General features: G+C 39.3%; 1 protein-coding gene across 1 annotated transcript; it reads left to right on the top strand.

Moving 5' to 3' along the window:
* Positions 1-8,701: 8,701 nt before the first annotated feature.
* Positions 8,702-53,028, top strand: plch2a (phospholipase C, eta 2a). The gene is made up of 22 exons (XM_030785276.1): positions 8,702-8,951; positions 13,533-13,679; positions 15,517-15,759; positions 16,404-16,534; positions 22,063-22,233; positions 24,344-24,437; positions 24,563-24,766; positions 25,778-25,898; positions 26,794-26,965; positions 28,926-29,033; positions 33,202-33,357; positions 34,085-34,186; positions 34,570-34,670; positions 35,333-35,421; positions 37,138-37,320; positions 37,764-37,871; positions 38,436-38,560; positions 39,017-39,101; positions 39,348-39,494; positions 40,078-40,157; positions 48,061-48,385; positions 51,542-53,028. The coding sequence occupies exons 1-22, from the start codon at positions 8,702-8,704 to the stop codon at positions 53,026-53,028; spliced, it is 4,629 nt and encodes a 1,542-aa protein (XP_030641136.1).
* The last annotated feature ends 1,690 nt before the right edge of the window (positions 53,029-54,718 follow it).

Consider the following 54,718-nt stretch of genomic DNA (forward strand, 5'->3'; position numbering starts at 1 on the left):
TTGCTCACAGCATCGTGTTTTGTTTTTTTTTTCTTTTTCCCGGCCGTAGCCCTCAAATCGTAAGCTGGATAAACACATTCTTATTTTAGGTTAAAATGCGGATCGCAGCCACACAAGCAGACACACAAGCACCTACCGAAGCGGAGTGTACGCTACCTCTTCAATGCACAAATATACAATGGACGTTGCAAAAATGGTCATTGTTGGGGGACATAAAATACCAGTAAAATAAAACATAAAACCATGTTTCCCCTCCTACAATTCCAGACAGTTTAAGACATTTTAGACATGAATATCAAAAACTAAATGTAATACGTTCTAAGACTTTATATTTTGCATGGATCTTTAAAAATGGCGGTTGCAATCATCTATGCCTGCGTCTGGACCAATGGCTGTGCACCTACGTCACAAGGTTCCTATTGCGCTGAGAAAGTACCTACCTTGAAGTAGGAGCTAAAAAGGCCCCTCAAAACGGCGCTCTAAGAACTATAATCGTTCTAAGTTCCTGTGATGCGAACATGTGAAAAAGGGGGTACTTTCTCCAACAGTTCTAAGAACTATGGAAAAGTTCCTCCGGTGCGAAAGCGCCTACTGGCACCAAGTTTCGGTATGCAACCCTACTCAGTATGCAGAGAAGCAGCATCTCCAGGGTCTTCATAATGTGTGATGTGAGGGCTATCTGTCTGTAGTCATTTAGCTCGCCCGGTTGCCCTACCGGTACAAGACATGATGTTTTTCACAGAATCGGGACCCTCCCCATCTGTAGACTCAGGTTGAAGATCCTCTGGAGGGGCTCACTCAGTTTGGCAGCGCAGTCCTTAAGCAGCCTTGGACACACACCATCTGGGTCAGCTGCCTTCCCAGGTTGCAGTCTCCCCAACTCAGTCCTCAGCTCACCTATTGTGAAGGAAAAAGGGGGGGGCCCAGGTGTGGGGGGAGATGTGGCAGCAGTGGTGGGGGTGCACACATGTGGAGGAGATGGAGGAGGAGACAGGGAGGAGCTCAAGCAGGGGAAGCTGCTGCTAAAGTGGTGGGAGAGTGGGGCAGTACAGGCTGGGGCAGGGCAGACATTGGCCGCAGTGTTAAAGCTGTTGTAGAAACGGTTGAGCTCATTGGCCTGTCCACATCACCTGCTGTTGCCTGGATATTCTTTTTATTGTAGCCAGTGGTGGTATGGGGTATATGGCATATGGAGCACAACAGAGTTAGGCTAAGGTATATAAAGAACACCAGGCTAAGGTTTATGGAGGACAACACTGTTAGGCAAAGGTATATGGAGGACAACAGCGTTGGGCGAAGGTATATGAACAGAGGAGGGCTCTGCTAGAGCAGTGTGGACAGAGTATTGTGTGCCATTTCAAGTGTTGTCACTGTATGGTTCCCTCCTTTTTTATTTAGATCTGTACTTGTTAATGTTTTTCTGAATGTAGGTGGTGTTATACTGAATGTTCCAGTTACAAAAAAGGGGGAGTTTGCACAGATAAAAACACATGCCAGGTATTTCATATAAAAAACCCCTTTGAAATACAACTACAAAAACTGGTAAGAGTATTGGGCTTCATCATGTGACACTGTATTTTCCATACTAAGTAGTGACACAGATTCTATGTGTTAAGTAGCTGACTATACCACAGACGTTATATATTATTAATGATAGCTTTTATCAAGTGCAAATTTAACAAATCATAACTGTAGATCTATACACAGTGAAACGAGACAAATTTGTATAAGAAGTCTTCAGCTAGTACAGCTCTTCCTCACTGAGTGTCACTTGCCGTCTCCACATCTCTGGGCTAACTGTCTGTTAGCATTTAGCAGGGTCCTGGTGGCACTGACAGACTGTGCTTCTTCTCTCATTTAAGTTCAAACGCAGGTGTTCAATCATGCTGGTGCATGTGCAGTTTGATTTTGTATTGATCATAATTCACATTAGAATCAGCCCACCGCTGTTTACTTTATACATGGCAAATAGTGCTAATGTATTCAAAATGAAGGCTTTGTTTCATGCCTCAGAATGTTTCGTAGTTTTAGTTTTCAACAAAAAGGTCAAATTCCCATTCTGGGAAGATCAATTCCAGCTTATGTTGTCATGTGGCAGATTTCAGAAATAAACCTGGCGATTGGACGTGAGATATAATGGTTGAAGTCATCAGCTTTTTTGAAAGTAGAATTGACGGGTAGTAAAGGTTTAAATCTGCTTTTTCATTCCGGACTGCATACCCTGGCTGACACCTCATTGCATGTTACTGATGTTAAATAGTTGACTGTAACACAAACATTGTGTGTTTACATATCACAATAGTTTGTGACATAATCAGGGAGCAATAACATTAACAGTGATATGAGCCCCAGGTGGAGGCATTGGTGGCCCATATCAGGTTGTGATCTCCAGTTTAGTCTTTTTATGTTGGGCTAAATCCTACTGGTCTCTGACTAGGGTGGCCACTGTCATGACCACCAAAAGGAGGACTAAAGGAAAAACCGGTGGACATCCAATTCAAAAGACACAAAATGAAAACAATAACCTGTATAACAGTTGCGATCATACTGACCCAAAACCTGCTCTATTAACTAACAGGATAAAATAAATGTTCTACTCACTAAAGATGCCTAGTTGTGATATTTGAACCCTTTCCTAGCTGCTTCAAAGATTTTGAAATTCATCCTTGGCACTTTTCGTAATGAATGTATGTTCTTTACACCACTCAGGGTTGTACACAGTTTTTCGTTTCGGCATTTTCACTGACTTAAGTAACTTCAGGTAAACTGGACAAGATAAGTTCAATGATAAGCTGGTACCAACGTTAACGACACAGTTACTATACTACATGTTTGATGATTGGTGAGCATTTATACATTAAACCAATGAAATGCAAGGTCATTGATTTTACAGGTACATCAGCCAATAACCTGCAAAAGAATAATACTGACGTTGAAAATAACTGTGAATACATACATCATAAATACATACTTTCAGAGTGTGTGCACACACCATTAGCCAATAAAAACGACTTCTTTCACAGTAGCCAATAAGAGTGACACAGTGTAGCAAAGTGAGCTCTAGCGCTCCCAGAGTGAATTTACGAGTACGCACGATTTTTATTCAATGCCATCAAAAGGAGAACCAACAGGCATCCATCCAAACGTTGCGCCGGACGCTGGATAGAAGGCTAAAACACTGGACTGTCCGTCCAAAAGCCAGACATATGGCCACCCTATCTCTGACTGTAAGCTTTTAGTTGGAGCTTCTTTTTCTCAAGCACAGTGATTCCTGACTGTAGAAATGGATTTTACATTCCTGACTGTATAAATGGGTTTTACATGTGCTCCTTTTTCAAGCTGTGCCCTCTGTCTGGGGCCTGTCTGAGAGCAGGTGAACTTTTTCTTGGGTTTGCTGGAAGGATAAAATGCTGTTCTGGTATGAATGGCAGAAATCTGGATGATACTTCTCTGTTTTAATGGCAATTGTACTGCTCTTTTTTTTAAGATCCAGCTCTGGTATGTGGACTGCATGCACTTTCTTCAATGAAAGTTGTCAGTCATTCCTTGTTGATTGGTTTTATTTGCATGAGTTGGAGCAGTTTTACAGTTTCCTGAATAAGTAGATTCAATTAAGTATCCATTAAGTAAAGCCAAATCAGATTACCTAGATTTAATTCATTTTTGATCTTAAAAATCATGACAAATCGCAGATCATGACAATAGAAATGAAAACAAACATGGAACTTCTGTGACACTCAGTGGTTTCGTTATCTCCTGGTGCTCCTGGTGTAACTGAGGACAGACTGATGGGAAAACTGCCCCTAAATAAACGCCTGTAATGTCGCCAGAGAGGATGACGCTATGAATCAGATAATGGCCAGCCTTCATTTTAAAATAAAGGCTCATCTATAATAAGCTGTTCTTTAACTGACACAAAGACAAAAACACAAAACTGTTTATTTTATTTCATTAAAAATTTAAATTTAATTAAAAATGTCATAAATGAGAATGTGACAAGAAACAGAATTAAATTTGTTAAGATCTGTGAAATTCCACAAGCAAAAAAAGAGTAATATCCAGTTACTAAACAAGTAGATAACGTTAAATAATAGTTCCTATACATATGAATAAAGTTAAACAGAGACAATCAAATAAAGTAATCACATCTAAGGCAGATGCATCATTAAGAATATGTTATGGGTTACCAGTGGTTACCATTCACTTTAAACTGTAAAAGGACTTTCCAAACCGCTTAAGTTTTTTCATGAGTACTCAGAGATGCAGCACACATGTGCAGGGCAAGCTTTAGCCCAAATCCCAATCACAAAGACAGGCCTAATCTGATACATGAGATTCAGGCTGCTGAAGGCAAAACTAGGAATAATTAAAAAAAAAGAGAAAGGATCAGTACACATGAGCAGGAGTAATACTGGACAGGAATTAAACTAGACAGGAGTTACACAGCTTCCTACACTCAAGAGAACTCACTGGGAATAGAGAGAAAATGATCAAGGAACAAGTATACATGATAATCAATCCAAAGATTAATGAACCAGAAAAGACAAGTGCTGATAGGCTGAATCAGAGGGAGGTGGAGCCAGAGGTGTGACATTATTGTTCTTCTTATGGTATCAGTTCTAATATTTTAATCAATGTAGTTTAGGCACCTTCGCCAGAATATTTCAATCTTGTTCATATTTCAATCCACAGACTTGATCTGCAATCACATTTTCAATAAAAAATGGAGAACTCACCATGGTTGTCAAAGTAAATATTACATGTCAGGAACGTCCATCTAATGCATTTGTCAAAGTCCCATACACGAGGGTAGTACACATCAGCTTCACAGTTAAACCACTTTAAGTCCAAAGAAAATTAAGGACAAATTTCTGCTCTCAATGAGCATAGTTTCATGAATGTAAATACAAATTTAATCTAATGTATGTCCTGTGAAATTTAAATGGGTTCCAGAGGGTTTTGGGAAGCACTCCTTAATTACTCAGTAATCTTAAACTGGATGGACTGTGCTCTTAGTGCTACAATACTTATGGGGAATTCACGCCTTTAACTCATCATTAGTTTACAGTTTAAAATTTGATTTGGAGGGCTCAAATACATCATTAAACTGCAGAAGGTAAAAATGCAGATAAGTAGTCTTTTTGTTGTTAAAAGCTGTTAAAAGCTGTTGTGCCTCTTCTGTCATCTGTTATGAAACTCGTGTACTCTGTGGAGGGTGTGGGCTGGCAGATCTTAACTATAATAGGAGATTGTACCAAGAGGATTTTGTGCAAAAAGAACAAACACAGTCCCGTTGACAACAGCGTGCAGCATGCTTTAAGATCTTTTCCCCTTAGTCTGAATACTCCCCTACCATCTAGTCCTAGATGAAGACTCTAAAAAAATCCAGTCTTTTTTATAACATTTCCTCAGAGACAATAATGCAAGCATAATTTGCAATGCAAAGGCAAAAGACATGGTCTAAACTGGATCAGACAGAACCCCCTAGACCCTTCACCTCACTGTTCTCTCAGTCCCCTGGGAAAACCTGACAGCAGGACTCCATATCCTCTCTGCAACACTGCCATCTGTTCGATCGAACTCGAACTTGAACTTGAACTCGAACTCGAACTCGAACTCAAACTCAAACTCTCTCTCTCTCTCTCTCTCTCTCTCTCTCTCTCTCTCTCTCTCTCTCTCTCGCTCCCGGCTTCACCCCCTAAACAGAGGATTGCCTGTCTTGCCTCTTCTGGAGTAATTGGAGTTTTATTATCTGTGATGATGATTTAGGAATTGTTTTTAAACCCCTTGTTTGTAATATAAGAAAAGGCTGGCATTGCTCTCCGTATTTTCTCTCACTAGGGCCAACTTGAAACTCTTGACTTCAAAACTCAGCCAGTGAGATCCCAATCTGAATTGCTATGTATCTGTCAATTCAGCAGTGCTGGGAAAAAAATGCCTGATTGTTTTCTATTTCTTAATAATTCAGTGTTACCAGTGTCAGTATAGGTCTACTGCTTTTGTTTTTTTTTCCTGTGCTTGGTTTATTCATTCAGATCTGCTCTGTGACATAAGTCTGCATTGCAGAAGGTGTTTCATATTAGAAGTCCTGTTAAAGTGCTATAGCCTATCTATGGTCTTCATCATATTTTCTAGAAGAGTCTGAGGTGCTCTTTGAATAAAATAGGTCAATGCTTGCTAACTCACTGGCAATGTGTGGCCCATTGGAATGGTCTGTGAATAATTTGTACATGACTAAAATGTACTTTCCTATTGGCAACTGAAATAAGAACATCCTTAGTCTTATTGTAGTTGTCATGGAGATTGGCTCATGGTTTTACACCCCCAGCCCACAAATAAAAACTGATTAAAGAGGATCTTTCAAGAGATTAGTAATTTAGCCTGCTGATCTATTTTTGAATTTCAATATCACTAATATTTCAACACTGGAACATAGCTGCAGTGAACAGTGTTGTATTTGTAAATAAGTCTGGACGATTTGGGCTGGGTGGTATATCACTAAAAATGTATTACTGAGTGCTGAACATTAACAATGTGTATTACAGCATGGTGTTTTTTCTGTGTGTGTGTGTGTGTGTGTGTTTAATTACTTTAAAACTACTTCTTAAGTTACTTTAAAATGGTGGGACTTTTACTCTTGCTTCAGTGACATAAGTAATATTTGAGTGAATTAATCCTGAACTAACATTTCTATTTTTACACAAAGTCTCTTCCCTACTTCTTTTTATCCATGATTTTATTAAAGACACCGTTTTTTCCTCCTTTTGACTTCATCTCCTTTGATTGAACTGTCCATTCTATCAAGCCAGTCAAATCAAATCCTGCTCACATTTTGTGTCTGGTAATGCTGTAATTCCCAATAACATTACAGATGCAGTGAATCATCAAAGCTGGCTATCACATCATGGTACTATATAACATCTAATGTGTAGGATTCAGTAATTCAAAGTTCAAGCAGGTTAGCTACAGGGGAAAAAACTGCTGATCATGGAGATGTGGTGGAAGATGTGGAGGATGCCATCCAAGAACATCCCTGGAAACATCCATGACCACACCTGATTAATTCAACCCACTCTTATCCCCCTTTATTCTTCCACTCTTTGCAATACACAAATGATTTTCAAATCACCTTTTCATGCAGGTTTATGATGTCGGTTTTTTCATCTTTTGATTTAATGTTATGTAATAAATGAATGTTTTAGAAAGTATATCAGTTCCCAAATCAACAGAATTTATCCTTTTCATGCTCTACCTGACAGTTATAAAAGTGAAAATGAATACACTGGTATAAACAGTGGTGTAAAACTGTAGGCCTGATCTCTCCCACTGTGACTTTGAAACAGTTCTAAGGCCCAGAGCTAATGAATGGTGTTTCATAGCATTTCTAATGTTCAGAACATGAGGGAAAAGGAGATGAGACATCCTGTTCTTCATCACTGCAGACTGCCTACAGGCAAAGTTTGCTGTTTCCGTAACGGTAGCTACCTAGCTGGAGTAATTTCATAGGCAGAGTGAGGCATGGATGGAATGTGAGGGAAACTATTGGCTAATCACAAACGATCACACTGCACCTGTCCAGACCAGTCAATATCTGCACATTTCTGCTCATCTCCTCTCCAAAATAAATGTAATTTATGGGGACAGTGTCTTTGTTTGAATTTGTTTTTCACTCTGTTGTCTTGTTGCACTGTGTTTTGACCTGTGAAGACTGAGTGGTGACAAAAGCTTTGGTCCCCTAATATACACTTTCAAAACTCCCTGTAACACAAGAGGAAACAAACACAATAGTGTCTTTATCAGTCAGAATGAATCTTTTTTTCTGTTCAAAATACCTTGTTAAAACCTTTGGAATATGAGTTTTGTCAGGACTTTTTGGACTGTTTAAGTCCTCCAATATCCATTGAACCTATCCCTTTGTTTGAAGAAAAAAAATTTAAAAGAGGAGAAAAGAAATGCAGAGATAAATATAATATGCCAATTCAAGTAAATTTAAGGTTTTCAGTTAGTTTTCTTCATCAAGGCTCTTTAAACGGTCTGAAAAGAAGTATGTCTAATGTCTGTCAGACAACATTGTTTTCATATTGTTTTATTTCTTTTCTGTTTTTACTGACAAAATTGCTACTTCACCTCACTTCACCTCTCCCTCTCTTTCTCTCTCTCTCTCTCTCTCTCTCTCTCTCTCTCTCTCTCTGTCTCTCTCTCTCTGTTCTTTAAATCTCTTACCTTCTCCATTCCATCACCTGGGCATACTCCACCCAATCCCCTCTTCTCTGTAATTGAAGGCGCAAATCTTCTAAATGTGGATTAGAGCTCGAGACTGATTGGGAATGATTGACACGTGATGCAGTATGTGGTTTACACTGTCTCTCAGTGTCTCAGTCTCAGAGACACTCTGGCTCAGTCTGTCTCTGCTCCTGGTATTACCAACTCAGAAACTCACACCAAGAACAAGTCAGACTGCAGCTGTTTGCAGACTACTTTCACAGACCTGCTCTGTCGGTGTTCAGAGGGACATCTTTATTTTATGAGGAATACAATACATTGGCTAACTTATTTTGACATCTTTTGTGGAGTTTCTTGTAATTTCAGATGGAGGTTTTTCATGCTGGATGAGTGAAGAGTCTTTAAAATTGAGAGAATTAATAAAGACATTCAGAAAGATAGAGAGAGCATCCAGTGTGCTCTCTGACATCTAAGAGACATGAGCGCGGAAGTTCTGGCTGCTAATGTGGTAAAGGAACCAGTATCGTTTGTGGTAGGGCTTTCCACCAAACCATCAGCAGCAGCTGAGAGAGACAGGGCTTCTTCTCCTGCCTGTGGACATGGTCCCATGGCAGCCAGCTCACCATCAAACATCTCACACAAAGTGAATTTAATCCACCTGATTGAAGAGTTCCTCTGGATTTGTGGGGCGATTGTCACTGGATCCCAATGGGAATTGGGCCTAATTGGTAAGATGAAAAGTGTAGGTGCAGAGTTTATAAGAGTGGTTTTGGTCTGTAATGTTTAGTCTTTGTGGGTTTTGGTCTCCTCACTGTTTTGGCTCTGTATTTGAATCCTGAGGCACAGTAGGGCAGTTGTGCTACTTCATGTTTGATCTGTATCAGGAAATGTCTTCACAGTGACAGTAGTTTGATGGAACTTAAATATCTGGATTTCCAGCCATAAAACAGACAGCACCCATGATCATTATATGTGAGCTATGTTCATTTTTCCATACAAAAAACAGTGAATAATATTAATTCAAAATTCACCAAATACCAAGCGTTCATTAATCTGATCCTATGATCCAGTCATTGTGTGTAACTTTGAGTGAATATTGAGTTCTTTCATCCGTCATTTCCATGCCTTTCAAGAGTATCTAAGAGTATCATCAGGTTATGCCTGCACCACAATGACCAGGATATTTTAAACTCATGTAAATAATGTACTGACATGTAGTCACAAAGAAATAAATTAACCCTGGAGACACTGCAGTACTTTCCTGCGATAAAGAGGCTTTTTTCCCCCTTAGATTGTTTAAGTGACTTTGGTCTCTATTCTTTGATGAATCATCAGCAAAACAATTTGCTGGTGTCATGTAAAAGCATCTGTGTGGGACACTGTGACATATGGTTGGTAGACAATCCCCCCTAATCTGTAAAACCTGCACAGAGCACTGGCTTTACACCCTAACACTGTGACACACATTTCAGAGACAACATCCTGCTGACACTACAGGCAATCAGGTCAACAGTGTAATGAAATAAGTGGAAACCCTAACGGCTGCCCTGTGCACGTTGGGTTGTCTCAGAATAAATATTATAGGAGACCATTTTTTAACAAATGTCTGAAAAAAGGTTGGGTTTGTCAGCATATGTATAAAGTTACTCTCAGGCAAATCATTTCATGACACTGATCAGTACATTTCCCCCAAGAAGCATAACATTAGAGACTAAAGTAAAACTCCAGTGTTTATTTCAATTCTGTAACACACTCAGTCCATGGTATAAGTAATGAGAGAACAAGCCTTCTCAACACATGAAGCTTTGTCTTCAGTATGACACTATCCCTGTGATACAGAACGTGGCATTTTTGACATTTTTTGCTGTTACTTGACCTGGTCACACCAGAAATGTTTATGGCATTCACCTTTCATTGTTGCATCCTTGTATTTTATTTTGACCTCTTGTTCTTATCACCTATTGGGCTACAGTCCCAGTAACCAGTTTACTTTTCAAGTCAGACTTTATTTTAAAATATTTTAGAGTGAGTTTAACCATAGCCATCTGTGACAACATTAATGACATTAGGCCTGTGACAAATATTTTATCAGGATAGTCTAGAGCTCCAGGGATTACTGTTTGTGTTATGTAGCCATCAATAAGTTTGCAGAAAAAAACGCTCATAATTTCATTCTAAACATCAAGATCTAAACAGCGTGTATGTACAGTGTGCCCTGGTGAGTGAATTGTAAATTGATCCTTACTATTCACTGGCTGACTTTTATTTTCTCAACACTTCAAGCCTGTACTCGGTTTCTATGGCAACCAGTATGGAACCCATAACGAGATGGATACTGTGAGAGAGCTCAGTAGACAATGCTTTCCCTCAGGCTGTCCGGGATGCTTTCACACACAGTGCATCAGCTTTATTGTGACTGTTTGTTAGGCTAGCAAGTACCTGGACAGCAGAACCACTATTGAGCCCACATCCATAAACCCTGCTTCGGTGCCACAGTATAGGGCTCGTCGTTTCACTTCACTCTTGCTACTACTCTGGCTTTGCTATCAGTTAATGAAGGGTGTGGGCTAAAACACAATGGCTGTCTCTTAAATTATACTATATCATCCCAAATATTTCCCAAATAAGATGCACACTGCGCGGTGTTTTTGGAAATGCAACTCACCATCAAAGACAATGATCAGTGTGTTTATGTCTTTTGTGGTATTGATCAGACAACAACTAAACAGTTTACTAGGGCAGACAGAATTGGGGTCTGGAGTGTTACAACATTATGGAACTAATAGTGTGCTTTTAATGGCAGAATCTAAAAACAAATGATAAGACAGGATACTCAGAGAATGCAATACAGTAGTCTAATGCACTCAGAGTTATATGTAGAAGGATCTTACACTTCCCTCCAGGGACATGCAATGAGAATGTATGTTCATCACCTCCCCATATCTGTCTGCATTGCCTATTCACAGATGTACCATGCTCAGCAGTTTGCCACTTGGTCTGGTTACTTGTCAGAAGGCTTCTTGTACTTCTGAGTGCAAATGCTCCTTCTGCCCACAAACAGAGTGCAATGCTTGTTCTTGTGAGCTGGTCTTTCTGCTTATATAATACAGGATACAAGCTTGTGCTCATTAATCTCAGTAACTGTTTGCATAGTCTGAGTTCAGAAAGAACTGTTGAAAATCCACTGAGTATTTTACAGACAGATGTGTTGAGATTTGGTTGAGATTTGTCATTATTCCTTGTGGACTTGCATTACAATATCTCACAGGGGTTTCAGAGTCACAGGGAAATGTAGTAAGCATATTGAAACTTACAGTTGTGAACCTAGTAAAACAAACATTTGAATGAAGAAGTTCAGTCTATCACAGTTTTTTGCTTTGCATTTATTGTATTTTATAGTCTGTGTGTTACAACATGAGTATTTATTTGTTGTCTGTGGAGCCCAGTGATAGTTAACGAGTCACTCTTAATTCTACAGTCAAACCTCAAGCAGCAATGGAAAAAATGTTTGTCAAGTCAAAGGACCTTGATTTTGTTTCATGTCTTCAGGTGTTTATTTCAGACAAGTTGCAGTATTTCTACAGAAAATGCTTACTTTCTTTGAACTTGCAAACAAATCAATAATAATAATAATAATAATAATAATAAAAACACCAATTTGGGGGATAAAGTCATTGAGTATGAGTGATAATTCAACTATGTCTGTCCTAATGGAAAATACGTTTCATTATATGGCTAATAGCTGACTGCAAAAGAATGAATTTCCCACTTAACGATTTTTGCTCACTCTTAGTGTAGCCTGTAGCTTGTTGTCAGTCATTAAACAAAAGTAAAGTTCATTGTGGTGGGTTGCCTGCTCCATATGTGGTGACTTGAAGCCAGCATTGTTGTCACTTTAAGGGTGCGGCACTTCACTGACACTGAGTGTGTTATGTCTGAATCACACTGTTATATTGTTACATAGCTGTTAATGTAACTGAGGCTCTCTGAGGCTGCCTTGGTTTAGTCTGCTCTAATGTGTTTAATGTTATGTGAGCACACACAACCTCCAGGTTGAGTGTGATCAATGGAATCATACTGAGATGACATGGTTGTTTATTTGCTGTAAATATAATTTCACATCAATCTGTCATACCCTGGGTTTTATGGAGATGTGTGTGTGTGTTTGTGTGTACAGCACTCATATGCAAACATCAAAGAGTCTCTCCTACATGTTTGATGTGTACAGAGCAATTAAACAGTGTGTGTTGTTGGTGGAAAGATTAAAGCACCGTGGACAAGTGAAAGTGGGGCACTTACTCGCCATGGTTATCAGCTCTGGGTAAAGTTCATACACATAGAACAGAAATAAACTCAATTGTCAAGACACGAGTGTTTCAATATTTAGTCAAATGTGAAATCCTTAAAATTGTCAGCCTGAGTTCACAGCCTCACATCACAAATATTTGATTACATTTGGATTGAATTTCTGAGTGGCAACACAAATTACCTTTACTTTCAAAACAAAAAACACTCACATATTTTTTCTATGACATGAACATGATTCAGGAAAGTTGATGCATACAGAAAGGTTTGGAATTCTTCACCTGGGATCAGTAGGGAAATATGACTTGTTGAATGTTGTATCTTAGGGAGCAATTTTTCTCTATATTTGAATTAGTGGCAGCTTTTGTTGAATGGGCGCAAACAGAAAAAAAATGAGTCATGGCCACTAAAAGTTTCATTGTGTAACATATCTATAAGATATTCTTTTGCAAATGAAAATTGACTAATAGATATATAATAGTTATTGACTAATAACACTAGATGTACCAAACCTTACCTGTGACCAACCAAACTGCTAATGAACACCAGACTGTGCCATCCATTGGTATGTCCTGGCTTGCCCCAGCATGCTGCAGTAGACTGTGCTCTGGGCTCACCTCTGGCTTTTTTGTAGCAAATGTCGAGCCAGAGTCCAAAAAATGGCCCACACATGCATCATGATTTTTCATGATTTTTCATCATGTTAATGTGTTTAGGCAGAGCTCTCTCTTTTTTACTCTCTAGGTAAGCAAAGAGATCCCATGTATGGCTGGATCTTATCTATTCTGTGTGTAAATGCTGTGTGTAAATGGAGAGATATCACTCTGAACATGCTTGTATGTGTTTCTCTGATCCTCGGATGTGTTCTCCCCCCCCCCCCCCCATACTTGGAATGTAGCTGGACTGAGTCTTCATTCTGTCTTTCTCTCTCTCTCTCTCTCTCTTGCTCTCTCTCTCTCTCTCTCTTTCTCTCACTCTCTCTCTCTTTCTCTCTCTCTCGGCAGTGGAGAAATGTATGAGCTGCATGCAGACAGGGACTCAGATGGTGAAACTGAGAGGTGGTTCCAAGGGCCTTGTGCGCTACTTCTACCTGGATGAACACAAGTCTTGCATCCGCTGGCGGCCCTCCCGCAAAAACGAAAAAGCCAAGAGTAAGTGCCTCAGTTCAGTTATTGAGTTCAATTCAATTTTATGAGAAATGTGTTTGTTGAGTGATGTGGTCCTGTCACATGTCACCCATTGCTTACAGTTACAGACATTGATAGTATTATTTTAAATGTAAAACATCTGTCATCTTACATATACAATAGCGTTATAATTTTAATGCTCCATAAATCATCTTTAAAACTTTTATTTATAATGATATTGCACTTATATTCCTTAAATAGAATTAGAGTGAGATTATCGAGTTTCATTACACTAACAGAGCACTGACTTCACACTAAATGGCAGAATGTTTTGTGGAGGTGTGAATGTAGCAGAGACAGTGGTGATTCATGCTTAATGGGTGAAGTCACTGAGTCCTGTGAGAGGATCGGATCTGTGACACCCTGCTGTCACTGTGCCTCACGCTGATCTGAGAATTAATCAGCCTCTAAGTAGCCTAAATTATTTATCATCTTAAACTGGAAAGATTTGACTCTCTCTCTCTCTCTCTCTCTCTCTCTCTCCCTCTCTCCCTCTCCCCCATACTTCACAAACACACACTCTCTCTCTCTCTCTCTCTCTCTCTCTCTCTTAGGAGAACTACACTAGTGAGTGATTTCATTTGGAAATGAAATCCTTGTCTTTTGTGTCAGGAGCATTGTAGAGTTGTGGAGTGTAGAGAGCCTGAGTGAGCCCTAAGGGAGCATTCTCCTCAAATTCATCAGCCTAACACACACAGCCTAACACACAAAGCCTAACACAGAGTTCTACACATCAGGCCTAACACACCAGTCCTAACACAGCAGGCCTGACACATGTAGTGTAATACACAGACCCTAACACACAAAGCACATCACACACAGTCTAACACACTTAGCTTAAAAGACAAAGCCTAACACACAAAGCCTAAGACATAAATTCTGTGATACACTTGCGAAAGAATGAAGTATTAATATTAATCACTGATATTTTATATTTAGAGTCACAGTTTGAACTGTCAGCAGGTTACCAGACTCTGTGTCCTGATGGTGTGGTGTGTCCATCCGTTGCTGTGTTAGTGGGGACATTCAATGAATATTACATTCAAAGTGAACATTCCCTGGTGTACTGGAGACAACCTTTCATCTTTGCCTCATAGCTGATTCTGCATAACAATATTCTGACTCACAGGTTTCTCTGCCTTTGTGTTGCAATCTTATTGCCAGGGTTTTATCTCCATAGCAAGACCCCAGAAATTTGACTTTCATGTGCACAAATCCAGCCCAGTGCAGTCCATATTTCCCCCCTCTCTGCTAACACATAAAATATTTTGTGGAACGCATGTAGAGTAGTTATTTGTTGTCACTAATTCCTTTGAATGAAGTGCTGCTGGAATTCACTAGACAAACGGCTGATCTGTACCTATGAGATGTCTAAGAGTGATTTAAAGCACAGCACAGTCGTTACTCAATACAGAAATATTACACTCAGTGAATTCTGCTGTTCAGAGCCTCTGTCTGTGCATTTTATGGCTATGAATTTGAAATAGAGCATTACAGGAAGGTTTGAAATAACAAATTATAATATCAGTTACAGATTTAATTGTCTGTGTAACAATTTGACTCCCAGCAACAACATGTGAAAAATCAATCAGCCAATTAATCAATTAATTAATCAATCAGTAAATATTTCCACAAACACTTTATGTCTGAACATAAAACATCACGTGGCACAAATAAAGATGTGACTTCAACAAACACAACAAAAGAACTAGTTTCCATGACAGTGATTTGGAAACTGGTTATTGGTTATAGGCCTGTTTGAATGCTGATTTCATGCATTATCCCCTCCTTTTCCTCACAGTCTCCATTGACTCCATCCGTGAGGTATGTGAGGGGAAACAGTCTGAGATCTTCCAGCGTTATGCGGATGGCAGCTTTGACCCCAACTGCTGCTTCAGTATCTACTATGGCGAACACATGGAGTCTCTGGACCTAGTGTGTGGTACTGGGGAGGAGGCACGCTTCTGGATTACTGGCCTTAAGTTCCTTATGGCTGGAATCAGTGATGAGGACAGCCTGGCCAAACGACAGCGCACTCGTGACCAATATCCTTCAGCCATTCTAAAGCATGCAGTTCCACACAGTGTTCATACGCTATACAGGCATACACTGGAATAAAGTTACATTTTTACTGGAACACAATGCAACGCACAAGACGGGGCTATGTACACAGACTGACATTTAGTGCAGGGACAGAACAGTGCAAGACTTAATAACCCAATAGTACAATAGGGCATGACACATGTGGCCCAATGTGGTAACCAGACAGAACAGCACAGTGCAGGGAGTACAGACTCAATGTACCTGCTAAAGATATATGCATGTAAATATCAGTAAATGTACAGGACAGTAGGTATGATGAGTGTACACTACACGGCCTAAGAGATGAGAGAATGGAGCCTTGAAGACTATACATAGATTGCATGTCTATGGTAAACCATCTTTAGTAGCGACATTATGTATATCAGCACATATGTCTGTGTGGATAAGTACAGTATGACATAATCCTGATGTAAATATGATATCCAAAATATGAACATGATGTCATAGGTGTGCACATATCTCTTGTTAATTTAGAATCTTAGAAAATGCACATGACTTTAATGAATGTTCCCTTGCACTTATTTATTTAGTAAAACACTCAGCAGTATGAGCAGCTGGTTAGAGGGACCTTAACACTGGCCATTAAATGGCTGAAGCAGACATTTACAGAGGCGGACAAGAATGGCGACGGCAGCCTTAGTATAAGTGAAGTTCTGCAGCTCCTGCACAAACTCAATGTCAACCTGCCTCGACAGAAAGTCAAACAGATGTTCAAGGTATGGTTAGTTTCTTACTAGGAAGGTATGGTTAGCTTCTTACGGCAGAGAGTGGAACAGGTTCATGCTTACAGAGCCACAGTAAGCATAGCAATGCATGTGCATTATCAAAGGGTGTGTGTGTGTGTGTGTCTGTGTGTGTGTGTGTGTGTTATTCTCGTTCTTGATGCTAAGGATGAGGTGGGTCGGGATGCATGACTGGTGTGTGTCAGTAAAGAAAAAAAGCTGTGTACTGGGTGAAAGAAAAGCTGTGTGCACAGCCTCATTATTCACTGACTGAATGTTCCAGTTTTTCTCAGCTCCACCCCAAGCTTGTCAGCCACCCCCCCCCCCCCCCCCCCAAAAAAAAAGAACAGTCAACCAAACTCTGCAGAAAAAAAGTTGAAGCATTAAAAAGTCAAATATTAAATTGACAAACATCAAAAGACTGCAAACTAACAACTGACATCTCACCTGTCTGGACACAAAATACCACCAGATCCCTTAAAACCACATACATATCTCCCTTATAAACACACACACATCTCCCTTATAACCACACATATTATAATCACACACATCTCCCTTGTAACCACACATATTATAACCACACACAACTCCCTTATAACCACACACATATCTCCCTCATAACCACATACATATCTTCCTTGTAACCACATACATCTCCTTTATAACCACACATCTTATAACCACATACAGCTTCTTTGTAACCACACACATATCTCCCTTACGACCACACATATCTTCCTTGCAACTACTAGGGATGACCCCGAATAGTGGACAATTCGACGATTCGATCTAAGGGGCCTGATTCGACTGCCAATCTCACAGTCGAATCGGTTATGAAACAAGGATCATACCATCCCAGCTATATGGGGATTCTGAATGTCTGATATACTAATAGTGTTACTAGAATAAAGGGCAGGCTGTATAGGGGGGGGGGGGTGCTCATGGGAAGTGTTGACATATGTTGATATGGATGGGGGCGGCCATGTTGGGAAGGTTGAAGGGGAAGTAGTAGTTGTAGTAGAGCTGCGACTGAAAAAGTGGCATGTTTTCACTGCCCATGTTGGGAAAGAAAATAAAGACAATAAAAGCTGCCATACCACAGTGTGGACTATTACCTCGAAGGCTGCCGAGGTAATAGTCGGTAATAGTCTGTTTTGAACTTTAACAAGTCAGATAACCAGCCACCTGGTAGTCTCGGTCCAAGCAAAGAGGCCAAAGGTAACACAAAGCACAGTGGTGCAGTGAGTAGCACTGTCACCCCCAGCAAGACGTTCCTGGGTTTGATTCCAGACCGGGCAGCCAAGGTCCTTTCTGTGTGGAGTTTGCATGTCCTCTGCGTGGGTTTCCTCCCACAGTTCAAAGACATAAATTACTCCTGGGTGTGAGTGTGCTTGTCTGTGTGTCCGCCCAGGCAACCTGTCCAGGGTGTTTCCCTGCCTTTTGGCCAGTGTGCGCTGGGATAGGCCCCAGCACCCCCTGTGACCCTAATTAGGACAAGTGGCTTAGATAATTAGTAAATGCTGAGTGAGATGAGCTAATGTAAAAAAAACAAAAAAACAGAAACAAAATTAGCTGTAAAAAATATTCTATAACAACATATTGTATTGCGAAGTATTAACTGCTATTTACTGGTAACTTCTGAACAGAATACAAGATAATTTGAATAGAATACAAGATAATGTTGTAAACTAGATTACAATTTATTGTTGTTTTTCTGTAAAAACAACAACAACAACAATAAATTGCTGTTTATATACAACAAAAACCTGTAAAAGGTATTCATAATATACTGTAATTCTTCTTACAGTAATTAACAGCAGTTTTACAATACTTTATTGGCAACTTTTTTGCCAAGTATTTACTGTAAATTCTACAGTCAATTCTTTGCAGTGCATATAGTGTGCACTTAACTGTGAATTTCATATCCTTAATAGAATAGAACAGAACAGAAGAGAATATCTTTTTTGTCATTGCCAATGTACAATTTTCACTTCACAACAACGAAATAAGGTAGTCAATGTTATAAACAAACAAACAAACAATAAATAACGTAAAATTGAACAACAAATAAGATAAAATAGCAATAAAGTAGTAAAAAAAAAAGGAAAAAAAAAGGAAAAGTAGCGAAACCGTGTAAAACAGTGTAAAACTGTAAACTGTATAAACAGTGACCGGTGGTAGTAAATAAATAGTGCAGTAGTTCAGAGTTCAAAATGGAGCAATAGAACTAATACAGCACAGAGTAACAACAATGAAGTATGGAGTAACAGCAGTAAAAAGTGCAAACAGCAGTATAAATGGTATAAACAAAATTGTTCTTAAAATAATGTATTTTTCATCACTTGGTTTCAAACCTGACATCACAGAATTGATTGACTGATCGATTGATTGATTTAGTCCATGAAACTTCTTAGCATGCAGCAGTCTAAGTAGCCTAAGCTGACTCTTGAATTCACTAAGCACTGATTTCCTGTCCCAACCATCTGGATTAGTGTCTCTTTGAGTGACCAAGAGTCCACCTTGGTAGTGCAGTGGGTCATTGAGTGTCTGGACCATCTGTTGTAAAGACATACAGATGGTCTTTGATGTAGGACAAAGTGGAGAACAGGCGTGCAATATGGGCCTTCACTTGAACAGGAGTGTGTGTCTCCTGCAAGACACCAGTGATTAACTCTGAGAATAACCTCTGTTATTCTCTTCAACTTCTTCCAATGGCCACCTGTTAAATTTAAGTTTGTCTTCATTAAGCCAGTAAGGAGCTCAGTCAGTATGTCTGACACTTCACCTGCTAATGCACTACCTTAACCTACTGTCATACAGGCTTGGCTAGTTTGATTTGCCAACAGTTGGTAAAGTTAAAACAAACTCCTGAGGGTTACTTCATGCAGTGTTGTGTCAAATACAGCTTCACAAGCTTTTCATGTTCTTTCAGCATGGAAGAACAGTGGATTCTCCAGGAGCATTCTCCAAGGTCTGCTCAATGCAAATCATTTTAAATAAAATCCACAGATCCTCTGTCAAGTGTGTGCTCCTAAATATGCATGAAAACACATCATTTTTTTGTTTTCTGATTTTATTCTGAATGATTCATGCCCTTGTTTTGTCTCAGTCATATATTTCATATTCACTCTGATGATCTGATTCCCTCTGATATTGTTGAAGTTTGGGCATAGTTTTTGTTGTTTTCCCCAATGCTGATTAATGAACCATTCCCTGATCCTAGGAGGCTGAGCCTAATGGCCTGCGCCTGTGTGTTATTGGCTTTGATGCACTGAGCTTGTGGGCTCAGGCTGTTCACAATGCCTGAACTAGAATCTGACTGAGAAACAATAAACTGAGAAAACTGTTTTCCCGCCATAAACGGAAAGTCCTGCACTGCTTCCCCATTTTCTGAGAAAAGATTACAGTGCGATGGATTAGGACTGGAGCTAAGACCTCTGTTTCACACGGGAAGTACTAAACTTCGCATTTCGGCTCTGCTTTTAAACACTTTCAATCAGCTGTCGTGTTAATCAAGTGGTCTCTTTGCCTCAGCAACTGATACAAAGTGCTTTCGTAATTTTTCACACACTTGAAAGTTTGTTTCCTACCTCAAGTCTACTTTTTATGTTTGCAACTTGTGAGAGGATTTTCACCAAACAAAGACTTTAAATGGATTTCAAATGAGCATGACAGATATAAGCAAAACAGCCTTTGCATTTGTAAAACCAAAACAAAGTATACATCAGTTTTTATTATTTTTAATTTTTTAATTTGTTGCCAGATGGTGTCATTTATGAGCACAAAACTGGACTGCCTCTGCCTGCTGCCCACTATGCTACTGTGCTGGTACTTAATCGTCATGTACTACATCCATCTATCATTAGCGACCTGATTTCTGAATCAGCATTTTCAGTGGCTCACAGATACATGTGCAATGGAACCATATTACACTAAAATTATCAACGGCAGTGAAGAGAACAAAGAAAACCTTATGGGTTTTTACACAAATTCACACCTATTACGTTTCAGCTCTATACCATTTCTTGAGTAACCAAATCTGCTAATTTATTTGAAATACAATTCAAAATCAGTGCCTTTACAGAAACAGGCACTTCATGTTACTGATTCATGTGAGTTTTGTACAAATTCACGACTGAACTTGGGCTATTAAGAGTTTAATTCCATCAAGGCAATAAGTCAGAGCCTGGTGTTTTGGAAGAAATGTGTAAGTTTTATGGAGTGGGACCACATAGTGCCATAGGGTCTTGGGTTCTCAGAGATGGTGGGAAAAGGTGCTTAACAGCCCACCATCAGCTTATGTCATACTACTGCCAGCTAGAGCATCTATCTCATGTGTACGGTACCATGTGCTGTACTTGATTGTGCATGAGGTGGTCATTTTTTGTGCTGAATTATGGGTATTCACTGGAGTCTTGTTATTTGACAAATTTTTTTTTCTAAGCCCGCCACCATCCCTCCAACATGGGAGTCGCACCGTACTTTCTCTTTCTCTCTCTTTTTTTTTTTGTCTTGTTTCTTTTTATAAATTTTATTTGATGAGTCTACATACTTGTGTACAGAGGACACAGGTGGACAGGCAAACGAACAAACATGCAGACAGACAGGTGACATGCTGTAGAATGACAGACAGACAGGTGAACAGGTAGACAAGGAGACAGACAGAAGGACAAAATCAATGAAAGTTAATAAGGGAGTGAGGGATAAAGAAGAAAAGTAAATAGAAAACTATATGTGGGACAAGACAAAGGAGTGATGCTGTGATGGGGGAAGTAACGACAATAATTATAATATGGAAACTTAGTAATAATAATAGTGACAACATTGATGACCATAATGGATGACAACAATATTGACAATAACGCCATCATAATACTACTACTATAGTTACTACTACTAATAATAACAATAATAGTGATAGTTTCTTTGAAGTATGCGTGGGGGGGCGTTAGTTAGCATGCAAATGAATGAATTTATGAAAGGGGCACAGATTTTTTGAAAGTATAAGTTTTGGTGTTGGAATGAAATTCTTTCCATGGATATGTGGTCTATGAGAAAGTTTAACCATTGTGTGATGTTTATTGTGTTTCTTTTTTTTGACAAGTCTGATTAAGGGCATTTGGGCTCAAAACCTCATTTCTGGTGGTGTTTCGTTAACTGTGTGGTAGCTTGCTACAAGTTTATATTCCATTCTTACAGCATTTTTACTTTACTTATTAATGATTAATTTGCAAATTATTGATTTAATATTAACAATCACTGGCACACTTGCTTATCAGATCAGCTTCCCATGATTTTCTGTATGTTTATGACTTCACCTGTAATAATATACCAGAAAACTTCATTAATTCAAACTATGAAGATACTAAAAAGATAATTAGCTATCACCACCAAAGGTTGTAAGCTAAAATAATCTGAATCTTGATCAAATCAGTTTATGTTTTGTGTTTCTAGATTTTCTTGTGAAATCTCCACATTCCAAAATAATGAATTTTATTTTCTCTTTTGTCTCTCCCAAGGAGGCAGACACAGATGATATACAAGGCATGTTGGGCTTTGATGAATTCTGCTCCTTCTACAAGATGATGTCAACTCGCCGAGACCTGTATCTGCTGATGCTTATGTACAGTAATCATAAAGAAAGTCTGGCTTCAGAGGACCTGAAGCGCTTCCTGGAGAATGAACAAAAGGTGAGAAGCTGGCTAAACACTTATCTGGATGGAAATGTGTAAGAGACAAGTTCCTCTTTTCCACACTCTTCTCTCCTCAGTTTTTTTTAATAGCTTAAAAATTGGCTTTACAAGCTACTCAAAATGTAGTTTTGAAACACTCTAAAAATACAAATTCTCACACTGTTGTATCATGCAATGCTTGCATGTTAACATCTTTAACTGAACTGAACTGAATCAAAGTCTTTGGTGTAAGGAAGCAGGGTTATTTGAGTACATCCACCATATCTCTGGCAACATTAAACAACTTATTAACGTGTGTGTGTGTGTGTGTGTGTGTGTGTGTGTGTGTGTGTGTGTGTGTGTGTGTGTGTGTGCATGTGCGTGAGAGTGTGCGTGTGCGTATGTGTGTGTGAGTGTGTGTGTGAGTGCGTTAGGCTAGCTTACTGGGGGTCACGATCTGACTGCACACTCACAGTGTGGGGCTCAAAATCGGTGTGGGGCACAAAATGCTGTTCTCCACTAAGAGAAAAATATGTTTTTCTATAGTACATTGTTGTTATTTTTAATCCAAGAGTGTCAAAATATTTCTTTGGTTAGAGTTATGGTTGGGGTTACGGTGAGGGTTATGGATAGGTTAGTATTCTTTAGTTACAGGAAATTGGGAGTCAGTGGGAATTCCCCATGCGTGTGTGTGTGTGCGTGTGCGTGTGCGTATGTGTGTGTGAGTGTGTGTGTGAGTGCGTTAGGCTAGCTTACTGGGGGTCACGATCTGACTGCACACTCACAGTGTGGGGCTCAAAATCGGTGTGGGGCACAAAATGCTGTTCTCCACTAAGAGAAAAATATGTTTTTCTATAGTACATTGTTGTTATTTTTAATCCAAGAGTGTCAAAATATTTCTTTGGTTAGAGTTATGGTTGGGGTTACGGTGAGGGTTATGGATAGGTTAGTATTCTTTAGTTACAGGAAATTGGGAGTCAGTGGGAATTCCCCATGCGTGTGTGTGTGTGTGTGTGTATGTGTGTGTGTGTGTGTGTGTGTGTGTGTGTGTTCATGTGCATGTGTGTGTGTGTGTGTGCGCGTGCGCGCGTGTGTGTGTGAGAGAGAGTTTGTGTTTACAGCTTCTCAGTATGGTGGTTTAAGGAGATACTAGAGGGTTAATTAGCTCTGTGCAGCACCATTAACTGAAATGTGCACTGCATGGTTGTCCATTTAGAACAATCTTTGAACTGTTTTTGTCCAACAGAGGTATAGCAGATTGTAATTGCCCCATGTCCAGCATAAAACACTGTTCTTAACTGAGACAACAGAACCTGCTCCATTTCAGACAATCCCACGTGTTGGAAAATTATGGGACCAAAAAGCTCTTAGTGTGTGTTTGCAACTACAGGGTTACACTCGTGCATTTGTTGTCATTTGGGTTGATGAAAAAATAATGTGCTTTAAAACATGAAATTTTAACATCTCTTTAACACAATTTCGCATTGCCTCTGTGTCATAGCAGCAACTATTATTGGACTATTTGAAGTTAGATGTTACGTAGCCTCAGTAGTATTGCCTTTCTTAAGCAGCTTGCTTTGTGATATGTTTTTTCTTGGAATCACATGTAATTTTCAGTCTGTAGTTAAAATTTTATATCACTGAGTTTCTGTTTTACCAGTATAGGTACTTACAGTGAGTCATTTTTAAATCCTGGCCCAAGCCACTTAGCCAAAGCCTCTCCTGGGGCTCAACATTGCCACACTAAACAAGCTTGACAGCGCAGAGCTCTGTGCTACTGTACTGTATCAGAGCCAAGTCACCATACAAAACAAGGTCAACATCTTAGAGTTCTGATCCCCCTGAACTGGGATCAGAACTAAAATTAAAGCACAAATTCCTCCATTCAAACAAAGAGATGCTTTAAAGTAATTGGCACAGATGAGGAGCTGATAGGCTGATCATTCCATTTAAAACCCATCTGCCACACTGAACAGTTTGATTCTATGTCAGGAGTGGAAACAGTCACTTTGTTAGGATACTGTAAAATGCATGATGTTTTGATAATTCAATGATAAGATTTGATACACTTCATCCACCTCAGAGAACATCATCATTTTATTCCCCTCTCTCCCCACCTGATTTTCAGATGACCAAGGTGACAAAAGAGAACTGCCTTGAAATTGTGTCCAAGTTTGAGCCTTGTCCTGAAAACCGAAGCCAAGGACTTCTTGGTATTGATGGTGAGATTTGGACACTACTCATATTAACTTTACAAGCAATAGGACAATGTTGTAATACAATGAACGAAACACACACTGAAAGCAGCAGCGCTTTTTTACATTTTTGTTTTGAAAATCTGTCAAAGGTTTTACAAACTACATGCGGAGTCCTGCTGGGGACATCTTTAACCCTGAGCATTATGAGGTCAACCAGGACATGACCCAGCCACTGTGTCACTACTTCATCGCCTCGTCTCACAACACATACCTGACAGGCGACCAGCTCATGTCTCAGTCCAGAGTGGACATGTATGCCTGGGTGTTGCAAGCTGGCTGTAGATGTGTGGAAGGTCAGAGCCCTGTTATATTTATTCCATCAAGTGACTGCATGTAAGCCTCACCCAGTTCAGGCTTAGAATCTGGTGATGTTCTTAAGTCATTAGAGGGAAACGTTCTGGGAACAAACCAGTTTTCTTGAGGTTTCCAGAGTGTGGCAATCCACCCTGGATGTAGAATGTGTCAAAAGACATACATACGAGATATTCCGATTTTTGGTATTATTGAGGCTGTCTCTAAGCTTCTTTTTTTAGTGTATACTGTCTGTATTTTTTAGTTTTTTCCTTTATATTGTTGACATATTCTAGTTTTTTTTTTAAAAAATCTGTATAATGTCTGTATATAGTCATTTTATGGTAGCAGATACATTATGCTTTTATGTGATTTTTATTAAAGATAAAATCTCGTTTATAATCTTAGTTTTATAGATTTTCTGTCTATCTATAATTAACATTTTTATGAACAATCTGAGACTGTTATTATTCCTTCGAAAGCCCCACGCTATTTTCTGTGAGAGATAAAAAAAAGTATCTGTTACATAAGTAATATAACTTAAATTAGTTTTCAAATGTTCAAATATAAAGAGAAATAATGCATTGTTAAGACTAAATTTAAAATTGTCTCAATAACCAATTAATAGAAAACAACGGTGGTCTGAAATGGACAGTTGTGGTCAATTTGTGTCAGTAACCCTTCCCCCAAGGAACGTATCTTCAACAATATATGAGATGGCAGGACCATTTTTTGTCAGTTATCAAACAGAACAAATCAGGTGTACTTCAAAGTGGTCCATGGTTTCTTTTTTTAAAGGTTATTATTATTTCTGCACTGATATTTGGCAGTGTTACTAAATTTAGGTTAATCCAAAATCTAAATGGACATTCTACAGTAAATGCCATCACACATACCACCGTCATGAATTTGGACTGAATGCCTTTTTCATTCTATATTGGACCTGTATCATTGTAGTAGTATCGTCATGAATTTGGACTGAATGCTTTTATCGTTGTGTTCTCATCTCCCAGTGGACTGCTGGGATGGACAGGATGGAGAACCAATTGTCCATCATGGCTATACCTTAACCTCAAAAATATTCTTCAAAGATGTCATAGAGGCCATCAACAAATATGCTTTCATCAAAAACCCGTAAGTATACCCAGAACATGTGTGTAAGATCTTTCCAGTACTGGGAGTTGGCATGAAACCATTGTAATGCCCGTGCTCTAACACTCCTAGACACTTAGATTACAAATACAAATGGATTCAAACAATTGAACTGGTCAGAGACTGGAATTGGTGATTAACTTAAATTGCTCATAGACTTAAATTGGTTATAGACTTGAATCAGTCATGGATTTGAACCAGGGATTGGGAATTGGGAATTGTGATGATTATGAAATGGTGGCGTGAATCAATGAGTGCTAGACTGGCAAAAGTTTGCTATCAAAATTATGATTTATCAGTTCTCCTTGTTAAGCAGATCACTACTATGTTTTGTTTTTGTTCTCATCAATAAGAGAAAAAATATTTATGAGTTAGTTATTTGGTACCAGTTAACTACATGACACATAAACATAGTCAGTGGGAACTGCCATTAACTGTGAATTATAAACTCTAAACAGGAGCTGCTTTGTATGGCAGATTATTACAACAAAGTCTAGAGGATGTGGGCCCATTCATCTTTACACACTGCTGTTTTTTGCTTGTTTTTTTTTGCCCTTACATTCCTAAGTTGGGATTTTCTGTGGCCTCTTTGTTCATGAGATAATAATGAGCTGTAACTAAATTTGTCATTCTCTCACACATCCCTTAAAAAGTATTCTTCACTTGATTCCAAAGATCCAATTGCTTTTTCCTCAAAGTTTTTATTTTTTGTATCACATCCGTACATACTGTGTGTTTTGCATCCAATTCAAATATTCATTTTCCATTAAATTAAAGTTTAAACATTATTAGCTGAACAATGCTCTTTCTCCATGATGCAGTATTAAGGACATGAGTCCAGAATATAGCCACTAGCCATTCGGTTTTGTCTCTGCAGGTATCCTGTAATTTTATCTATTGAGAACCACTGCAGTGTCCCACAGCAGAAGAAAATGGCCCATTACTTGACTGAGATTCTAGGGGACAAGTTGGACCTGTCCAACATCAGCCCAGATGCTTCTGGAGTTCTGCCATCTCCAGAGGCTCTCAAAGGGAAAATCCTCATCAAGGTACAATTCTCCATGTACCATCAGTTTCTGTGTCATCTCAAAAGTTCATTTCATGTTTTAAAATCAACTGGGACCATTCCTTTGTGACAATATTCCAGAACCATTCCTCTGTGAGAAGATTCTGGAGCCATTCCTTGGTGAGGGGATAGGTCAAAAAGCCATGACATGAGCTCATAGATCGTTTTAATTTATTACAGGTGTATTATTACTCAGGCAAGAGGCTGGACTTTTTGGCCCACAATCTATGTCATAATGTCATTTTATTTTTGAGCTTTGTCTTCAGTGTGTCCCATTTAAGAGCCCTTTACTATATATAGGAGACAGAGTCATGTCCCACAAAACAGCCTGCAGCAAAGGTAAATAAAGAAACTACTGCTCCAGCCACTTCCTGCTTCGCTGCTCCTGAGATGTGTATGTAAGAGAAAACATGATAGGAAAAAAAAAAGCAATATGATAATGATCATCTTAAACATTTTAATTTATTTAATTGAGCCATTGTCTTTCAGCCCTGCACAAAACAAGTTTACAACCAAGTATTCAAAATTAATTTAAAACCCAATCTAACCTTACTAAACTGATACTTCATATTCCCATTAATAAGCTATTAAGGTTTACATAAACATATTTCCCTAGTTAAAAAACATGTTTAATGTTTTAAAGTGACCTAGTGAACACCTCTAACATTTTTTCAGCATTTTTTTCGAGGAGCTGATGCACAGAGTTTTGTGGAAGACTACAGCTGTGAGGATGTGCTGCATCAGATATTCTTAAAGATGGCACTATTTACATTTTTTCCGTGTGTATATATACACACATTCATATATGTCATTCAGCACCTTGTTCTCGTGGACATGGAAGAGGGGGATGTCTGCTGCATTTTCACCTTGATTTAAATATGTTCTGATTTTTTTTTTAACTAGGGACAAATTAAATGTTACCTGGTTTAGCAGCGCTGCAGATCAGCAAGCTCATTTTTTTAAAATGTCCTTTTCTGCTGCACCCCACAAACCCTTTTCCTCACGGCAATGGAATGGTGTGAACTGAGAAAACATCCCTTAGTGGTCTGACATTAATTCAGTGCTCCTCGTTAGAGGCCTTTTTCAGAGGGTATCGATTTTGAATCCTTGTGGACTTTCATTAGATCTCCAGTTCAGGGAGGCTCTCTTCTATTAGAAAATAAGAACACATTCCAGAAATACACATGCCATCGATGCAGCCTGCATATACCTTCAAATACACATGCCATCAATGCAGCCTGCATCTACCTTCAAATACACGTTATCAATGCAACCTGTATGTACCCTCAAATACACATGCCATCAATGCAACCCGCATGTACCCTCAAATACACATGCTATCAGTTCAACCTGCATGTACCCTCAAATACACATGTTATCAATGCAACCTGCATGTACCCTCAAATACACATGTTATCAATGCAACTTGCTTGTACCTTCAAATAAACATGCTATCAGTGCAACCTGCATGTACCCTCAAATACACGTTATCAATGCAACCTGCATGTACCTTCAAATACACATGCTATCAATGCAACCTGCATGTACCTTCAAATACACATGTTATCAATGCAACCTGCATGTACCCTCAAATACACATGTTATCAATGCAACCTGCAAGTACCCTGAAATACACGTTATCAATGCAACCTGCATGTACCTTCAAGGTGATCTTAAAGTTACAGTGTGCTGAGTAAACAGAGGCTGTCCTGTTCCTGCAAGAGTTAGACTGAAAATTTCCCACCCCATGTCTGTCTTACATTGAAATGTTAAGTTTTTGACCACTCGTCCAGTTCTATCAAGCCCATGTGTATTTATTTGTTTGTTTTCTTATATTCATATTTTTTATTTGTATGGTATTATTTGTTGTATTTTACAATTTTATCTTTGTATTTATTATTATTAAGTATATATGTCAACACTCCTCTTCACTTTTATCCCAGGGTAAAAAACTGCCTCCTAATATAGATGAGAATGCAGAGGAGGGTGATGTGTCAGATGAGGACAGTGCCGATGAGATGGAGGATGACTGTAAGCTTCTGAATGGAGATGTAAGTAACACACTCCAGCAGCCTGTGTTTTCACTCACAGGGCCTCTACTCTTCTGCTGGCCACTGAGATGACAGTCACTTATACTCTCTATTTCCCTCCTTCTGGTAATTTCAACTCTTTTACTTGTGCATGGACAGTAATCATGCAACCACTTTCGGTCAATTTAAGGTTGTTTATGGACACAGTCAACTCCTGGATATAAAAGCTAAGAGTCAGGACTCTTGTGGTGAACAGAAGGGATGTAGATGTAACTTGACAATAAGAAAGAAAGAAAATAATGCTATGTGTCAGCAACATGGCCTAAGATATTTCCTACATAATAACACAACATCATAATATATACACTGAAATCTGAGCTATAGAGATAGTGATACACATCAATCGCTCTCCAGACTTCAGGTGAAATAAATTGCTTATGTCACCCCCTCCTTGCAGCCATATTTCCCAACACAGCTTGAAAAACACTGCCTCTTGTTCAAGGCCAGATGTTCTGAATGCAAACAGAATGTGATAGACAACCCTCGTTTTTTGCCATTATGTTGTGGTGTCTGCCGTCTCATCTCTATGTCAGTTATCATCATATAGATGGTAGTTGCCATGGTGATAGCTAAAGTCTGATGATTCTGTTCTAACGACAACCCTCTAACTGGTTTAGATTAGATTAGATTTCCTGTCTATTTGCAAGGAAAATTGGAGGGCGTGACTCCATCCTGCATATGAAGGATGTGAGAGTTGTTTATCAGACTGTCTGAGAGTTCCTTTTACAACAGGCAGTGAGGAGGACATATGCAGAAAAATCTTGGAGGAATGACAGAAAAGAATTAGGAAAATGAATTATATCCTAGCTGGGCCACATTGTTGGAGGAGGAATATCTCAGTAGTAGATCAGTGAAGGGTAGCATTTGGAAAGAAGGCAAAGGAGAGTTAAGATTGGGAGGGAGACTGAGTCAAAAGATCACTTCTGCTGTGGTCGAAGATTACATTGGTAGATGGCTCATCGCTAGGGTTGCCACCCATCCCGTCTAATACGAGATCATCCAGTATTGGGAAATAAAGTGCTGTGTCCCGTGTTGAATAATAAGGGATGCGATTTGTCCCGTATTTTTGTACACGTCGTTTCGTATGTACACTAGGTCTTCAAAGTGCTGAGAATAACATAACATCAAGTAAAACTAAACCAGTTATACATGCAGAATGGGGAAGTTTTTATTTCAGTGGTGACCTACAGACCAACAAGCTCTGCGTGCTGTTAGATTGCACGTCAGCGTCATTGTTTCCATTAGGTGTAACTCAGTGGTTACCTTGTAGCTTACAATTAAAAATAGCACCCTCAGTCACTGTGTTTTTCTTTTCCTTTTTATTTTAATGATGTCTCAAGTCCCCCGGTGAAATGTAAGAGGCTGTTGAGATATTGGGCTGAATGATCAGTGGGTCAGCCCTTTCCATGGCGACGAATACAAGGCAACTGTACTGTACAGTTTGCCATCGAGCTTTTTTCGGTCACCCATGGAGGGATGTCTATCCTTTAACAGCATCCTGCAGGTGTTACCCATGTCCGAGCAGAGCGGACTACACAGAGAGGAATCGCTCGATTCCGTATACTTCCCCCTCAGACTTCCCCTGAGGTGGACATGATGTATTGTCTGATTAATTGTATATTGCCAACTGTAGCCTATATTATAGCATCTGTTAGCTTATATTACACAGTAACCAATACAAATAGCTAGGCAATAATTAGTGCAAATATCATCCTGATATTGCATTCATTTGCTTAGATTTTGGGTTGAAGGTTAAGATAGTTATTTTTTTCTATAATTCATAAATATGATATATAAATATGACAATGTACAATTTAAAACATCTAAATAAATAACCCTATCGGTCTATCCTGTATAAGACATAAACAGGATACACTTTTAAATTTTTTTTTTTTTCTGCCTTAGAAAAAAAGGATCAAAGTATCCTTTTGTATTTAACAGCCTAATCCATACTGGGGGGAGCTGTTCTTGGGGGGCATCCCTTATTTCTCCACATAAAAGGTGGCAACCCTACTCATCGCAGGTAAAGGGAAAAACAGTGTTTATCCAGAAGATTTGTAATGACAGAGAGTCTGGTCCTATAGACAGTTTAGATATACATACATACACAGGTGTGCAAGATGGCTGTTGCTGGTTAAAGGAAGTAGACAGACCTGCAGGGCAGTGTGCAATCAGGAGGTATCAGGGAGGACATTAGCTAGAGTTGTTGTTGGTCAGGGTCACGACCTTCGCAACATCTTTCTCTAAGAACTTGGACACAAAAGGATGATTTTAGATTGTTTCAGGTTGGTTTCTTTACCAGTGGTTTAATAATGGCTCCTTTCAGAGGTCTTGGTACATGCCCAAGTTTTGGGGAAAATTTATCATATTTAACAGTGTTTTTCCAGTCAAATGTAGACGTTCTTTAAAAACATCATGGAGATTTTGCTCACTTTGTTTTGTGGATTTACAGAGACAAGATGATAGCTAGCATACAATTTCTGAAATATCTTGACAACAGTGTTTTTCTTGTTGTGGTTGTTCTCCTATATAAGGACATTAAGGAGAGATTTGTTTGTTCTGTCTGAGTCAGAAGGGAGAGGTACAATCAAATTGGATCATGACAATACCTATGGCAGGACATTTAGGCCATGCTAAAACCCTTGCAAAGATTGGTAGGGGATACTGTTGGCCAGGGGGATACACTGATGTCCAGCAATATTACACAGATGTCTAGAATACTAGTTTACAGCCAAACACAACACATTAAACAGGACACTACTCATACCCTTAACAGTCAAAGAGACTGCTTTATCATGTATTGCTACGGATATAGTTGGCCCACTGGACAGAGGAAATACAGGCAATAAATATACTCTGTTAGTGAGTGTTCATGGTACACACTCTCTCTAAGTACCATTGCTGCTGAGCTGGAATCTTTGGGTGAGTTATTCGACACCCATTCTTCTGCCGGAGATTTAGCCAATGTGGCTGGATGGCACAAAGCATGCAGGTTGAAATGCATTGTCATAAGTGTTTAGGATGTTTTTAAAGTATTAGTGTATTAGTGTCTAGTAAAATAAGTTTTAGCTTTTTTAGCTTAGACACCAAGACTGACATCATTAATAACTTCATTTTCTATCAGTTATCCACTAAGTGGCACCCTGTCATTTGGCACTTGTAGTTATATTTTTGCTGCATCCTTTGCTGGATGTCAAAATTTGTGCCTAATATTTAATTCTTGGTGCAGTGTTGAAGAGCTTGTCAATCCACCACACATGCGCCAACACATGCACACTCACTCACACATACACAGACACACACAACCAAAAAAGAGGAGCAAAGCTGGATGCATAATTAAGATGATTCAATGCAATTTTGATCTGATTTGATTTGAGCAAATCAGTGTTTTCCTTGATGTTAAGTTATGCTGAGGGATGTGGCAGGTTGTTAAAGATGAGTCATCCCCAAAACCCACGTAATCTTACACTTGCTCTGATGTTACCATTAAAGCTCTCTTGTGAGCATGATGTGCTTACTGATATTGACTTTTTTGTGTTTGCATATAACTTGTGAAACAACATTCATTTGTCTCACTTTAACAGAGGGCCAGAATGCCTCATCACTTTTTAGCATCTGTACACAAAGTGTTGGCCCACTCAGAACTGAAAATAAAAAAATAAAAGAAACAGGTTTTGCATTATAAGACTTTTTACTGTGGTTTTCACTGTGGCCTGCAAAGAGAACAGTAGGGAACCGAGAACGTTCAACTGGCTTAGTATGGAGAGAGTATGAATGCAGAATAAAGGAGAGCAGATGCATTGTTGTTAATGTCCAGTGACTGTGAGGCTGGGGCTGAGGAGCAGTATGGAAGGGTCTCTGCCTGCTCTTCTCTACTGCACAACAGTGTATGATTATGGAGTCTACTTAGTGCTTGTTAGTTATTCATTGGTCCCACCTAGTGGCTAAAGCTGTTTAGAGCATGCTGCATATTTGCACTACGAAGTGAATAAGTAAAACAGCTCAACCATGCCTATTGAACTAAAGTAATGGTTGTAATGATGATGATGATAATGATTGAATCCTAATGTGGTTTATATATTTGTCTCTGTCTTCCTGCCTCTCCGTGTCTCTCACTTTTTCTCACCAGACAACTACAAATCGAAAGCAGGTGGAGAATGTGGCAAAGAAAAAACTGGATAACTTAATGAAAGAATCTAAGATTCGGGACCGTGAGGACCCAGACAGTTTCACAGTAGCCACCTTGGCAGCCTCAGGGAAACACAAAGACAAGTCAGACATGAAGGTCTCTACAGATATTACATATGTCTGTCATGATTTTTCCCCCTGATTTAAATCCACTTAAACTTTGTTTTCAGACATTAATTTTTATGTTATCACTTTTTTTTCCTTGAACTGAGTTAACTGTGAGATGGATGCATTTAAGTTCTGTTGATTATGGAAAATAGCCCAACAATTTGGAATTGTATACATTTTATTTATTTTATTCTTACTGACACACTTTAAGCACATATTGTGGTATCAGAGGCCTTAGTTAATGCACTTTTCACTGATTTCTATAGAGCCAAACAAAACCAAAACCAGAATAAAAAAAACATGCTTGGTTTGATCACATGGTTCCACAAAGGCTACTTTCAGCTCTCATGTGAAATACTCACAGAATTCTCAAGGAATCTTATGACTCTTTATCTATGCTACAGTGTATTTCATCTCTACCAAAACTTTGCTGTATTGAATGAAGCCATAACAAAAAGCTGTGCACAGCTATGAAATCTGTTAACATTTGTTGTCTTGAAATCCTTCAAAGGGATGGAGCAGCCAAAATTAGACAGAGTGAAAGAGATAAAAGAGAATGTGTACAAAAGAGCCTTTGGAGTGTCTAGTTGAGCATCTCACATCACAGGATACATTGGTCTGACATTGGCCCCTGTGGAAGTGTAGGAGCATTGTGCTGCCAGAAGAGGAGCTCAGTGTATTGAACATTAAGACCATATGTTCATGCTGCATTTCAGAGTAAAGGGGACACAGGGACCACAGATGCTGGAGATGAGGCCAGCCCCAGTACCAACAAACGCCTGACTAGATCTTTCATGGGCAGCTTCTCTAAGCGCAAGGTAAGTCCAGATACAAGCTCCATACACATTCAGAGTGCAAAAGAATTTGCGTGCAATTCATTATCATTATTTCTCACTTAAAAAATAGATAAATAAACAACTAAATAATAACAATAAAAGAATATAGTTCATGGTTTAAATCCCAGATGCTTTGAACATGCTTTGCATTACTGTATTTTGCAATAAAACAGGGCACTTAGCCCTGTTTAGTTTAGGTACAGTCATGAAGGCACAAGAATGTAACTACTATGGGCCAGTATGGATCCCAAATGCAAAATCAACAACATCACTTGATGTAAACTTGTTAGTTCTAGTGTTAAACATGTCCACATGATCTGAGCAGTTTCTAAATTTCTCAAATGGTTTTGATCTTTATCCTATAGAAAAAAACAGCCAAACTGAGGAAGGTTTCCAGTTTTGAAGACACAGATACAGATCAGGAGAGTTCTGGCAGTGCATCTAGAGGAGCTCAGCACCACAGCAGGTATAGCACATCCACCTACTCTCACCCAAACCTCAAGTCCAAGCTGCAGAAATGAGATGTTTAAGTATTCATTTATTAAGTCCTCAAAAAACGAAGGTAATGATGCAGGCCATTAACATTCTGAGGTAGCTCGGGCCACTTCACACATTACACGATTTTAAGTTTAGTGAGCCGACTGTAGAAAAGTGATTCATGTCTTAAATTCAGGAAAATAAAAGTTCCTAAGGCTGTTTTCTATCTCTGTCAGCACTTTATCAGTATCTGATTCTCTATAAGTATATCATACTCTATCAGTATTCTTTTCTATATATTGTTCTCTTCAAAGTCATTGGAGACATTGTGTCTCTAAATATTACACATTGCCAATAGTCAGATATCTGACTGGACCGTAAAAAAATCATTATTTTATGACAAATTTTAGACTGTTTAAAGTAAGCGTACAAAACGAGACTCTAATTTTGTGTTTGTTTAACAAGCCCCAAGCTCACATGTTTGGAGTAAGAACCTAAAGGGGTCATACTGTTAAGCCTGAGGGTACTGAGTAGTGAATACTGAAACCTTTTCTCTCTTTCTTTAACTTCTCCTTGGAAACTGATCCTTTAAATGCAGTGAATCCTACAGCTCTGACAGGTGTATGTACATGTTTATGATTTTATATGCAGGAAGAAAAAAACCATGAAACTCTCAAGAGCTCTTTCAGATCTGGTCAAATACACCAAATCTGTGGCATTGCAGGAACTGGAAACACAAGGTGAGGAGCAGTACATTCTTCTCTCCATATCCGTGGTCATAGTCATACACGCATCAGATCTCTATATTATTAGAGCTTCTACCTCGCAGCTAACTTTCCCTTCAGAAAGTTTCACCCATGGTCAGAGCACTTGTGTCTCAATCAATGGTTGAATGTCAAAATAAATTTGAAATTAAAAGGCATAACATATCCCAACTCAGTCTTGAAGATTCTTCAAGGAGTGGGTTTTTTGAATATCTGAAAGCAAAATGCGATTTTGATAAGTAAGATTTTACAAGTCATACAACACTGTCTAAAAGAAATAAATCTAAAACATGAAACTGTCCTAAAAATAATTTAATGTAAATTAAATTATTAAATGGTTAAAAACATTATTTAATGTTTATGCAACAAGTCATAAGATTAAAGTCAGTTCCTATATTTGCATGTTTTAACTTCAAAGAAACTCTCAGCTGACCATGCAGAACATGGGAGAAAAGAACGTAAGAGATGAGACTCAGAAAAGGAAATATACGACTGAGATCACAGTGCCATGGTCTTGAATTGGCTTTTCATAATGCCTAGATTCAAGTTCAAACAGCCCAAATGAATTGGCTTTTCATAATGCCTAGATTCAAGTTCAAACAGCCCAAATGAATTGGCTTTTCATAATGTCTAGATTCAAGTTCAAACAGCCCAAATGAATTGGCTTTTCATAATGCCTAGATTCAAGTTCAAACAGCCCAAATGAATTGGCTTTTCATAATGCCTAGATTCAAGTTCAAACAGCCCAAATGAATTGGCTTTTCATAATGCCTAGATTCAAGTTCAAACAGCCCAAATGAATTGACTTTTCATAATGCCTAGATTCAAGTTCAAACAGCCCAAATGAATTGGCTTTTCATAATGCCTAGATTCAAGTTCAAACAGCCCAAATGAACTGGCTTTTCATAATGCCTATATTTAAGTTCAAACAGCCCAAATGAATTGGCTTTTCATAATGCCTAGATTCAAGTTCAAACAGCTCAAATATTGGCACTGATGTTGGAGAGAATATGCCCACTTGGTGACAGACCATGGTCAGATCTTTGGGCGTCATGTTCAGTCTTAGATTTTTACTGGAGAAAGATAAGGGCCTCAGGCAATGAAATTTTGGGTTTTAAGGTCAGAATTTGATTATGAGATCTGTAGAAGTGATTTACAATGACTTAAGAATGCATAACAATATTTGTAGAAATATTTCTAGCAAGACATGGTTACAGAGGACAAAGAAGGTCATTACATATTATTAATGAGATATAGAAAATGGAACATATAACTTTACAGCTAAAACTTTAGAAAGAAAGGGAGTGGCCTTGCTACATGAAAATGGGGAACACACAGTACATGACTCAGTGGAGTTTTATGAAACATTTTGATTATGTTTAATGTTGTGATAAAGAGTAAAGTAACTAAAGCAACTATTTTAGCTGGGTTGCTCATCTTATGTCCATAGACTCTTTGTACAGTATAAAGAATGTGTCTTTTTTCCCCTTAAAAAAGGCTGTGGTGTAAAGAATTGCTTAAGTTGTCCTGTTTCATCTGTATTACCTGTAATTCTGGCTTCTCTGATCTTCATGCGCTATGAGTTATGGGCTACAGTCTTTTATTAGTCTTTGTAGGCAAGCCAGAAGAAAAGAAGAACTTTTTTCAATTTTCTGAACTAGAAAAACAAGTGACTTTTTTGGTCCACAGCAGCCAGCTGCAGTTGGCAGGTGTCATCTCTAAGTGAAACAAAGGCTCATCAGCTAATCCAGCAAAAGCCAAGCGAGTTCATCCGCTTTAACCAACGCCAGCTCTCAAGGATTTACCCTTCTTCCTACCGGGTAGACTCCAGCAACTTCAATCCCCAGGCATTCTGGAATGCCGGCTGCCATCTTGGTATGCAAATAAAGTGTTCCACTGTTCCAAGCTGTGCATAAACTAGATATATATATATATATCATTAAATATTGTTGATTTCAGAGAAATTTGCTTAATTTTCTAAGCCAGATTTTCCTGCCCCAGAAGATCCCCCATTAAAGTACTGACAAGGTGTGAATATAAGCTTTAGAGGCATAATGAATCAGAGGTGCACAGTGCTGAATTATGGCAGCACAAAAACATTGCAGAATATATCATGAAGCCAACAATTTCCTTAGCTATGCAGCTGCAAACTCTGTAAAACCCTCATGGGTCATTTTTAATAATAGTCTGATATGTGTGTCAGTAACTAGTAAATGGAATGTGCATTAAAATAATCATTTGTGTAAAGATATCTTCGAAATACCCCTGAGTGTCCTATGATTGTATTGCTTAATATTCATTCCATCCTTCTTATTTAGTGGCTTTGAACTACCAGTCAGAGGGCAGAGTGCTCCAGTTGAACAGAGCAAAATTTTACAGTAACGGGAACTGTGGCTACACCATGAAACCCTCCTGCATGTGTGAAGGTGAGTCTCGCTTGTCTCAGAGTATATGAATGTAAAAATGGCAGTTAATGCATCCAAAACAACATTTTTGTAAAAAAAAAAAATCTTTGAAAATGAAATTGATCACATCTGATCTAGTCTTTCTATTTACTTTTATTATGCAGGAATCACAAAGTATTCTGTAAAAATAGCTTTGTACATCCGTAGTAGTATTGCACCATATTTTATTGTGATAACAGCTTTTTCTGACAGAGAGAGATACAGTTAAATAAGGTTGTTTTTTTAAAGTGTTTTTGAATACCTGTATGGTTATTTTGTGCTTTTTTTTGTATGAAGGTCCATTTTGGGTTCAATCAATTAGCATCATTTTCACAAATCAAAACGAGAACACTGAGATATGTCACAGTGTGTGATTTCAGATAGAGTGACCCATGAGGAACAATATTACTAATATAAAGAAAAGGCTCAAAGAATCTGTGAGGCAATGAGTGAGAGACTGAGTGATTGAGTGAATGACTAAATGAATGAGGTAATTAATGATCCAGTAATGCACAGAGTACGCCACAGTTCCCCATCATTGTCCAGGTAACTTCAACCCAATTCTGGAGGATCCACTGCCAGGTCAGATGAGAAAGCAGCTGGTTCTTAAGATCATCAGTGGGCAGCAGCTGCCCAAGCCCAAAGATTCCATGCTTGGTGACCGAGGAGAGGCAAGTCCAAAATCTAGAGTTGACAAATCCCAGCAAAATGAGCCCAGAGTCTGGCTATGTGGAGATATATTTCATATTTGTAACAATTCGTGCACTTAACATGCATTCCACACTGCAATATTTACAGTAATGACTAAGAGGTTTGACTGACACTGTTTGAGGCTCTGACTGGCAATGACAAACTGAGTCCATGAGCACAGTAATAGAACTGTGTATGTTTACAATTTTTCCAAATAGTAAAGTAAAAAAAAGAAACATTTTGCCTGGGAAGTTTGCTGTGGATATAGAAATCTGAGGGAAATTAAAACAAAAAAGAAACATTATTTTTCAAGTTTTCAAGTCAAATGATGCACTCTCTATGTCACCTTCATGCAGTACATTTTAAATACCACTTATGGCAAGATCTTTACCCTAAGGTCCAGGGCTACTGTGATTCTGTATTTCTTTCTACCACAGATCATTGATCCCTTTGTGGAGGTTGAGATTATTGGCCTGCCGGTTGACTGCTGTAAGGTACAAACCAGAGTGGTAGATGACAATGGTAAGTACTCACAATTGTAGGTGTAAATAGTAAACATCCTTAAATTTACATGGGAATATTAGGGTATGTATGCTTATTGGTTTGTCACAATATGGTATTTTACATGTGTGTGTGTGTGCTTGTGTTACCTGTAGATGAGAAGCAGAATGTGAAAGAAAACAGAATGAGAGACTCAGTCTATATCCCAAACTTTCAAACTGTTACCTCTCTGCGTCTGTTCTATCCTTCTCCCTGCCCCTCTCCTAGGATTCAATCCAATGTGGGAGGAGACACTAGTTTTCACTGTGCACATGCCAGAGATTGCACTGGTACGCTTCCTGGTTTGGGATCATGACCCTATTGGTCAAGACTTCATTGGCCAAAGGACTATTGCTTTCAACAGCATGATGCCAGGTACAGGTCCTACCAATCAGCTTTGTAACTTTATGCTAGTCTTTCCAAATCCTGCTCCAGCAGGCCCACCGCTCTGTCCATTTTATGTTTTTGCTTTCCCACACCTACATTAGCTAATCAAGGCCTTGATGTTTAGTTGAGGAGTAGATACAGGTGTGTTAGAGCAGAAAGAGATTTAAAATGTGCTGACGAGTGGGATCAGCCTCCAGGAGAAGTGCTTCAGCTCTTGTCCTCTGTTGAATTCTGACTTGATGAATGAGATTTCCCCTGAACCTTGATTTTTTTTTAGACTACTATTGTGTGTATGGTTGTCGTTGTGTGTTTGTTTAGGCTACCGTTGTGACTGTCACGGAATGTTGATTTGGGCTAACATCATGTGTATGATTGTCATTGTTGTTCTTGTTACTCTTATGTGTATAATTGTCATCGTGTGTTTTCGGTTTTTCAGGTTACTGTTATGTGTGTTATTGTCATTGTGTGTTTGGTTTTTCAGGTTACTGTTATGTATGTAATTGTCATTGCATGTTTGGTTTTTCAGGTTACTGTTACATGTATAGGTTTCATTCTGTGTTTGGCTTTTCAGGCTACCGTCATGTGTATTTGGAGGGTATGGAGGAGGCATCGATCTTTGTTCATGTAGCTGTGCATGACGTCACTGGTAAGGTATGTACCACTGCATAGAAAAAAAGAACATCATTGCTAAATATGCTGCCACAGAGCAGGTGGGTTATTTTATTACTGGAGCCTGAAATTCTTTTTTACGTGTATTTTTCTTATTCTGAATAATACAACTGCAATACTCTTTTTTTTTTTACTTTATTAGGGATCTTTATTTTGGATTTTGCAATAGCTGGTTATCTGGTGACACAAAGATATGTGAATTAGCCCAGTGACAGTCATGGTACATTTGCAAAACCTCTCTTCACCTGAACTTAGAGGATATCCATTGACCTCAGTTCCAGCTCTCACATTGCATTGAAAACAGAGGAACATATTCTATCAGGTGCCTGGATTCAATCAAAACATATTTCTACAACAAAACTCAACGTATCATGTGATGTTATCTTGCAGTCAAACAAAGAGCAATGGCTGTAACATGCATCAAAGCATCTTGGTTCATTTTTCATCTCTACTGATATTTTGATTTGTAGATGAGGCTACATATATAAATACAGATCAAATGTTTGGACCCACTTTAAAGAAATACCTTTTTCAAAAAACTACAAACAATGTCAGCTAATGATCCAGTGGTGCCCACAGCGTTGATATGAATTATGTACAGTTAATGAAAATGTGATGGCTGACTGTATGATGTGGGTTGGTGAAAAAAAACCTTTTCGTTTTTTAAATTAAACAAATGCGTCATAGACAACTTCACAGCAACCTGATCTTATGAAACATACATACATAAAAACAGATATAGATTAACAAACAAATTAATCAGTTAACAAAGAGCAGATCGGGCGTGATATTTGTTTGTATATGGTGCTACACAAGCAGTTTGGTGCAGTTTACTCTAAATGTAAAAGTAGACTGAGGTACGGGTGGAAGCACAAGGAGTTCCCGCAAGCCTGTAATTGTAAGAGACATGCAGTGGGCCTTTAACTATAGTTTCCAGCCTCCGCAAACATGTAAAAAAAACTGCAGTAGAATATTAACACTGAGTTACAATTTCCATAAGTGTGTATAATGCTCTTTACATATCCATGACCATTTAGGCAACCCATTGCTTTCTCAATATCAAACATGTGAAATGAGTAAGCAGTACTTCACTGTATTTGGTATATTGTTACTATCGTTATTGTTTGGTATATTGTAACATATTGTTACTGACACACATAATATGGCCTAATACATTTCAGCTATGATAGGGTGTCTGTAGTAACATGTCTATTGTAACATCACATCTGTAGTAAGCATCTCTGTGGCTTATGATAGTGAACTGTGATGCGGCTTAATGCAGTTGGCTTGGCCTTTTAGGACTGTTTGACAGCTTTGTGGCACAGACATACTTTCAAATTCTAATTTTATTTGTCACACACACAGATCATACACAGTGAAATGCTTATTATGACTGTCCGTGACATAAAGATAAAATTTAGGGATAAAAATTAACTATTATATGGATAGAAAGAGAAAAATATAAAGAATATAATATAAGGAAAAATATATATAAAAAATATAGTATAAAAGATATAAGAGATAGGTACAGCAGCAGTATGACTGTATTGGGAGTAAAGTGCAGATATGTTCAGTTTATGTGCAAAAACAATGAGCTGTGCAACATCAGGCTGAGGTAGTTACAGTGAAATGAAATTGCCAACATATATGATAAACAGTTATAAAAATGGGGTGTTGGGCAACAGGTCCAAGATCCAATCCTAGGTGTTGACCTAGCTTAGGGTCCGAATGGTCTCTGGGAAGAAGCTCTTCCTCATTCTCTCTGTATTGGCCTGCAGAGAACAGAAGCGCTTCTTTGACCGCATCAGAGAGAAGAGTTCATTGTTTGGATGACTGAGATCCCTCACTATCTCCCTGGCCTTGGCACAGCAACACTTGGTGTAGATAGACTGCAGGTCAGGGAGCTCAGTGCAGATGGTGCGCTCAGCTGATCGTACCACCCTCTGGAGAGTCTGCCTATCCTGCTTGATGCTGTTCCTACACCAGGCTGTGATGCTTCCCGTCAGGATGCTCTCGATGGTGCAAGTGTAAAAGTTCCTTAGCATCTTAGAGGGCAATTTTTAAGTCTCTTAAGCATCTAAGGTGGTAAAAACACTGACGGGCCTTCTTCACCAGGGTGTTAATGTCACAAGACCATGATAGGTCCTACATGATGTGGACACCCAGGTAGCGAAAACTGTCCACTCTCTCTGCTGGGTTCCCTCTGATCCTAGGGTGTAGTAGCTCCTCTCCTACTTCATGCTGAAGTCTACTATCAACTCCTTTGTCTTGCTGATGTTCAGGGGGAGGATGTTCTCCTGCCACCAGTTCTCCAGGCCTTTAATCTCCTTCAGGTAGCCCTTCTCCTTGTTATCAGAGATCAGGCCCACCAACAGTGGTAGAGCTGGAAGTGGCCACACAGTCATACGTGTACAATGAGTACAGCAATGGGCTCAGGACACAATCCTGTGGGGCCCAAGTGCTGAGGTTTAAGGAGAGTGAGACATGTCTGCCCACCCATACTGCTTGTGGTCTACCTGTCAGGAAGTTGGAGATCCATTGACGCGGGGACGGGTTTAAGTCCCAGGTCCTCCAACTTGGTGGTGAGTTTGGAGGGTATTATGGTCTTAAATGCTGAACTGTAGTCAGAAAACAACATTTTAAGATAATTTCAGTGTCCAGATGGCTCAGGGTGTACAGTGTTTCCCACAGGTCTGAAATATACAGGTGGCGATAGCCAGCAGGAAGGGCTGGCATTACTTTTTGGTGCAAACATGGTCTACTACATGTGACATACAACAAATATGTGTGACCTTTAACACAATATTTTGATTTATTGAATATTTCTGTCCATTTCATATAATATATTTCACAGACCTTGTGCTTGTAAAATACCCACCGTGTTCACATTTTCTAGCGTAATAGCAAAGAACGTCTCTCTCTCTGTTTCTCGGCAGAGGATGTGTGATTCAGGGTTTCCGTTAGCCCGTAATTAATGGGTTTTGCCTTGTAAAATTTAAAAAAAAAAAAAAAACAATAAATTAAAAACTTGCCAGTCAAAATGTCCAGTGATAATGCTTGTACAAAATGCAGCTATAACGACAGCTATCCCTAAACAGGACATTTTTGTTTTGACAGCGAAACAGCATGGAGGAGGAGAGTGTGACGCAGCTTATGCACATTGTAATCTGCAAAGATACATTGGACACATTTGATTTCAGATCGGCAGTAGAGGACTTTGCGATGAAAAAAAGGAGAAAACAAAATGTTACCTGGTAGCCTTTAAGCTACACTTGATGCCATGTAGGCCAGGTATGGGAGGAGTAGAGCAAGGGGAGATTGTCCACTAGTTAATCGCAGATGGCATTGTTCTCTTGGACGGATAAAAAAATAAAATTAAAAAAAGCTAAAATGGTTAAGTTTCAGTGATTACACACACACACTGTGAACAGCGAGCAGTGAATTTGTCCTCTGCATTTGACCCATCCAACACACCAGTAGTGAACACACACCAGACACAGGAGCAGTGGGCAGCCTTCCTTGGTGAGCGCCCAGGGAGCATTGGGGTTAAGTGCCTTGCTCAAGGGCACACAGCCGTGGATGTTGGGCCTGGGAATCGAACCGGCAACCCTCCAGTCACAAGCCCGGTTCTCTACCCTTTAGACCACGGCTGCCCAAAGGGATGATGAGCCAGCCAGGAGGGTGACCAAATATACTCTGGTGGCCATTAATATACCTGAGTGGTCCGCTCAAGTAAAGTCTATGTGTGGGAAATACTGGTGTATGATGGCATCATGAGTATTTCAGTTGGGACGGTAAGCAAATTGTAATGGGTCCAAGGTGTCAGGTAATGAAGCGGTGATGAAGTCTCTGACCAGCCTTTCAAAGCACTTCATCACAACTGAGTTCAGGGCTACTGGGTGATAGTTGTTGAGACAGGCAAGCTGGGGTTTCTTTGGGACAGGAATGATAATAGACTGTTTAAAGCATGTGAGGATTACCAACTGTGCCAGGGAGAGGTTGAATATCTCTGTGAACACAGGTGCTAGCTGGTCAGTGCAGGCTCGAAGGACCTGACCTGAGATACCATCTGGTCCTGCTGGCACGTTGTACTCAGAGATGATGAAAGTGTTCCCCGCTCCAACACTTTCTGCATGCATGGTGCCATTAGCACTGTTGCTGCTGTGAGCACCACTAGCGTCGTTAGTGCTGTTAGCTGCAGCCTCTAATTGAGCATAAAAAGTGTTCAGCTTGTCCGCCAGAGACGTGTCCACATTCACCATTTTGGAGGATGGTGTTTTATAGTCTGTTATCTTTCCCAGCCCCTGCCACAGGCTCCTGGAGTCACTGCGTTGGGACTGTGACTCTAACTTCCTCCCGTTGCGCCGCTTCGCCTCCTTCATTGCTCTCCGTACATCATAAGACACAGCCTTGTACTCGTCCATGTTCCTGGTGGCGAGCCACATGTTATAGGCAGCAGTGTGAGATCTCAGAGCTTCGCGAATGATTTTGTCCACCCACAGCTTCTGATTAGGGAATGTTCTGGTTATGGATTTGTGAAGTATATCATCCGCCTGTTTCCCAATAAATCCCACAACCACTTCCATAAACATGTTAAGGTCCTCAGAGCTGCGCCTGAGCATGTCCCAGTCTTTGTCATCTAGATAAGATGCACAGAATATTTTTTTTTCTACTTTTGCACGTTCTCAACCAGGTACTGTGCCAGACTTACAAACAACAGAAACATAATTCACCAGTTGTGGAACAGAGACAACAGATTACAGATGTGACAACACACTGAACGCTTGTTAAGCTGCACAAACTCCTGATTGAATCCAGGCAGGTCTCAGTTCAGAGTACATCTTGTGTCACTGGTGTATTCTTGAGATAAAGAATTAAAGAAATATTGATGTAACCCCATGAAGAAACAAGGGCAATCTAAAATAAGTAGGGACTTTTTTCCGCTCTGCTGTGCACATGTTGGGCTCACTCCTTCTTCTGCACTTGCTCTTTACTGTGATGTTTTTTATGTTGTTGTGTGCTTTTGTCAGCCATTAGTCTGTTTGTCTCTTTATAGTTCTCTCTCTTTCTTCCTATTTCTCTCCCACTTTTTGATCACGTTCTCTCTCCTTTTTTGTGTATTACAGTGTACCTGTCTTAGTCGATCTTGTTAGGAGCCCTGACGCTGTCACTCTAAAGCAGGTGTAGTGACTCCCTGCATGTCATTCTCAGTCATGAGAATTCAGTATGCCATTTCCTATAACCAAAGTGGCACAGCTGTAGAAGCTCCTTTCCCAGCATTTTCATTGAGCCTAAGTAGATCCAAAATCTGCCCCAAAGCAGTTAAATTAAAACCCTCAGTGCATTTTGCAGGTGTGGATTGTAACTTTGAAAGTAATGAAAGTATGAAAGTATGAGTGCCCCACAGTTATCTCAAGAATCTTTCAATGAATGATAACTCTTGCTGTTGTATCCTGCTCAGTTGAGTTTAGATCAGTGGAAAAGAAAGGAGAATTATCTGTCTGTTCCTTTCACTCAAGTAGACCGCTACTCAAGTCCCTATGTGTTAGATACACTGGCACCTGCTCTCCTTAAGTATTGTATACTCCTAATTAATGAAACCAAAACAAAAAGAGAAAGAAAAGAAATCTCAAAAGCAAGACATCAAAATCTTATTGCTCCACCGTCTCTGGCATTTAATCTCTCTTAATGTTGTTAGTGCTTAGTCCACACATAACAGGGAAGATCACTGTTGATGATGCTGACAGTAAACAGGTGTCAGGTCGCTGACCAAGAGAACTGACATTTCTTTGCCTTATCTCATCATCTGCTTTTCAGCAAATTAAAATATTTTTAAGATTGGAAATTTGGTTGCTGCAGAAAGTGTGCTGCAGAGCTGAACAAATGATACTCTCAGCCTATTGTAGACTTTTTTAATATGGGTGGACCTATCTAACACAATAATGTAACATTCAAATGCTGTACAATTATATATTTTTTAAAGCAGAATGTAAACTATGTGTCATATGATCTGAAAAAGCAGTGATGCTGAATCTGACATGTGTTTGCATTTACATTCTAGTGAAGTGAACTTAGATAGTATCAATTTAGATAGTATCATGCTGCAAAAATATTTCATTTCATGGCCATTCTTGTCTGAAAAAGCTTTTCTTTAGGTTGTTTTAGATATTCAGAAAAGCACCCCTTGGATCTACTTCAACATGGTTCATGATACGACATTGGTTTCTGAGTAAAATATGTTTCATGCATGTCATTTTGATGCCATTTTGAAGAGTGATACTGAACACCAGAGAGAGGGCTTAGAATAAGAGTTAATAACTAAGTATCATATCAGATATCATCTGTCATCTCTGTTTCTGGTGTCAGTCAGTGAATTTCTGTTCCTCCCAGCATGCAAACCCTGGTCACCCACTTGTGTTCCTGTCAAACACCATATTCATTCACACCACTGTGATATCACACTATTTCGACAAAACGAGTCTTGTATGTGTGTCTGTGTCTGTCAGTTTGTGTCACCACCTGTACCAGTGAATGGATGGTGTATACTCACAGTTTTTTGGGAGAGAAGCCCCAGGCAGTCTTTTCTTATTTCTGCTCAAAGCTGATGACTCACAGAATGACCAAGAAGGGGATGATGAGTCATGGTGTATGTTGTGTGATTTGGAAATGGTAAAACCAGAGAAGTGTGGAAAAAACAGCACTGGAATTGCTCTCAAATGCTTAACTAATATTAATAACACCGAGTTCATAATGTTAGCACCATTGTCCTGTGTGTCACTGGGTCTTTAGCAAATGGTGCAATGATTATTTCATGGTGGCTATTGTCAGACAGAACTCCTTAGTAAATTAGTTGGTAAAACAGTGATAAGTTCAGTGTGATTAAATAGGCTTTTATTCTTTAATTAAAATGGCAAACGGATCATAATTATCAAAATGATTCTACTGCAAGATTTGTTCGAAAAAACAACAGTAAATGATTTATGTAGTATTGAAAGTGTGAAGTTATTAAAGTAATACAACCTGGTTTCAGTCCAAACAGTAGTGATATCAAGACAGATAGTTGAAAATAAGTTAAACATTCAACATAAATTAAACATAAAAGATGAGAGTTAAACTCAACTACTTAAAACATGATCAGCAATCATAAGAAGGATCAATGGGTAAAGAGTGAATAAGGAAAGAAAATATGATGGACAGAAAAAGTGAGTGTGTGTGTGTGTGTGTGTGTGTGTGTGTGTGGTGTGTGTGTGTGTGTGTGTGTGTGTGTGTGTGTGTGTGTGTGTGCACGCGCACGCGTATGTATATGAATGTGTATGTGTGCGTGTGTGTGTAAGCGGGTCTGTGTGTGTGCGTGCAGATGTGTGTGGGTGATTGGGTCGATGGGTAGGTGGATGAACAGAGAGAGACACACAAGCGGAATAAAATGTGGGAAGTCTTTGAATGAGCAATAACCAAATATGCAACTCATTAAATTATATTAATTAAGATTATTAGCTCTCAGTAACCAAACTATGCCTAAAGGCAAACTATGGAGTAGAATGTATATGTGTTATATTACATGACGTGATAGTTTGTAAAAATAGAACACATGCAATGCTTTTTCATGTCCTAGACCAATGAGAAAAATGGGTAACGTTGCAAACACGGTGGGTTTTTAAGCATGAATAAATCTTCTGATTGTTATCTGTTTATGAGAAATAGGTCTGTAACTTAAACATACATTTGATATTAAAAGATTCTCACAAGTGTACAAGCAGGAAACAGAAACAACAGAAACAAACAATTTCTGTAAACAGGTCCCTGTTCTGACAGAGGAGAGATTAAAAAGATTTATGTTGTCTGGTTTGACTGATTCCAGGTGATAAATTCTTTACTTATGTCTCAGGTGCAAGCTGCCAGTGGCATAAAAGGCCTGTTTCACAGAAGCCCAAAGCAAGCTTCTCTGGACAGCCATGCTGCTGCTCTGCTCAGCCATAAGCATACCTTTGGAGCCCACCTGCTTCGCCGCACTGCCAGTGCACCAACCAAAGGCCAGTCAAAGGTTAAGAAGGGCTTGCCTGAGATCTCCCCAGACAACAAAGACTGCAGCTCTGAGGGAGCAAGTGAGGAGCCTGAGTCTGAGGCACAACCACTAGAGTGCAGAGGAGATGCAGCATCCGCACAGCCATGGGATGGCACCAATGGGGGGCTCCACCCTGACAGTAGCAAAGGTAAGAGTCTGTTCTTTCACCATAAACCTTGCACCACAGCATCACAAAACAAGGGTGCAATGAGTGAACCACTGAAGAGGGCTAACAGGCTAAGGCTGCAGGACCCACTGGAGGAGAAACAGGGTGTATTTGCACGTGTGGCGATCACCAGCTCGGGCCGAATTGGCGTGACCTCCAACTGCATCAAGTGTGTGATTGGCTCCAAAGAGAGTCCTGACCTGGAGAGAAAATCACCGACTGACTCATCTCAGCCCAGGCATCCAACACAAAGCAGACCGGAGAAGGCTGCACGCTCGCCCACAGGCACCAGGCAGGTCCAGCCGGAGGCAAGCCCCAAACCACAAGCCCTGGCCCAGCTACAGCCTCCAGAACAACCCAAGCCCAAACCCATGCCTCAGGCTCAGCACAAGCCCATTCCACTACCTAGGACCAAAGCTAAATGCAGGCAAACTCTGCATGCACAGCATTCCAGTCCTCCAAAAGAGGCTCCAGCTAGAAATGCCTGTACCTGCAGTGTCCCTCGGAAACACTTCACGACTCCCCCAGTTCCTCTGGTGCAAGATGGCTTGCTCTGGCAATGTCCATCCCCAGCAAACTATGGCAGCAGCTGCAGCTTCAGTAAGCCTGCAACCAGTGGCATCTGCCTGTCTGACAGCGACTGGAGCAGCACAGGCAGTCTGGATCTGCCTCCCATCATCTCTGCATGTGTGATGGATAACCGCCGACGAGCAGTGGGGACGCTGCAGCGTGAAATGAATGCCCTGTTTGCCCAGAAAATGGAAGAAATTCGCAGTAAATCTCCCATGTTTTTCACTGGTAAGATTGGTAAACATGTAGATGGATTTAAGGTCCTATGTGGATCCCAGTTCCCTTTCTGCTCCCTGTGTGATTTAGCATATGGCTGTTTGTGGATCTCTAGAGACTGTAGGCTACCTTTACACCATCAGGAAAAGTGACACAACTTTGATTTTTCTTTTTGAATGAACTTGAAACTTGAAACATGAAACTTGAATGAACGAAAGACAAAGTTTGCTTAATGGATGAACAAAAGACAGAGATTGCTTAATGCATACTTAACTTCTAAAGAGAATGTGAATAGTAAGTACTTGGATACTGTTCTTGCTTTCAGCTCCAATCACAGCAGATGGCATGAACAATAAGCATACACAGTATGGATTTACTTAGGCTTCTTTTTTCAACAATGAGTTCCTGCTCTTGTTACTTATGATCTATCTCCCAAAACTATTTCTCACTGCTCCAAGACTGCCAAACATATAGCTAGATCCCCTGATAGGTTTCCACACCCATATGAAAGATGATTTCCTGCGATTTTGCAGATAAACAAATCTGAGAAGCATAGCTCTCCTGACCATTTGCTGTCTTCATTTCCAGATGTTCCTTGAATGTCTATGAAATGTATGGTTGTGTCTCTTTTTCACAAAATATATTTCACCTCCCAGTCTGTGCCATGAAATAATATTTTATATTTTATGTAAGACTACGTAGACCAAGCTCTTCCCACAAATAATGTCTCTCCCTCACCCCTTTCCCCTGCTGGTCCATTGCATCCTACCTCTGATATAACTCAGAGAGAACTCCAGGAAATCACGAGGGGTCAGTTTGGGAAATACTTACACGATACTTGCCTTGAGATTTTTAAGATATTGAGCAGGATAAAAGCTTTCACATGACCAGTGGAGTCTATCCAAGACATGCTGTTAACCATTCCTCTGTGCTACACTTAAGTAAAGGCAGCAACTTCACACACCCCTGTAAAGCAGCATACAATATGTTAGATTAAAGGCTGCAAATGCTCTGAGGACTTGGTTAGTTCTTGTCAACAGTCTCTCTGACCCAAAAGTAGATGATCTCTAAACAATAAAGGAAAGTAAATCTACATTATTATTATTATTATTATTATTATTATTATTATTATTTATTTATTTATTTATTTTTATTATATGGATAGAGCCAGTTTAGCTCTCTGATGGCAAATTCTACATCCAAATAAGACTCAACCCCTGACTCTTATTTTCATTGTTGCAAATCCATAGAAAAATCCAATATAACAGAGCATTTTGTGTGCCTTTCCCCCACAGTTTACAAAACTCATGGCAGATTTTGAAAACATTACATATTGACATGAGAAAATGTAGATATTAGCATGAAAAAATGTAGATATTAGTGTAAGAAATGTAGAAATTAGCATGACAGAATTTAGTTTGCCAGTATCACATGCTGACATTGACTTTCTGACCCTTTTGTATGTATTTACTTTGGCAAAACAATTGTTTGCAGAGAAAGATCCATCTCTGCTGGTTCAGCTGTGTCCTGTCTTTGTTTGATCTGTTTGTGCTAAAACTTGTTTCTTCTGCTCCTCTTGCAATGCTCTGCCCTTAGTGCAAAACTGAGGGGATGACCAAAACCAGGTAATGAGACTTTCAATCACACAGTGTTTGCACTGTCTTTTTCTAAATCATGCTAAGGCCTGGATTCTCTCAATTTGCCAATGTGATAAAAAGGTCATTGAAGCATAGAAAGAAAGATGATAAGCATTATTATGTTTATTCATATGCCACTGTTTTGTGAATCCAGGCCTTGATCACAGAGCCATTAGAAACTTGCCAATTTATTTCACATCAGCTTTTTCCCTTCTCATATATTCCTCACTTTGTAAAGCATCTGCAATCATAAGTGGGCTTCATACATTTGCCAGTGCTATGAATCTGTCATGCTTGTTTTTCTTTCTTGTTGATTTTTTTAAGTCCTTGTTTGTCTTTAATCTTTAACAAACATAAAACTAATGTTAGCTGTTTGGAGATAACAGGTATATTTGGCATATATACAATGTGTGTATATATAATGTGTGTATATATAATGTGTATGTTTTAATGTTTTTTTTTTCTCTTCATGTTGATGAGGAGGCCCTGCTAAGAGTCTTTAGCTAAATTATTCTAGGTTTATCTAGAAATTACCTACAAGAACAGGAGTCTAAATATTTTTTTTTGTTGTTTTAGTAATGCAAATGATCTCTGGAAAAAATAGCAATAGCAAAAAAAGCACAGATTTCAAAGACAAATACACAGTTCAGTATTTCAAATGGTATTCTGTACCAGTAATTGCCTAAAACTGTGTCTCATTGTTTTCTCCCTGCAGATAATTCCTTAGTGCAGAGACACACTCCTTTGCAAACCTTGGGACCCATCACTAAGGAAGCTGCACAGGAGAATCTCCTAGGCTCCATCTCTGCTCCAGTTAAAACCTCACTTACAAATGTTTCACTTACTTACACTGGGAAACTTGTTACTGCTCAACTCTGCCTCAAAAACAATAACAATGGAGAAGAGAACCAAACCAATACCTCATTGTCGATGAATGAATTTGATACTGAGAGCAATAAGACACTTCCATTAGCTAAGACAAGAACTGAAACAGGAGGGTTTGAAATACACACAGCCATAGAGCCCAACATTACCATTATCAAGACAGGCCAGTGTGTCGAAACAGATATGACAACTGGCCTAATGACAGCACCTAGGTCTCACCGCGCTCAGGCACTGAAGGCTGTGTTTGACAGGGACACTGCCCATGACCTGACAGAAGGACACAAAACACCTATCAGAAGGACCAAAAGTGATGGATTTGTCAGGGCTGCATTCCAGGCATCTGGGCCATCGATGGTGCCAGAGGTTTCTATTGATGCCACTCTGAATGATCGACTATGGAGCAAACTAGACCCTCGGAGCCACCGTGATAGTGTGTCATCTTCATCCAGTATCTCTTCTAGTGACACTGTGATCGACTTGTCTCTGCCTAATCTCACAAGGAAGAATCGGACCAGTTCTGGTAATACAAATGACAGCTCCAACGGCCAGACAACAACAGTCAAAAGGAACTACCCTCGGTCAGACATTATACCCTACATTGCCCAGCCTGTTAGCAAAAGTAAGTCTAACCCAAACCTGAGGCTGGGCGAACTTTGCCAGCCTCAGGATGAATTACTAAAGAATCAGACAACAGAGAAAGTCTTAAACAGACGCTACACGTGGAGTAGACTCTACATGGATAGTTTAAAGCAGGCATCCTCCCTCTCTGCAGCTAGTAAGAGGCCCACAGATACCTCTGCTAAAGACATGAGCAGCAGCTCCAAGTCAAAGAGTTTGGGTGATCTCACCTCTGATGATATTGTCTGCAACTTTGACAGCAAATACCGAAGCATCAGCCGAAGCTTCATAATGAGGCCCACAAATGACAAGAGACGACATCAGAGACAGAACACTCATAATGATCTTATAGAGCAACTGAAAAGGCTGACTAATGTTGAGCCCTTGACAAGTAGTGACTTTGCATCCTGGCAGCACAGTGGGGAGGAGCCCCCAGTGAGGAGGAATTCCTCACGAAGCCAGAGTCGAGTCCGATACATCGCTAACCGTTCTAGGCAGGCCCAGGAGAGGCGGCGACTGCAAAACCTGACCCAATATACTGACAACCCTATTGAAGAGCGAGGGAACCCAGAAGGAGCTTGCACTGTAGCTTGTAGCCCCTGCACTAGTCCAGACCTTCTGAGTCAGCTGCCTCCTCCACCTATCCACAACAGCACCCTGAGCACAGGCAAAGACCCCTTTTTTGCATTCAGACTCTGAGCGAAAAAAGACCTAGGTGGACAACTGATGAATGCATACCACCACCTACCAATTTACACTGCTAAAAATCTAAAAGCAATTAATGTTATATTTTTAATCTTTTTATCACAATTTAGTTTGTTGTGGTAAGTTTAAACGTAACTGGCACTACCTTCAGATGTCTACCACAACGTGTTCTACAGTGGTCTTGGCACAAGTTTTCCTATGAACATTCCAAAGTGAAATGGATGTAAAACTGTTTTCAGACTGTACTGCAGACAATGTTAACAAACACACATCGTTACCTACTGTCCAAACTGTATGATCGTGTAAGCAACTGTAAGAGGGATTTTCCAAGAACTTGTCAAAACTACATACGTAATGACGTAAAACAGAGACATCAAAATATGCCTAGAGATGTGACAATATTCCATCTGTAAATAGTTTCTACACAAAAGTCACATGAAAGTTGGACATAGCCAATATAGTTTCTACTGTCCATCTTGAGATGAAAGGTCTCAAATGTTTCTCCGCAGCACCAAGCAGACGGCTTGTATGCTCTTACTGTTAGTCTGTTCTTGGTTTGATCTTATAGATAGCTATTTCCCATAGACTATCTATATAGAAATACCTGAGAGCATAAATAATATGAAAGATACATTATTTTCAATGCAACTTTACATAAAGTGAAGATGCCATGCAAAAAACTTACATTGTGAACATTTAATAAGACTATGTATTTTTGCTGACAATTTAAGTGGCACTTAGAACTTTCATTACACCAATGCCCAAATAGGTTCTATGAGATTTTAAACAGTGCTTCAGAAGACCTGAGTGTATGCAGGGCTTGAATCTAATGGAGCAGTGACAATTCTAGGCATAATAGGCCTCAGATATCAAAATATTTAGAATGAGGTACAGATAATGTACTTGCAAAAACACTCTATGCATATGCAATGCTGTATTCATGAAACGTGCCAGCATGTCTACTTTTATTCTAATGATTGCTGCAGACACATATGAATTGTTTGGCACAGACAGGTAGTATATGAATTATTTGGTACATACAGGTAGTCTGTAGATGCCTCTTTGACATGTGGGATTCTGCTTGTTATTGCTTTTTTATTATTATTTTTTGTAATGTTTTTTAAAGCAATAGATGCAATCACTGGAGTATTACAACTGCATCCAAAATGTATAAGCTTTATTTGGAACTTCCTTTATGCATATAAGAGAAATACAAAACTTCACCTTGAGAAGAGCCTTATCTTCTCTTATGAGAGATAAGTCTTGTTCCAACTTTCAGAGCACATAGTATCAGCCACAAAGCTTAAACTGGCCTATTTCAAATATAAAGTAAGCCGTATTCTTGCAAAATTACAAATAATTAATATTCCAGAAAATAGCTGTACATATGTTTTGTATAAGTGGCCAGGAGCAGCTTTGTTTCTTTGTTAGCTGGTTTTGTTGGTGCTGCAGAATCATTTCTGATAAAGAATAGGTTTGTGAATGTACAAGTTAACATAAAGAAACAAAATGCATGGAAACATTCATTCATAAGTAATAATGATAGATGAGGTCCACTGAGTTGTAAATAACTGCATCAATAACTACAGTGTTACCTTGGTTTGAAGTTACCCAGCACATAATTATTCAGAGCAGCCAAAACATTTTGTAAACATGGAATGTGTTTACAAAAATATGCTGATTT

This window comes from Chanos chanos, chromosome 9 (genome assembly GCF_902362185.1).
Source record: "Chanos chanos chromosome 9, fChaCha1.1, whole genome shotgun sequence".
Classification (NCBI taxonomy): Eukaryota; Metazoa; Chordata; class Actinopteri; order Gonorynchiformes; family Chanidae; genus Chanos; species Chanos chanos.

Excerpts from the sequence above, each read along its gene's own strand:
- plch2a (XM_030785276.1), top strand. The coding sequence starts at position 8,702 with ATGAGCGCGGAAGTTCTGGCTGCTAATGTGGTAAAGGAACCAGTATCG. Across the intron at positions 8,952-13,532 it reads ATGGGAATTGGGCCTAATTG|TGGAGAAATGTATGAGCTGC; the intron begins GTAAGATGAAAA and ends CTCTCTCGGCAG. Across the intron at positions 13,680-15,516 it reads CAAAAACGAAAAAGCCAAGA|TCTCCATTGACTCCATCCGT; the intron begins GTAAGTGCCTCA and ends TTTTCCTCACAG.